The following is a 72,089-nucleotide window of genomic DNA, read 5'->3' as shown; positions in this document are numbered from 1 at the left end:
CACCCTTTGCAGTATACATTGTCAAAGACACATATGGCTTTCCCACAGGAACAGAAGGACAGCTCCTTGACATGATACTGTATAGGTACACAAATGTAGTGTACGGAGATAGCGATCTTTGAAATCTGTGGGAAACTATTGCTTGTTAAAAAAAAAATAGACTACATCTATGTTCAATTTCAAGTTTCAAATCTATTCCTGTTTATGAAGATTGTTCATACAAACTTGACAAGGTGAATGTACAATAGAGGGACACTCGTTAAAAAAAAAAAAATCAGCTTTAAATGATTCTCCTTCTTTATACAGTATGTATTTTCACACGCTTACTCAATGATCAAATGGGGTTATGGGTCACCAGAGCAGAAGAGGTCACCAGAGCAGAATGCCCCAAACTGAGATCACAAAGTTCACAAAACAAACAGATTTCCCATCCCGTCATTTTTGAGTGTGTCTGGTGATTTTGTGATGGGGAATGGACTGATATAGGATAATATGAGTGTTTATCAGTGGGTGTAAAACCCCAAACTGACACTGTGTTTACCCATGTAGAGTAGTAATTTGGAGGACCATTTTGAGCGGGTGTAAGAGCACTGAATAACGGCGAACAAGTTACCCAATAGCTCATCCCTAAAATGTTAACAAGTCAAATGGACTAGTTTAGCACCCATGCATCCAGCTGCATGGATGCTAAACTTACAGTGCAGTGCTGCCCAACTGAGTAGAAATGTTTTTAAAAAGGCACTCGTCTCTGTACGCCTTATTGTGATCCCATCTAATGGAGCATATTGAACACTTAGGTTTGGGCATCGTTTTAGGGGACGCTTTCCAAAAAATATTTGGGCAATGTGTAAATGCCTGGATAGTGCCCAATATCTATGTCAAGCTCAAATAATCCATTTTTACACACTTTAGGCATGTGCTTAACGACATGGCATTAAAACCATCCTGTTACAGCAAATCAGTGTCAAATATCACTTTTGTGGGACTTAAATGAATCTGTATTATTTTGAGGTCTAGTAGTTCTTATGTGCGAGAAAGAAAAAAAACTATTAAAAAAAGAATAACGACGTCAATATTATTTCATCCTTGTTAAATGTTAACCTCCCTTTCCCTCCTTTCGTTTTAAGCCATGCTTCCAAGAAGAGGAAAGAAGTCATTTGTCTTCCGAGCTCATGAGTTCCTGTTGACTATTTTATGATTTCCGTGCCTGCTTCTCAAATGAAGAAAATAAATGAAAACACATTACTCTTTCATTAATATCAAAGGAAAGGGAGCGACACATTATCGTCGTGTAAATACAGAAATCACGCTGCTAGCTGTGTGTTTTATTTATGAGAGTGGACTCGTAATCACATCACATTAAAATGTGGAGGGAGGCAGTTGGGTCAGACTGAGGCAGTTTGAGGCTGTTGATGGGTGGAAGGAATCAGAGGATGATCCAAAGGCATTTTGGACATTATGGCCACATCTAAAATGGCATCCTATTCTCTACATAGGGCACAACTTTTGATCAGAGCCCTATAAGTCCATAGTACTCTGGTCAAAAGTAGTGCACTTCATAGGAAATAGGGTGCCATTTGGGGTGCATCCCATGAACGATCTTCGAGGCCTAGCGGTTGTTTTGTCAGCTTGATTAGCCTTAACGCTATTGTTTTAGCACAGGAACTTCTGCCCGTCACAGATATCAGGATATCCTCCGCTTTAGCTGCTGACAACCTGTCATGGAGAAAGGGATTGGCTCCAATAGTCCTACAGTACAGGATTATACCAACAGCTAATATATCCCTCATTATTGTCCTGGCCTTTGTTATGTTTAAGTAGATGTGTGGGGATCTGATGGCTAAAGAAGGAAACAGTACGATGACAAACACTCGACTGGTGAGAGTTCAATGTGTTTGACCAGTACCGTACGGTTAATGGGGAGGTTTTGTGGAGGAGATGGGATGTGGAGCTCTTTAAATGGGGAAATCTGTTTTTGTTGATCTCGTCTTTGGCATCACGCCAGGAGATAATTCTTCTTGGTACAGAGCCATCTTTACATTTGAGCTTATTTCATCATCATGCAAACACGTGTGCTGTGTCTCCAAGGACTCTTTGGGCATACAAAAGGATTTATATTTGACTTTCCAACGTGAAAAAACATGGTATTTAATGACTTTGGTTGGAAAAACGGACCCATCCTGGAATGGGATATGGACAACCTTTTAAATGAGTGGAGTAAATATAATTTGAAGTGAGAGATGGGATATAAATCTCTGGGCAATGTTAAGGTCTGAGGATTCTCAAGATAAAGATGCAAATATGTTTTAAAACAAGTCCTATTTGGGGTAACGACTGCAATCATATCACTGTCAATTATACTTGTCTTTTTTTTTTTAAATCTACATTTTACTGCACAGCGAATAATAATATACTCATAGGCCGGTGGAGTTTGTATGGTTAAGGTTATATAATTGTCCCAGATTTAAATGTCATGTCTTAACTATGTGATTGATTCATGGAATAAGGAATAAAGAGTTAATAGTGCAAATAAGTACCTTCTAAGACATGCAAATAAGGGCGGTTGCGAATGGAATTTTTACAATATCAAGCCTTGTTAGCGAGTGAGTAGCAAACACTGAGGACAATCAAGACATCTTGTCACTTTCTTTTTTTTATCTTGTATCTCCTTGTGAAGAAAAAGCACTTTGAATCTTCTAGTTTCACTTCATTTACATAACAAAGCCCACAAGAATAAGGTAGATGTGATGAACCACCCTCCACCACTCTCCTAAATACCCATCAAAATGCCTAAAATACACACACTCTCTGACAGATACACACACACACACTTACAACACACACACACCTGCACACACATGTGCACGCTTGCTACACACATATACACACACCATTTTTTTTTTGTGTAAATCTTTCCATAAAAGTATCTGACAACCAAAACCCAAAGATCTCTCCAATCCCAGTCTCTCACCACGGCTACACAGGCAGCTAAATAAATTGAAAGCGTTAAAAAAAATATCCTCACTCTCACCAACTACAATCCCTATGCACTGTCACCTACATCTACCTCTCTACCCCCCCCTCCCCTCTAACACAGCTCCTCTCTTGGAAAGAAAGAGGATGAAATGACATTATGCATATGAAAATGTCCAGAAAGATGTTTGATTTATGTATGCATTAGATGCAAATTCTATTACAGGACACAAGGCGGTTGCGAGATTTCTCTCGGAACACTTGGCTGCCCTGATCAAACCCCATCTCATTAATTCCGACAAGGGGAGAAAGATAGAGGGAGAATTGGAGGAAATTTAAAACCCGGACATAGATTTAACAAAAAAAAAGGAGGGAGTAAATTGCATTCTACCCTCTGAGGCCACAGCAGAGCGCCTGGAGGATGTTCTGACCACGCTCTACGCATGTGTCCAACCAACTAGCAGAATCAGAAACAAAACAGGCAATATTTGGACAACAGAGCAAGACTGAAATGGAAACATCGGTGCTTTGGTTTCACTAAAAATACAGTACTTTAAACTTGCGAATACTTGTATGTCACGTATATCATAAATGCATTTATTGTATGAATAGAGGTACAAATGGTAGCCAAAAATACAGGTGATGTATTTTGATCATTTTCCAAGCTAGCGATATCCCCAACAATGCCATTCTATATCTCTTGCATAATACATTTGTAAACCCATTCTGTCAAAAAGGGAGGTGACAACGCTGGAGAGAGAGTCACATAATGAATATTCTGTATATTGTTTCCAACACAGCAGAGAGGATTCCCATTATATTCCACCTGCTACCACTCGCTGAGAAACGGGAAAACATCAATATTTGCTCTCAATTGATCAAGACTATTTGGGACCATTAAAGGTGACAGACTGAGTGATGTGTGACAAATAGAACAGAAGGAATCACGGGGAGCTTTCTTTCCATCTAAAATATTAATTGAAGGCCACCTTTTATTTTTGGTGTAGCTCTGTATGTGCGAGCATGCATGCGTGTGTATTGATGTGAGCCTTGCCAGCTCTGGTGGTGGGGATAGCGGTGGACGATACTAGCTAGCTATAGTGGTTTTGTAAAGCAGTGTCCTGGTGTCCCGGGCTACTACTCAGCTTCTTGCTCCCTCCTCGCTCCTCTGTTATCCCATCACCTCCTCCTGTAGCCTCTATGATTGAGGTCAGGGAGGGAATTCTTTACTGGCCTAACTAATGTGATTGCATCAGAGCAATACTCTTAAACTACATCAGGCCCTGATCTGCATACTAATTGGCCACACTGTCCTTGACACTGACCTTGAAGAGGCCCTCATTTCCTAAGGGGGATGGTGGATTGAGGGGCGGAGGGGTGGCCGGGCAGGGGGGGGGGGGGGGGGAGAAATACGCCGTCTGTCCGCTGCACACATTGCCATGCAAAGACGCCTTTGCTCTGCATAACCTTCTACCCGGCTGCATGCAGCCCCCTCTCTATCACCCTCTCTATGCATCAATGCAAATTATAACAATGGCCAGGGCTTTATTCCCAGGGTAAGCCTGTGTGACCTTCTGTGACTAGGAGCAGCATAGACAAAAGGCCATTTCTCTCTGACTGCACACATGGGTTGCATCCCAAATGTTACCATATTCCTTATTTAGTGCACTAATTCTGAGCAGGGCCCATCGGGCCCATAGGGCTCTGGTCAAAGTTAGTGCACTATATGAGGACTGGATAGCATTTGGGATGCAGCCATGGACACAGTCTAACCATTCTCCATCCTCGGTGCCTGCTGCTTATGAACCAGGGGATGGGGGGGGGGGGGTGTAGGGGAGCAGGGGGAAGCTACAAAAAGACAATTTAAAAATAAGATACAGAAAATGAAATGCAGAGTAGTAGAAGCATGTGCTTGTGACACCGCCACATTCAGTCGTTGGAGATTTTTGGAGAATGATGAGAACGGTGTTTGTTAAGGACATGCAACACTTTCTGATAGACTGTGGAAATCATTAAATCATTTGTTGACATTGACTGAAAATTATAATCTACCCAAAAATGTAAATATCAACGTTGAGAGTGATATAGTTTTTCAATCTGCATTTCTTTGTCTGCAAGACATTTCAAAAAATATAAAAGCAGAAATCACCGTTGGTATTGTGTTGTCTTCTGCACTGTGTATTTGTGTTGAATTAGATTAACCATACATCAATATGTACCTATGGTACAGTATATAAGCACATGACAGCCTGTGCTTATATAACTATTTTGCCTAAAACATTGTAGTGTTTTCCTACAATGGTTAAACTCAAGGAAAACCCTTCAGAATCAATCCCTAACATGTTAAATTGTCAGTGCCTGTTAAGATGCACGTCGGGCCCACCTCCACTAAGTAGCTGTCACAACTGCTGCCCAACATGGACTAAATATCACATTTATTTTACACTGCGTATTTTACACTGTCAGAGGATATGCTTAACCTTTTCCTCTCTGTGGCTCTGCTGAGGTGAAAAACTATATCATGTTATTACAGTTATAAATATCAAAGGAATCACAACATTTTACTTAGCTTGATCCCTTTTCAAATCTCTGGGGAGCGTACAGGTCATTGACAATCACAACATTTTAAGCAGATTTGTCCCTGTAGGTATGTATTTGCACCTACAAATGGTAATACATGGAATTTGAACTTGGTATTTGTGGTTGTATGTATTCTAATTGAATGTTTTTCATGATTTAGAGAAACTAGATCAATGATAACATCCCCATGGTTATCAGTGTATAACGGACTGTTAAAAAGCGTATATATGTTCAGTTTTAAAGCCTATATATTTGGGACAACTCCTGAGACATTTACTGGAGTAGAAACAGGTTAGGAACAGATCAACATTTACCGGGGTGAGGGGCTGGTCCAACTCAAGAAGTCATAAAAAATAAATACACCCCCCCTCTCCAATGTAAAAATATTTTTACACGACCTTCCCCTTGTACTGTAAAATAATTGAAGACCCTCACCCTCATTGAATTAACTCAAAACGATGTTTACCACCACAAATACCAATAACTGTAGCGACCCTGTGTTTATAAACGTGGATATCGACTTTGCCAGTTCAGCATGCTTTTATGACACAGTTGATGCCATGCACAGACGAGCTCACTCTCCCTGCCTGTTTAATTTACATTACGATCAGAGCCGGCTGCAGACAATGATCAGCTAGGGAGAATCAGATTTGAAACATTTTGGTGCCATATTTATAATTATAGAAAATATACGCAACGAATTTACAAACCAACAGGTTTCTGTGCCGATGCACCACACAACCAATAACACAACGGGCACTTCAATATCATGGTTTGCATTTTCAACACCACAATAAATAGACTACGTCAATCTGGACAAACAGAAAACACATCCCTCTCTACCTTGTAGGTGTATCCAGTATCGAAGGCTTGGCTTGACAACCTCTGAATGTCATTAAACTTTTTGGTGTTTTGAAACAGATGTCTCTTTCCATTTCTAAATTGGTCCGCTACACAGTTTGGATTGATTGATTTTATTTGTCAGTAAAAAAGAAAAGACATACTGTTTATACCACAAATCCTTTTTAAATGGACTTATTTCCATTGTGGCCCCTATGTTTTACAGTACTACATATACAATACATAGATACAGACACATTACAGAGATAGAGAGAAAAGGCTTAACCTACAGATGAGTATGAGGGTGGAGTTTAAGTACAATTCTTACATGCTTGTTTAGCTGGTAGCTTATTCTTTAGAAGTTTGGGGCTGTTGGTGAACCACGGTGTGCAGGCATAATCAAAATCAAAATGACATTGGACAAGCGCAGGTTCCCATCCAATTGGTGAGAGATTTTCATGGGAATATTCTAAAACAGTATGCCATTTCGATTTTCATGGCAATGCTCTAAAACAGTATGCCACTTCAGTCTTCTTTAGGGAAGTTTGACGCCGGGCAACAGGAGAGGGAAGATTTTAATGTACCGGACATTTGGGAAATTTTACGGACATCCATATGCATTCAGATCCATCCTGGGGCTGCCAGCTCCATCAATAAACGAGGGATGTTGGCCAATAGCCACATTTACGTGTCCTGAAAGACAACTTATAATAAGTTACAAAAACACTTTCCTGTGTTTTGATATGTAGCATATGCAAAACTTTATAGCCAATGTTTTTGAGGGGGGGGGGGGACAAATAATATTTGTCCACCTTATGATTCAGTTGCCAGAGATTTTACCACTAAATGTATCTGGGCATTGCTTGCAAAGGCCTATAGTCTTAGGTGTCCACGGTATGATATTAATATTTTCAGAAATACACTACCGGTCAAAAGTATTCGAACACCTACTCATTCAAGGTTTTTTCTTTAAAAAAATAACTATTTTCTACATTATAAAATAATAGTGAAAACATTGAAACTGTGAAACAACACCTATGGAATCATGTAGTAACCAAAAAGTGTTAAAATATTTTCTATTTGAGATTGTTCAAATAGCCACCCTTTGCCTTGATGACAGCTTTGCACACTCTTGACATTCTCTCAACCAGCTTGATGAGGAATGCTTTTCCAACAGTTGTGAAAGAGTTCTCACAAATGCTGAGCACTTGTTGGCTGCTTTTCCTCAAGTCTGTGGGCCGACTCATCCCAAACAATCTCAATTTGGTTGAGGTCGGTGGATTGTTGATGCCAGGTCATCTGATGGAGCACTCCATCACACTCCTTGGTCAAATAGCCCTTACACAGCCTGGATGTGTGTTGGGTCATTGTCCTGAAGAAAAACAAATGATAGTCCCACTAAGTGCAAACCAGATGGGATGGTGTATCGCTGCAGAATACTGTGGTAGCCATGCTGGTTAAGTGTGCCTTGAATTCTAAATAAATCATAGACATTGTCACCAGCAAAGCACCCCCATACCATAACACCTCCTCTTCCATGCTTTGCGGTGGGAAATACACATACGGATATCCTCCATTCACCCACACCACGTCTCACAAAGACACAGCGGTTGGGACCAAAAAATCACCAATTTGGACTCTAGACCAAAGGACACATTTCCACCAGTCTAATGTCCATTGCTCGTGCTTCTTGGCCCAAGCAAGTCTCTTCTTATTATTGGTGTCCTTTAGTAGTGGTTCACAGTAGTGGAATCACAGTAGTGATTCACAGTCTCTTCTGAACAGTCAATATTGAGATGTGTCTGTTACTTGAACTCTGCGAAGTATGTATTTGGGCTACAATTTCTGAGGCTTTTAACTAATGAACTTATCCTCTGCAGAAGAGGTAACTCTGGGTCTTCCATTCCTATGGTGGTCCTATTGAGAGCTAGTTTCATCATTGCGCTTGATGGTTCTTGCGACTGCACTTGAAGAAACTTTCAAAGTTCTTGAAATGTTCTGTATTGACTGACGTTCATGTCTGAATGTAATGATGGTCTAACGTTTCTCTTAGCTAATTGGAGCTGTTCTTGCCATAATATGGACCTGGTCTTTTACTACATAGGACTATCTTCTGTATACCCCCTACCTTTTCACAACACAACTGATTGGCTCAAACGCATTAAGAAGGAAAGAAATACCACAAATTAATGCCGGCGGTATGCTATGACACCGACATTCATTTCTTTATGTCAGAAGGCTACTCCGTCTGCTATACAGATGTAGACTTACAGAAGGAGGGTAATTCGTTCATTTTTTATCTGAGTATTTTCTATAAAGATAAGCATTATATTATTGGATTATAGGAATAACTATGGTAGGCCTGAAACTTCCTCACCTCATGTCCAACTGTCGAAGTCAGTTGGAGAACCGGGGTCGCACAGCCTTCATGTCATAGGCCTGCAGTAACTAAAGATGAATAATAGCCACACCAAACCTTCACAAATGTTTCTAAACTGTATTAGGGTAATATCAAATGTAAGTCAAGTCATTGTTTATAGGGAAAATACGAGCAGAAGCGAGAATGTAAACCAGGGAAAAAAACGCACTACGCTCCCCTGTGACCCCCCCAAGAAACATACAACCCTCCCCTATTTTGGACCACCCCGCCCTGTCAGTAAATGTTGATCTGTCCCTTATCGCAAACAGGTGCATTCTCTTTACCGGTGAGTCCCCACCACGGTGCTGCAGTACAAACTGCTCCTCTGGCGTACAGTACATACCGCTGAATACGCTGAATACGTTGAATACAAAAGACTGTGAGAGAGAAAGAAACAGACTCCCAAACAACAGCAATACAATAAAGGTATATACGCTGACTTATAGATGTGGATCACCTCCTGAGTTATTGGCGTGAGATTTGTGTGAGATGTTTTGCTGGTATGCCACGGCTACGCTGAGAGAAGCTAAAGAGACTATTGTAATGAGGGCCGTAGAAGCTTCTGTCATACAGGTGTAAATCTTCCAGTTGTTTCAAAACTGTTCTTTCACACTTCATTCTGTTGACTTCTCAAGGTAACACAATGCGGAATATATCGTTTAAAAAAATATATATATTTCAACATAGGTATTTGTATCACTAACTTATTATCATTGTCATTTTTTCTCTCAGAATATTGCATGATTAATACAATTCATTTTCTGATTTGATCATTTTACCAACTATTAATAAGGTCTCCTAAGACCTTTCTCCATGGCTGAAAACCACAACCTTTCAACCAGTAGTTGTTTTGAGCAGAACCTGAACAGAGGGAAGACAGTTCACCGCCATGCTCCTGCCCCAGGGACAACTAAGGCATTAAACAGTCAGATTCCTCTTCTTGAAAGGCAAGCCCCACTTCCTCTTAATGTGTGGCAATTTGCCAGATGTCATTGACAAGGTAAGTGTTGATTTCAATGCTATGATAGGCAAAGCAAAGGAGGGGAACTTCAGAACAATGATACACAGCTTTCCTTTGGAGTTCTCTCTTTTTCTCTCTCTTTTCGACGGGAAAAAGGAGAAAAGTGTCAAGTTTGTGACAAGTGTTTTTTTTCTCATTCCTTTCCTTTCCCCTCTATCTTTGTGATGGCTTTTACAACCGAAAGTTTGTTGTGTTTTGTTCTTCAGATAGTTTGACCTAGTTAGGGTCGCTCACACACCGTATACATACTGCGTTAGGGAAAGAGAGGCAGTGCCCCATTACAGTGGCATTATCACAGTGCTGTACCCCAATGCTAGGGGTACAAATAAGTCACAGTGTAACATAATACGAATGCTAACAAAATGAATGCTGAAATTCATTTTTTTAATTACTAAATTAAGAGATTACGAATTATTCTCATTAAAAATATATAATATAAAAGTTGAGGAAACAACACAACAGTACTCATAATTGAAAAAGTAGATTTTCAAAAAAAGTCCTTTCATGCATTCTTTTCGGGTGATGATATTTTGTCTTAATAGCTTTTTTTGTCTGTAAAGGCTTTGTTAATTTAGTAATACAAGGTCATAACTAATTTTACTGCAATTAAGCCTTGAGTTAATAGAGGTTTTATTTTCAAATAAAATAATTAAACATTGATGAGTCATTATTTACTTCCTTATATCTTTAGGCTCCACATCTTTTAAACACAATTTTAAAATAATGTATGAACTAAATAACCCTTTGACATTCACACTAACGCGACAGGTAGCCTAGCGGTTACAAGGTTTGGCCAATAATGCAAAGGTTGCTGGTTCGAATTCCCGAGCTGACTAGGTGAAAAATCTGTCAACACGCCCTTGAGCAAGGCACTTAACCCTAATTGCTCTGGTTTTAAGAGCGTCTGGCAAATGTATTTGTACTTCCTTATTGTTGGGTCAAGTGTGCCAATGTTATCTACGTAATGTTTCAGATCTAGGTTTGTAATTAGAAGTCTGTCCTGTAAGTATATCTCCGTTCTCCTTTTGTGATCTCTCTCTCTCTCTCTCCTTGAGTTGAGACAGTGATCAGTACAGTGAGGGGAGTTTCTGTGATCTCTTTATGAGAGGCAGAGTTAGCTTCTACCTTCTACGTCCATGTTCCTCTCAGCGTTCCTCTCTGGCGTTCTCTGTGCCACTCCGGTTTTGATGTCCTATTAAAAGACCCAAACATCAGACGAGTCACTCAAACCAGGACTCACGGGAGAGCCAGCCTCCATGACACTGAATGTGTGCATCATTAGACACGGTGCCACTCACATTACCTCCCATCTTAAACCCACCGCCTGTCTGCCTGCCTGCTGGAAAAAGGAGGGGAAAACAACACACTCTCCACCAAAGATCTTTCAATACAAAAGAGAAGCTCACAGGGATGGGGGAATGTACTTAGGGATATTTAAAGCAGAGATGGGCTTTGTTAAAGATGGTGGGTCCCCTGGGTTTCCTGCACTAGCATACGTCAGTGGATCTGATGGCGTTCTCACCCTGTTAGAGTAGCATCTCGGAGCTGGGAGAGGGGAGCGAGACAAAAACCACTAATTCTTCATCTTCTTCATACTTTTTACTTGACAAACTATCCTTTCTGTTTGCCATCCAGGTGATCAGGGCTTTTATCCACCCCGGATGGCAGCTCTATCAGAGCGGAATGAACTGGTTTTCAAGTTCTGAAGACTGACATGTATTGATAATGATGAAAGCACACCTCGGATTTTGAGTTTGAATATTTATTTCAGATCTTTGTTCGTTCTTGTGTTACTCATTGCTACCCGTCATTAGTGTTGATTTGGATGAGTGCTAATGTCAACCCCCGAACAATGTCTTCAGAGTGCTCTATTTCATCAACAGCCCAGTAACAAAATGTACTTAACGTGACTGTGGAAAATACAGATGAAACTAAATGCAGCAGCACTGTATTAGTGGGTGGAAGTTCTAAGTAAATGTGTTGTCCGTCCAAATAGCTATCAGGATAGGAAGGGTTTAACCAGGGGCTAAAAGCCCATAGCCCTTTCAATCAAACACAATTTACAGGGTATTGGTTCGTTTCCGCAAAATGAATTTGCTGTTATTTCAGGTGGATGTTTTTGAATAATTTTGCATATTTTCCCTGTCACCGACGTTGATGTATATATTGCAAGGTGGCTATGAATTCACATGGGGGGGGGGGGGGGGGGGGGGGGACTGAAGATGATATGCAACAACATACCAAAAGGCAAACAATGAATTGACTCTTCCCCTCTTCCTATCTTTGTTAAATAGAGAGCGAGAAAATGACAGAACAAAACGCAGAGGTATAAAGCCGTTACCCATGCTGTTCTGAGATGCTTTACAGGTAACAGTGGAGTGGACCCGCAGAGTTCCCTTTTATGCAAAGCAGCTGGGGGGAAATGTTAAATTGTACCAGGCCTCTTTATATGTATATAGAATGGCCTGAACAAGATGCTTATCTTAATAGGTGAAGTAAGAGCAAAAGAACTATAATTTTAATCAAATCTGGGGCCTCATTGGTGTGACGCTGTCGAGCGCTATTGAGGTTTTAAATGCATGTTGTTGGGCCTTGGAGAATGGACTCAGCGGGTGGTGTCTCAAAACGTAATTATCCTTCACTTACAGGTATTTCTGTTGCCATGGTCTTTATCTTCTCTTGTAAAGAGGAAATCAATTTGTACAGATTTATAAGAGAGAGAAAGATTGCCTTGAAGAAAAGAGGGGGAAGGAAAAAGAGAGGCCGAGCCACACAAAAAGACATTCTTCTGAAAGATGGACACGTCCTTCTGACAATCGAGGAAAGATGTGGCTGATATTTGTCTTTTTGTTCGATGGTCTGTTTGTTTGTTGACTGATTATAGTTAGACTGCCATCAGTATTAGCAGAATAATAGACCGACTTGCTGTTTCATTTCAACATTAAAACCATCACAAACATATTTTGTGAAGATAAAATGCCAAAAATATCGAGCTATCCCAACCGTCCTCAATGGACGGTAAATGTCAGGGTCTTGGCCAGAATTATCTGAAAGTTTGTCTGTCACGAACATGGAAGGACATTTAGATGGCGGTATTTATGAATAGAGATGGACAAACAAGCATACCGAAACAAAGGACAAACAGACAACTCCATACAACACCATACATATTCCACTCATAATGCTCCTTCACATCCATATCATCCACTACACCTCACCCACTATAATCGGACCTACCATCACCATCACATCTAAACAGCTTTATGAGTGTATGATGTGGGAACCAGTGGTTCATTTAAGTTGTATTTGGACTGTCTATTTATACCCCCATTAACAGCATGGCAGGCTGTGTCGGACCAGAGCAGAGCCATCCGTGGTGTTATCTCTCTCTCTCTCTCTGCTAACTACCTCGCTAACTAAACACCAGCATTGCCGACCGGTTAAAACAGCACAATTACACAGTTTATGTAATAAATCATATTTTATTGTCAATGTGCGAATGACGTACTTAGGAGACGCAGATAGAGAGAAACTGCTTTTTCGATCTCTGTTCCTATATTCCTAGTGGAATATTCCACTTGGCTACTTGGTGCTCGCTGGACAATACGCGAGTTGCACAGTCTATTTTGATTACTTAATGAAAGGGTTTCTCTAGTGATATTCATTATTATTTCCCCCCCCCTCTCCCATTCCCACCACTAATAAAGAATGTCTTTGATTTGAGAAGGCACAATCTGTGTGACGGATCAATGGTATCCAGGCCAGGGAGCCAGAGAGCCATAGACATAGTATGGCTGAAAACAGCATTAGAGCAATTAAGGTCAGCATCATTCCACTGGTCAAGAAAGATAACATCACTGCAGCCCTTAAGAACCGTGAATGGCCCTCACACACACACACACACACACACGCACACACGCACACACGCACGCACGCACACACACACACACACACACACACAAACACACACGCACGCACGCACACACACACACACACACACACACACACACACACACACACACACACACACACACACACACACACACACATGCATGTGCACACGCACAAACACACACACGCACACACTCACACACACACACGCACACACACAAACATGCATGTGCACACGCACACACACACACACACACACACACACAATCTCTCTCTCTCACACACGCAAACACACACAAACACACACACACATACGCGCACACAGACACACACGTACACCCAGACACACACATACACACAGACTCACACATCCAGCCCAACCTTGCTCTGGCATTGGTCACGCTCCCCTTCCCCTCCACTCCACACAGCGAGATGCCACCGAAGATGACACTGTTAGTGTCCGGCTCTAACTGAGCATCTCAGATCACTGTTGCCGTCGTTAATGAAGTGCTAGCGTTTTTCGAGCATATTCTGCAGTTAGCCAGGAGCTGTGGACACTCAGAGGAGGCTAGGGAGACGAGGGACGTAGGCGTTGGATGGAGAGGGCTTCTGTCAGAGGTGATACCGGACCTCAGAGCTGATCTACAGACCAATCAGTCCCATTAGAGGAGGGCCAGCGCCAGCCTGTCTGATGGGATGGACCCATACAGACCGGAGGTGGACAGGCCTGGGACGGACGTGGCGCCTCAGATGGCAGCCTAACGATGGTGAGGATCCGTGGCTATCCCATATCCCTGTCCATCTACCCCAGCCCACCCATGGACCAGACAGCTCCCAGGCCTACACTGGATCATGACAGACTCACCTCCAAGCTCAGCTCAGCCATGGATATGACAGACTTCCTCAACTCTACAGACAGTCCAGAGATAGGTTACGTCCCAAATGGCACCCTGTTCCCTTAACGGTGCACTACTTTTGAACTATAAAAAGAATAGGGAGCTATTTGGGACACAGCTCTAGGCTACACTATGGACAGACGTGGCACGCCTGGCTGGAGAGCTGTGGATGTGACGGCCCCACGCTGGCCCGGCGATGGAGATGTCACTGATGTCAGCCGAGAGGCTAGCGTTGGCCTGACACTTCCCAGCCAAGCAGACGAGAGGACATCAGATCAGGGATAATAGCCCTGTTAAGGATATGACGGCTGGCTCGCTGTCTGTCCAGCCACGGCACGGTGTCGGTCAGCTGCTTTGTGTGGCCCAGCCACTTGGCCCAGGCCTCAGTGTGGTCTGGCTGATTCACAGAGGCAGTCCAGTCTGTGGCCGGAAAGAGATACAGGCCATCGAGGTAATCAGACCAAGCACATGCCTGATGCTGCATTTAGGCCTAAAGCCCCAAAGGGCAACTAGAAGGAATAGCCTGTGACCTCTTAGCGTCTGGAAAGTCTTGTCCATTTCATCAAGCCAACGTAGTGGTAACGTCTTGGGCTAGATTAGCATTTCACAGCATATGCAGAGCAAGTGTGAGCTCTGTACAGTGGAAGTGGTTGTTGATTGCAATGTGTGTGGAGAAAAAAGGGGAAAGAGAAAGAGAAATGGAAAGATATCCAAGAAGTTAAACTTTTTCCCCCTGTTTTTCACCTGACCCAATTATTGTACCTTGGCGGTTACCATACTGACAGCCTCCATCCGTGGTTACCGACGGCAACGTATCGCAACATTCTACCTTTGGAGTCCAAGATGTTTTATATTGAGAGTTATTCACAATGTGCAGCGTTTTGAAATATTTCCCTTTGTTTTGCTACCTTAGTTGTACACCTCTGGGACAAGTGGTTATGGTGGTGGAGGTGGAGGCAGGGAGAAGAAGGAGAGGAGCGGGGCAGGGTTGTTCTGCTTTTCCTTTGGTTTACTTCATACCGAGAATAAAAATAACTCCAGAGAGAGAGAGAGAGAGAGAGAGAGAGAGAGAGAGAGAGAGAGAGAGAGAGAGAGAGAGAGAGAGAGGAAAATACCGGAGTCTAATTCTGTAAGGCTGTAATGACATTATTAATCCTGAGCAACACAGGCTAAAAACACTTACAAAGGTAGACAAGAGTGGGAGAGTCATTAACTAGTACCTGTATGAAGTCGATTTGGAGTATCTTCAATCGATAAAGGGATGAACATGACGACAGAACAATTTATGCTTATCAAATAAATGCCGTGAAACCAATAGTGAATAGAAAACTGAAAAATCATGTCCAAGCACAAACTATAGGTATGGATCACTGCAAATGGCTCGTGTCTCATGGATATCGTTGTGTCTACCATAAATAATGTTTTGCTCATTAGCACATCAGGCCCATCATTCCCCATTCTCTATAGCCTATAGCCCAAAGGGTAGTCTGGGTAGTAATGAGATGTTTTCAGACACACAGACATAATGGAACATTCCAATGGTAGACACCCCCCCCCCTGCCCCTCCACTACATATCACACACACACAAACACACACCCCTCTCCCATCCCACCAAGCCCCCAGCATCCTACCTGCAGACCCAGAAGACCATAGGTCTGCCAAGGGAGGGTCCAAATATGAGATAATCTCAGTCATTCATATTCTGCTTCCTGACACAAATGATCTGATAATTCACATGTGAAGTGAATTAACATCTGTTGTTTGAATGGGGCTAATGTCTACCCATTCATCAATGTGTGTGTGTGTGTGTGTGTGTGTGTGTGTGTGTGTGTGTGTGTGTGTGTGTGTGTGTGTGTGTGTGTGTGTGTGTGTGTGTGTGTGTGTGTGTGTGTGTGTGTGTGTGTGTGTGTGTGTTTGGTTTTACTATCCGTGTGGGGACCAAAAGTGCTCACAAGTACGGTAAAACAAGGACAATATTGACAAGTCCGGACATTTCATCAGTCCCCACAAGGAAAAAGGGGTTAGGTTTAGGGATAGGGTTAAATTAGGTTTAGAGTTAGGGTTAGGAGTTAGAGTTAGGGATTTGGGATAAGGGTTAAGGGTTAAGGGTTAAGGGTTAAGGGTTAGGGTTAAGGTTTAGGGTTAGGGGTTAGGGAAATCGTATTTTGATTGTGAAGCAATGGTTTGGTCCCCACAAGGATAGTAAAACAAACATCTGTGTGTTTGTGAGAGAGAGAGAGAGAGAGAGAGGGAGAGAGAGAGAGAGAGAGAAAGAGAGAGAGAGAGAGAGGGAGAGGGAGAGAGAGAGAGAGATCAGTTATGGATATTTTAGGGAGCTATTCGGAATTACACAAAATCATCCAATTATATTGAGAGACATTGGTTCTATATGTGCTACCATGCATACAACATCAATGCAACTGAACTTTCACAAGGTCCAACAACAACATCTAATAGCAGTCATTTCAATGAAGGTACACTTATCAAAGGTTCATCAAAATCACCCAGTCATTCACATTAGCTTAAACTGGGAACCTTTTGTTGATTTGGGAAGTGGGGAACCATCAAGGCCTTTAAAGAAGTCCCAATAATTGTTGTACTTTTTAAATATACATTTAGTTTCGATTTATATTGAATCTTTTTAATAATATTTCAATGATATTCTGATTATATTTTTAAAAATTCTGATTTCAAAAAGAAGAAAGAAAATATCCAATCGGGATTTTTCTTGAAAAAAAATCTATCTAGCTAGCTCACCATTGGCTAGGCTATCAGAAGCTGGATAGAAGTCATCTGTCATTCAACTGTATTAGGGCAGAATGTTGGAGTGACAGTGAAATCAACCAATCTCATCTTGACTTGTAATGGGTGGGACCATTTTTACAAAAACGTATGGAAACTTCGCCTTCTCGATGGTCGACAAGTTACTGCGCAGTAGTTTTCCCACGGTCTAGCTAGAACTTACTTATTAACTTCACCCTTTTCAAGATGAACTTTCAACAATAAGTGGAACTGTTGTTGTGGTTAACAAGTTATCTCTGAAAATAATGTGTTATGTGAAACATTGTTGCATTTACACTTCAGAATACAGTTACTTTGTGTGCTGAACGTGATAAAGATGTTTCTACTGGGAAATAATAGTTTTACATTTTGATTTGGAAATGCTTAGCCTAACGGTTGTGTTTTTGTATTCTTATGATTAGGACCTACTGGCTAATTATGTCAGAGTGAATGGGCAACTTATTCTTTAACATCTTGCTGTGTGTGACTCCTGTCTTTGTGTTTCACTAATAGTGTGTTCTCCTACATTGTGTGCGCAGGTATTCCGGGTGCCGTCCTTTCAGCTACACGAGCCTGTCACTGTTGTCGCTTTTGGTGATGGTGTGAGTGTTGCCAAACGGTAATAGGTTGTGTAAATAGTGTGGTCGTTGTTGATGGTAGCGCGGGTGTTGTCTGTGTGAGTGGCAGCCCGAAGCAGGGCTCAGGCCTGTTTGATTCAGTCAGGCTCATTAGGCCTAAATTATGCTATGTTTTTTTGATTTTTCTTGATTTTTGAGTTTTGTACAACCATGTATTACAACGTTTTGGAAGATGTTTTCCCCCACTGTAGGCCTTGGTCCAACTGCCACAGTTCGACACTGGGATACCACTGGGATACATATGGAAACACATGCTTGATCACAAGACATTATCCAGTTGAGCTGAAGTCGTCAAGTTCAGCTCCAAGGCCTGCTTAAATAAATGTTATGCAATGCAAACTCAAACTCTTTCCTTTTCTTCAGGCATGTTCTTCCCTATTTATTTGGTTGTTGAGCAAGGCAGAGGATGCATGTTTTCATCAATAACACAAGTAAATAGTATACTCTCCCTCTAAAAGAAAATCCCTGGAAAAGACACTTGAAACCACCATTGAAGCACCTTTAGACTTAAGCTTGTACAGACAATACTCAAACACAAATGTGGTTTATTCTACTGTGGTGGTGAGTGATCATGGGCTTCTATCAAGACAGGTAAAGTGCACTGTGGATAAAGTACACTGCAGATAAAGTACACTGCAGGTAAAGTACACTGCAGTATTCAACATTTTTGTGTCTTTAGATCAAATTGAGGCAGATACTATATTCTGTACTCAGCTAGGCTAACGTGTGAGAAGTCACAACACACAAGAGACCGAGGCGTCCTCCTACATTCCATAAAAGCCGGGAGGTACAATAAAATACAGATGAGGCTTTCCATTCATCAGAGACGCAACTATGCTCCTCATCAATAGCTGAGATGGTAGTATTTATACAATACTCGTCTCCCAGAGCTAAAAATGCACATTTATCAGAAAGAACGTTCTCGGGAAAATGTCTGGTGCTCAGGAACTGAGACAATCTTTTTACATTCAGTATGCATTGTTATTGTAGTCTTTTTCTTCTTCATCAGTTTCACACAGATGCTAAGATGGCGTTTTAAAAAACTAAAACGGGATGAGGACAAGAGAAGGAGCGGAAGAAGAGAGAGAGAGCGAGGAAAGGGAAGGAAGGGAAGGCAAAATTCCGGAGGATGAAGGGTGGGTATGAGTAAAATTGAAGAGAAAATCTGTGCGATTCAATCAAGCTTAATTCTATTTTGATAATTGTCTGTGCTCGCGTCTCTGCCTCTCTCCATAGGGATAGTGTGACTTGTGTACGAGACTGACAATGAAGTCGGTAACAGCAGCTGCTCGGTGCCGGGTAGCTTGTGTACCTCGCCGCTCAAGTCTTGTCAGTCACATTTCCCTAATTAACTAACATCTGCTTTCCATTTTCAGTTACACTGCATCGCCAGCTTGTCTCATCTGAATCGCTGACTCTTGACCTCCCCTGAGGTAGGAGCTCACTGTCAGAAGGACCCCCGCAACCACCCAGCCACCTCGTAGGGGTGATGCTTTAAAGGCCCAAACACACTGGGGAGGAACAGAGTGGGGAGAACACATGCATGCGTGCTCATATACACACACACACATAAAATGGCACACACACACAAACAGAGTGCGCCGAGGCCACGCCATACACCAGAGGGGCCTTTGGGCGTGTGGCAGGTTAACCTCTGAGACTTCCTCAACCAATCGGCTGCCGGGAGACTTGGCAGTGACGCGGTCACGTGCCGTTTGGCTCGAGACGGTCCCTGCGTTAAGCATTCTCTGGTGACTTCAGACTCTTTTTCTCCATGAAGGACTAGAACGTCCCACTACGTGCTTTGGTGTTCCCCAGAGCTTGGGCTATTCCCAATTTGACCTGCATAACAGGTGTGTGTGCACAATTGTGTGTGTGTGTGTGTGTGTGTGTGTGTGTGTGTGTGTGTGTGTGTGTGTGTGTGTGTGTGTGTGTGTGTGTGTGTGTGTGTGTGTGTGTGTGTGTGTGTGTGTGTGTGTGTGTGTGTGTGCGTATGTGTGCAGACAGGAATGGACTTGTCGATCAAGTTGTTTCTGTGCCTGAATATACTGTATATCACCAGAGCACCTGAAACAAGATGGCAGCTACACAGACATAACAAATACATTTGTTTGCACTGTATTTCTACTATCTAAGTGAAATATGTAATCCTACATGAGGGAACCATTTAGGTTCCCTTTAATTGTGCATATTTCAGCTTGAGCACGTTTATAGTTTTGAATGTTGTGGCTTGACATCAGGATAGTATTGGACATTTCAGAGGTGTTAAAATAGACTGTGTGGGATGTCACTTCATTTCCAATCTTTTTTTCCAGACTATAAAGCCTTAGCCACTGCAGAGTAAGTTGTTGTCTACTCATCACTATACTGATACAAATCTATATGATATGCTCATACAGCACCAGTCAAAGGTTTGGACACACCTACTCATTCAAGGGTTTTTCTTTATTTTTATTATGTTCTACATTCTAGAATAATAGTGAAGACGTCAAATAATGGGGTGGTGTATCGCTGCAGAATGCTGTGGTAGCCATGCTGGTTAACTGTGCCTTGAATTCTAAATAAATAACAGACAGTATCACCAGTAAAGCACCCCCACACCATAACACCTCCTCCTCCATGCTTTACAGTGGGAAATACACAAATATACAAATACAAATACACAAATTTGGACTCATCAGACCAAAGGACAGATTTCCACTGGTCTAATGTCCATTGCTCGTGTTTTTTGACAAGTCTCTTCTTATTATTGGTGTCCTTTAGTAGGTGTTTCTTTGCAGCAATTTGACCAGGAAGGCCTGATTCACACAGTCTCCTCAGAACAGTCGATGTTGAGATGTGTCTGTTACTTGAACTCTGTGAAGCATTTATTTGGGCTGCAATTTCTGAGGCTGGTAACTCTAATGAACTTATCCTCTGCAGAAGAGGTAACTCTGGGTCTTCTTTTCCTGTGGCGGTCCTCATGAGAGCCAGTTTCATCATAATGCTTGATGGTTTTGCTACTGCACTTTTTTCCTGATTGACTGACCTTCATGTCTTAAGGTAATGATGGACTGGCATTTCTCTTTGCTCATTTGAGCTGTTCTTGCCATAATATGGACTTGGTATTTTACCAAATAGGGCTATCTTCTGTATACCAACCCTACTTTTTCACAACACAACTGATTGTCTCAAATGCACTAATAAGGAAAGAAATTCCACATATTAACTTTTAACAAGGCACACCGGTTAATTTAAATGCGTTCCAGGTGACTACCTCATGAAGCTGGTTGAGAGATTGCCAAAAGTGTGCAAAGCTGTCATCAAGGCAAAGGGTGGCTACTTTGAATAATATACAAATATGCAATATATTTGCTTAACACCTTTTGGTTACTACATGATTCCATTTGTGTTATTTCATAGTTTTGATGTCTTCCCTATTATTCACAGTGTAGAAAATGTTTTTTTTTAAATAAAGAAAAACCCTGGAATGAGTAGGTGTGTCCAAATGTTTGAGTGGTACTGTATATCAGAGTGGAATATATTATCAAGATGTGATTTATGCCTACATATCTTGACATATATTTATGTTTCTTATGTGTCTTTAAATTACAATTACTAGTGGAAAGAAATCATGTTCATGTTCAGTTCTGTGAGAATTGAACTGATGTGGCCATGTCACTGTTTTTCCTCTGCCAGCTGGAAATAGACAAACCAAGCAACTGAGCAAGATGGCCTCTAGTCACCATATAGATGTGTGAATGCTGTCTGTAAATAAGATGCTGTATATGTCCATGTGATGCTGCTGTACAGTATTACATAAACTCTCTCTCTCATGTCTGACTCCAACACATGCCCGGCTGACTGTCTCCTCCGAATGGTTTTAATCATGCATTTCAGGCTTTTATATGTTCTGCCATATTTACCACTGGTCCCATACCTCCTGATTTGGTTGGGATGTGAATGTATCTCTGAGGTTTTGAAAACAAAGGGTAAATGATTACATTTAAAAAATAATTAACAGATGGGCCAGCCTAGGAAAAAAAATATGATTTTCTACAAATGATTGCATTCTCTCCCCTTTGGTGTGAAAAGTAGATTCAAGAACACTTTTAAATAATTTGTTCAATTTGTTCCACAGCCAAAGAAAAGCGGCTTGGTGGAAATTCAGATTCATTAAAACTTAATTAATATGCATCATTATGTAAATGAGGTTGCAGTTAATGAGTTCTTAAAAGAAGCCTTCCTTAATTAGTTCACTTTTAATGGCATCATCATTTATCTTTTTTCTTTGAAGCAGAATGACGCGCGGAACTAGCCATTCCCGAAAGTGCTACAATTTTCAATTTTTTAATTATTCTTATTTCCTTAATTTTTATATGATTAAGAATGCATTTAGAGTACTAAATAAATTAGAAAAACATAGTAATTTTTTCTTACTCACTTATTTCAATTAAACAGGGATGTCTCTGTAGATGGAGGGGTGCTTAAAAGTTAAAGGAAGAGAAGCATATTCTCTCCCAAAACAATCCATAGGTTCTCTCTATCACCTCTACAACAAGCTCTCATTAACTACGTCTGGAAATACACATAATCATCTGACCTAAAACCCTATAACTTACATATCTGCTTCATGAAGAAGTAAGTACATTAGTTTTGGGACCACTACTACTATTACTTTATTTAGTTATACTATGTTATGCATTGGTGCTTTAATTTAATGGGAGAACAAATACAGTAAAACAGACATAGCTTACATATCATAGTCATACTTGGCGTCGTTTCACATTTGTTTGTAGCGGTGTGCTTTGGCTAATCATTAGAGATCTGCTTTCTGTCTACGACATCCAGCATTAGCCCGGCATGGCACAGCAGTGGTACAGTGTTGTGGACTGTGTCTCATATATCTCTAACCAATTTGTTGTTGTTTTTCCCCTTAGTTTTCCTCTTTGTCTATATAGAGCAGTGGAGCATGGAGAGAATGTCATTGAATTTGTGTTATAATGATTGATAATTTTTATAGGTGGAGGTAATGAAATCAACTTGTGATGAACATCAACAGTAGAAAGTAATTATACATAGGAATTATAGGAGTAGGTTACATTTTGACCACGCAGGTATAATAGCAAGTAATACAAAGCCTTATAGAACCCAAGGACCAAATGTTTTTGTAATTGTCAAAAATTATTGAGTAAAACGTACATCATTTTCTTTAGGAATTTAGTGAAGTAAAAGTAAAAGTTGGCAAAAAATATAAATAGTAGAGTAAAGTACAGATAAACAAAAAACTCCTTAAGTAGTACTTTAAAGTATTTTTTTACTTAAGTACTTTACACCACTGACCTTAGTGAGGAATATTTCACCATTTGGGAAGTTTGGTGAATTAAATCTTGAGATGTCTTTCATTTAGAAACATTTTGGGTGAACTATCTTTGTGCTACCCATGCAGTATCTTTGGGGGAATAGTGTTCCTGTTTTTCTACCTTACTGAGGAGGTCCCTCATTACCAGAGAGGCGAGATGCAGCAGTGAGGCCTCCAGTATGCTAGCGCTTCATGTTGTCAGAGCGCACCTTCACTCTTAATTGATAACCACTGGCATTTGATCTGAAGGCGTTCAAACACACAGTCTATCTTTGTGCCTCCAATAAGACGACCATCTGTTGTTGCCGAGCTGAACGTTCATTAAATCAAATTTCCTACTGCAGGAATACGATTTTAATTGTAGATCTCAATGGCCGCATTCCTGGAGAGTGTGGGTAAGAGTGATCCGATTGTTGTAAAGATGGTGTTTGAGCTGGTAAACAATGGAAGGTGTTAAGGAGTGAGATTGTTTACATGTCAATTTGGTTCATTTACAGCGTCTATATGGGACTTTAAATGAAGGAGTGTTAATGTGCTGAAACACATAGGAATGTGTTATATATGAACCTGCTATTTTGTTTTCAGGCTATATCAGCCCAGTTATTTCCATTGAATGTTCATTGAACTAAAGTTACTGCTTGACCAAAATCTCCCCAAAACTCAATTCTAATGACCAAAACAATGGTTTTGTGAGGAGTGGATATGTAGCCAGTAAATATGATGCTGAGTTTTTTCCTCTTGTGATTGTAGGGAGAGACAGTGGGCATGTGGTGGAGACACTGAGGACATTCAGTACATAATTCAACCGCCCACCGAATATTTCAATCTGTCAGCTCCTTGAAAGAAGCTCTAGCAGTAAGATATAAATAAGATACTGTCTCGTTTCACCACGACAACTTTGATCTTTCTGTTTTGTGAAGAAAAAAAAAAAATCTTTCAACTACATAACTGTAGTTGTGGATCTGTTCCTCTTTGTCGGCGATGAACACTGCTTTGCAGTTAAATGCATTGTTTGTGAGACCCTGCACCCACAGATTTAGTTTAGCCGGTTTTAATTGCCATCTGTGCCAGAGAAGGAAAACATACCTGGAGAGAGAGTTAACCAATAGATGAACATTACATTTTATTTTGCTCCAAATGAAAGAAAAGAAAGAATCCAATCCCCAGCTAGATGCATTAGCTCTGCACTGTTTGGTATTATGTTAAGTTTTAGGGTTTTAGTTTTAAAGTTTAAGGTTTTGGTTTTAGAGTCAACGGCTTAATGGTTAAAGGGAACTGTTTCTGTACAGTATATATAGGATATATATATCTCCAAAACGTGGATGTGCCAAGTAACATGTCGGCCATTTTGTAAATCATCAAAATACCAACAGTGACATTTACATGCAACCTGATGTGTTTGGAATGGGACATATACACTCAACTATTCACATTATCTTGTTATTCAACGTTGTGATGTACATTATACATGGCCCTTGTTTTGGGGCTGACACTTGATCTCATTGCTAGATGCCTGTAGCCCCTGGGTGGGTTATAGATAAAGAGCCTCCAGCCCCAGTCCAGACATGGTCATGAACACGTGCCCTGGAGCGGGAGAGGGGGATAGGAGGTGAAGAGATGTAGAGCAGGGTGGCACCCGACCCCGTCTCTGCCCGTCCTGTACCAGGCACGGCCCTTACACAGGGCCTGACCAATTAGGGCACAGAGATCTGGGAGGACCAAGAGGGCATGTCGCCGGATTGCCCAGCGCCAGTCCGTTTGGTGATGCTCTCTTGGATTAGGATGGGGCGGTGAGTGTGAGATGATGGAGTTTAACATTCTATTTTCATTCCTTTCTTTTCTGGAAGGGAGAGGAGGGATGGGGGGATGTGGGGATCGGTGTGATGAGGTATGACAGAGGGAGGAGTGGACGCGATTGTTTATCCAGATGTTCGTTTGAATGTGTTGACGGATGATGGGAAATCTGTGTGTGTCTGTGTGTGGAAAATGCTGAACTTGAATCACACCTAAACAATTGTCCATTTGAAGGATAAGGTCCTACTCTTCTAAATTCCTCAGTTCTTCATTCTACGGTATATTTTCGTCTAGGAAAAGAAGTGAGGGTTGAGAGTTAAACAGTTAAGCGGGGGCCATGTTTCTTTCTGTGTTCGTGTGCTGTGTGTTTGGAACAGCAGTGCAGGCCGGGCCCTCTTTTGTTCTGACTCTGATGAGAAGGGAACCCTGCTAGGCTGCTATGAGCTCTCATCATCGCCCTGCGCAGCCCCACAGCTCTGCCAAGCTGTCGACAGCACATTACACACAGACTGGGGGGTGTGATTGACAGGATAAGGAATAACGAGTGCAGCGTTTGGTACAGAGAGATCTTTATCCTCCTGTAAGGATGATGTGCCACAGTGTTCTGCTCAGGAACCAAGGGTGGAACAACGGGTGAGAGTAGAACTTAGAATGTACAGTAGAGATGCTTAGAGAATGGGTGTTTGTTTGCTGGGCACTCGCCTAGACTTGACCTTTTGCCCTCTTGAATTTGCATGTATGCAGATATGCTCAAACATACACAGATAACAACACGTTCTGTATAACAACATTAGCCAGAAAAGTCTCCTTCTGAATTATACTGTTAAATTTGTTGTTTCATGGTCACCTTGGGTTATGCTCATGAATCTTTGTAAATTGTAGCACGTAAAATAAAATAACAATATTTATTGTGAAAGTGCAGGCAGTCAATGTCAAAAGCGTTTTTTTGGTGTTTTTTTTATACAGTTCTGCATCAACAAAGCAATTTGTTTCCCTTGAGTATACTAATTTATGAATTTCACAGTGACAGGTGTTACGGCTGCCAGTCATTATATGAAAATCAGCAAAATTCTAACCATGGTGCTTATCCCCCTGACAAAGTGGGACTGGATTCATTCTGTCTGATTTGAGGGACGGCAGGCATAGGCAGGTTAACATCCCTCCATAAAGAGCATGGTTCGCTTATGTGTGCTCTACTTTAGGAAATACAATTCCAAACCTTATTTTTTTTTTGTCTCATTATTTGACAGACAGCATTCCTGATTCCAACAGTCTCCACAGAATTCCTCCTCCGACAAAGATCAGTGTTGTTTGATACAAGCATTTTGCATTAACAATTAACAATGCATGACTATAGCACCCTGAATTTTGAGTTCTCCATAAATAAAGAAGGGATGCCTTGCAACATTAAAGTTAATAGTATCGGGGGGGGGGGGGGGGGGGGGAGTGTAAAAATGCACAGGGTGAGAAGAACAGTGACTCTATACTTCAGAGAATGCTTGAGGTACTGTATGCGCCAGTAGCAACTTGCAGTCAGTTGTGAATGTTTGCTAAAACCAGGGCTTTGCATGAAGATGTGTTTTACATTCGTGAAAACATTAGTGTCACTGTAGAAGAGGAAGTGTGGGGTCAACTGAGTCCCTGCTAGAACATATCCACGTTACTATCTGAAATGGAAATGAATAGAGAATTGGTACTGGAGAATTTTACGGACTTGGGCACATCAAAACTTAAGATCAGTGTCTGAAAACACTTGCGTTATTGTATGATTATTTGTATTGTCTCATTTGAGACCAGCATTCATCTCAGAGACAATACAAGTTTCTGCTAATTTATGGAAACAACATACAAATGATATTTTGACATTGAGTAGTCAGGTGGATAGAAAAGTGGGAGGTATGGTGAGTCACAATAAGCTACCGTATGTTATTTATGCATGTATATATTGTGATCAAAAATATGTCAGAAGTAATTTTCTGATGAGTGACTGTGAACACGTATAAATATTGCCATTTTAATCAATTAACGTATATATTTGATGAAAATTATAACTATTTATTCAGAAATATAGTTGAAATTACAGAATATTTGTACTATACTATATTTGACTATATTTGATATAGTACAATATATTACATTACCCCTGTATGAAACAGCTTCAAGGCAGTTATCCACATGCTGTCGTTACGTTGTGTTTGAGATATACTTTAAGACGTGTTGGGAGCAGCATATCATATTTGGCATTAATTATGCACTTGTGTGTTGAGCTAATTGAGTCGATCAGCTGCAGAAATAACATGAGGAGAGAGAGATGCATCTACAGTGATAGTGAGGTGTGTGTGTGTGTGTGTGTGTGTGTGTGCGTGCGTGTGAGTGTGTGTGTGCGTGTGCGTGTGCGCGTGCGCGTGCGTGTGTGTGTGTGTGTGTGTGTGTGTGTGTGTGTGTGTGTGTGTGTGTGTGTGTGTGTGTGTGTGTGTGTGTGTGTGTGTGTGTGTGTGTTTACGCATGCTAGTTTTCGAACATGTAAAGACGATTGTCTGTCTATACATGTACATTTTAGGACTTTTTCTATACATTTAATATGAATGATAATTCATGATAACAGTTATTATTATGTATTATTATTATTATGAATATTAGTAGTAGTAGTTGTAGCAGTAGTATTTCTATTAGATTATTATTAATATACCTAACTCTTTACTTTGGTAAGTATAATTTCTACATTTTTGGACATTGAACTCCACCAAATGTAACCCTTCTCTCTATTATTTGTCTTTCATTGTGCACACATACCAACTAATGGAATCAATCCTCACTGAACACAAAGCCATTTATTTGAAGGAAAACCCACACTTGATAAATTATTTAAAGCAATTGGGATTACAATATGTTATCAAATCAGAGCAAACAAAGGCTTCTCTCTCTCTCTCTCTCTGCGTTCTCTGTGCTGTTGGCACGAGAGGAGTTGTGTACTAGCCAGTCTTCAGAGCCAGGGAGAGTCTGATGCTAAATAAAGAGAGATTCCCCGCAAACTGATTACGATTCCAGAATAATTGGTAAGTTCCACGTAGACGTACATAGACGCTGTTATTCAAATACAGTCTTTGTTGGCCTTGTTTACAGGAATGTTAATTGGGTCATTGCCTGAGTGGACTGTTCCTTTTCTTTGGCTTTTCTTACTTTTCTTGCTTTCTCTCACTTTCTTTTTCTCTCTCTTTCTGTTGTTCGATTCCCTACTTATGAATGCACTTTCTTTCACGATACATTTTTTTCTCCAGTCTCAGACAGTGTTCCTGAAGTTACTTGTTGTTGCATGCAGAGTCAGTCTACTGGAGTCATTTTCTTTTGTTCAATGATGAAGCGGGAAAGATTGTAGAGAAATAATGATAAGAAAATGTTGATTTGAACTCAATTTGGTTTGATTTATGATTCTGTAATGCAATCGTAATTCAGTTTAATATAACTAACATGTGTAAAGAAAAAATAACATTATTCACAAACAAACCATTATGAATGTGTCTCCAAAACTTTAAGCAGCTGGCGCTTTAATATTTGTTTTTGTTGTGTGCGTTTAAGACATTTTTAAATGTTTCATTCATTTACACGGAAGAACATCTAATCAATAATAATACAAATAGTTGTTAAAAAAAACAACATCAAAAAACAAGCAATTGTAGTGAAAAGTTATAGCATTTTACAGTTGGCCATTTTTATCAGCTTATATATAAATACTACTTGTAGCCTCTACTAAAAAAAATAACCACACATGTAAGTACACATATATATTTTATTCATACCTTTAACCTGTTCCACAAAACGTAAAAACGTATGTGTTTGCTAACATTATCACAACATGAAGTACATGCACACACCCCTGCACATTCCTGCACAACGGCACACTGGTAGATAACTTGTGGTGTACAGAGAGCATGTATCTAAGATGAGGAGTGTGTTGAGAGAGAGGTGGGTGGTTGAGCGGGTAAAAGAACAGTTCACATTTCTCCCCTTCTCCTCCTGCTCCTCCTCTCCAGCTGGAGCCAATATGATACTGACGTGGTTAGTTGTGGGTTGGTAAAGATGAAGGAAGGAGGAGGGTGCATAATGTCACCCATCCTGTCATCATCCTTAAACTCAAACCATGCCACCCTCGGCAGCAGCTACAGCACAGGTGGGCACACCTCCGCGGTGGCAGGGCATGGTAGTTGGTGGGCGGGCAAGCGGGTCACACGGGGCACCTGGGGCTCGGGTGGAAGCCAGGCAGGAAGTGAAAAGTGAAAGCCGCAGGGTGAAGGAGTAGCGGGGGCGTACGGTGTCGGCCATGTTGTGTCAGACAGAGTGAGAGAGAGAGAGAGAGAGAGAGAGAGACGAGGGGAAATTACGCTCAGGCAGTCAGGAAGTCACCTCACACATCTCATGGGACTGGCACAGACACACTGTCCCAATTACGCTAACCCCACAAACAAAGGAAGAAGTTCTGCCACATCGGGGACAGATAGATCTCGCCCCTTTCCTTTCCCTCCCCATCCGTGCCTGCCCAGCACCAACCCAGCGAGACACCAACCCCCCACAATCCTGCCATCAGATAAGAGGCACTCAAACGCACCGCAGACCCTCTGGAAGCGCAAGGTGTCACTTATGAAAGCCTCGCTCCCTGCTGAATATGCTAACGTGGATGAAAGGATGGCAAAACATGGGGTTCATACGCAACTCGCTGATTTCTTCCTCTTTTTCTTCCTCTGCTTCTTGCCTCCTCTCCTCTTTTATTTATTTCAAGTGCAGCTGTCTCCTCGGTGGGCTTCTAGGCCCAAACAGAGCCATTCCACAATGGAACAGGCGTCAATTCGACGTCTACTCCACGTTGGTTCCGCGTGATTTCACTGAAATCACGTGGAAACGACGTTGATTCAACCAGTGTGTGCCCAGTGGGCTGTATCGGCAGAGGAAGATATTTCTGACCCAGACATGGCTCAGCTGTATTCTACACATATGCCTCGGCTCAATCAAACACACATTGCTGAAAGCTGTGGCAAAATTGACATTCTTTTTCCATGTGTCCAACAACGGAAATACATATTTGCTCTCAAGCTAAATCTGCTGTTTCAGCTTAATCTCAATTGGAAAAACTTAAATGAATACCAAACAAATGAGGCTACTCTTACTTGCATGTTCAACCTTTGCTCTCACAAGAGCCAAGCCATAAAATGCGTTTCATGTAATCACCACGTTGAGCATGTCACACATTCAGAAGTGAAATTGGAGGCAGGCCTCAACGCGTACACTTCCGTGTACCTGGGTGTGTCACTATGGCAATATGGATAAGAATGTTTCTATACACATTGTCTGGTGTCGGCGCAATGTGGATAAATTAGCAAACCAACTTTAGGTGTCACTCTGAGGGATCGTCACTCTATACCCATTAGAATACAGCAGCGTCGTACAGCTGATCCTCCCTTCCATTCCCCTGCCTGTCTTCCTTTATCCCCATTCCACCATCCATCTGTCACGCTGCACATTTTTTCATGTTTTTAGGTATGTTTTCTCCCCCTTCCTTCCTCCTTCCTTCGTACGACAGTCTCAACAACAAACAAGCAGAACCTCCCCTCTTTCTACCCTTTGAAGGAAACCTATAACGTTACAGCGAGTGCTTAACACGTTTCTAATGAGGAGCCGTTGTTGGGCTGGGAGACGTAGGTAGATTAGTCATTGTATAACTGCTAGGGAGATCACATTCTCACAGGTACACCATGCATCATGCCAGACTCCCCAGACATCCCTGTCCCTGTCCCTGCCCGCATACCAGCAACAAAAAATGAAAAAGCTCTTTATAATTCACAATGACTGATTAGAATAGTTTTGCTGATGTCATAAAAAAGCATGCTCTGGTTGGCTGCCCTGTAAAGAAACAATGCTGAAACAAGTTGAGGAGGACGAAGGAATGTATAGTTTTGGAGCTCCATAGTTCATAGATTACAGTTTGACAGATGGCATTGTTTTAAAATAACCTTCTTTTTTTCTTTTTTTCGTACATACTGTCAACCTCTTATCCTTCCTGTGTCAGAGCTGGGGGAAGAGGGGGAACTTCAGTGTTACTTTAGCGTTGCTTACAGCACTGTGATACGAAGAAAAAAAATTATCAAATAAAAACATGTCAGTATTCACACCATCTCAAATGGCACCCTATTCCCTATATAGTGCACTACATTTGACCCATTTTATGAAAGGAAATAGGTGGAACGGGGTACCATTTGGGACACAGCAGGATTTCCCTCCTTCATCCTCCTTCGGTATCTCATTAAAGAGTGGCTTTTGATCTTCAGCGCTGCCATGTCCACCACGGGGTCAGTCTCTGTACAGGAACGGACAGCCCCGTCTCTCTCTCTCTCTCTCTCTCTACTCCCTGTACAGACTGATTGCATAGTGTGATCTCTAGTGAAGATAAAAGTGAACATGGAGGAGATGGTTGAAGTATGTGTTAATTGCGATGGGAAACTGTCGTAATTTTCCACCCCTGCAGCAAATACATGAAATGGCTTATTCCACACCTCATCATCCAATGAAGAGCTAAAGGCTTAGTTTCAGGGCTGACACCGATTGGATGATAGATTCACTCGGATTAAATCCAGCTGTCAGATAATCTGAGTTCTTTCTTTGTGATAACGCGTGTATTTTGGGATATTGGGTTTGTTTTGGTGGGTTTGATTTTGTGGTTGCTTCTTTCAGTTATTTAACCATCAATTATTGATTTGGTTGAACAATGATTGTAATTGGATTATAACATATTGTAAATGAATTATTCTGGGCTAGTCACAATATTTTATAATATTATATTGGTTGTAGAGACGATAGCGTTTGACACTCGTAGCGATCATAGTCAGGCACCCATATTTGGAGGTTCCATCATGTAGTTTCAATACTTCCTGTTATAAATGATTGAAATCTAGGAGAAGACATTTTAGTGCCTGCCTGTGATAATCACGGATTATAATATGCTATATAATAAACTGCTTTCTTACAATTTAGAAAAAAGTGTGCATCAATGTATTAATTTCACGTGCTCAAACAAAAATATGAAAGCCACCCCTCCCCTTGACATTACATTTCACTTGCAACTGCATATTCACAGATAAAGTGTGTTGTTCTTTTTCTCTCTCTTGTCTGCACTCAAACCTGAGAGAATATCACATACAAATGAGACCAATGACCTATAAAATGAGGTATGGCTACCCCCAGTCTCCACCTATGGCAGATCACTCTCAGCACTGTCCAAACTGACACACATTCTTAATTTGATTGGCATATTCTATTTATTACCATGCAACTGGCTCTTTGCCGTTATTTGCTTTCAGATTATCCAATAAGAAATGAGCAGCAGCACCGGTGCCATGTTGCATGATGTCACTGATGCAGATTGAACACCGAAAATACTGTTTAGCGTGCCTACCTGACCGGGGTTAGAAGAGATCAACTAGAAGGGAAGATGTGGGTAAGAAACAATTTGAGAGAAGGTGTATCCTTCGGGTTTTCCCTGGTTGTCAGCTAATTTGGTTAATGTGAGTCGTAGATGGTGGGAGATGTTGGGGGATAGTGGGCACAGTAACACTGTTACAGAGCTGTCTGGTCCCTGTAGGTTAGATACCATTGGACTGTAGCCTCACAGGCCTTCACTATAACACCACCTTCTCCTTCGGAAAACAGGAGGTATAGGTTATAGCAAATATGAGGTTAAATGTAGACTGAACGTTAAGTAAAATAGTAGCTAAATAATCTTTCATTTTCACTCACACATTGGAGGTGGAGGTGTGTTGAGTCGTAGACCAGTAGGATCTACAGTACCAAACACTCCCCGAAGTCCTCCATCCAACACATGTACCTGATCAACAGCACATACTAGAAACTGAACCTCAAGAAGAAGAAGTGGAAGAAGAACAAGAAGAAGAAGAGGAAGAAAAACAAGAAGAAGAACAAGAAGAGGAAGAAGAAGAGGAAGAAGAAGAACAAGAAGAAGAACAACAAGAAGAAGAAGAAGAGGAAGAAGAAGAGGAGGAAGAAGAGGAAGAAGAGGAAGAAGAGGAAGAAGAACAATAAGAAGAAGAGGAAGAAGAACAACAAGAAGAAGAGAAAGAAGAACAAGAAGAACAAGAACAAGAAGAACAAGAAGAAGAAGAGAAAGAAGAACAAGAACAAGAAGAACAAGAACAAGAAGAAGAAGAGGAAGAAGAACAAGAAGAGGAACAAGAAGAAGAAGAAGAAGAAGAACAAGAAGAACAAGAAGAACAAGAAGAAGAAGAACAAGAAGAAGAAGAGGAAGAAGAATAACAAGACGTACAAGAAGAAGAAGAACAAGAAGAACAAGAAGAAGAGGAAGAAGAGGAAAATGAAGATGAAGAAGAACAAGTAGAGGAAGATGAAGAAGAAGAAGAAAGTCAGTGATATCAGAAAGAGATCAACAACATTTAGCGGAGGCGCCTTCCGTCTTCGCTCCTGCTGCATTCTAATCAACGTCTGGAAGCTCTAATTTATGAAATGTAATTCTGCCCTCCACTGGTATGAAAAAGGTGCACACACACACACTCAGGAGCACACACAAATATCCTGCTCTCGCAGACTTACCGTGGAGGAAAACAAAGTGTTTTTTCAGTGCTGCTAAATTAGAAGATTTTAACAACTTTTTGTGCAGGTGGGTTAAAGTAAACCACAAATAACTGTTATTTATTTGTTGTTGATTATATTTCGAACACTTTACTGCCAAACATTATACCATGTTTAACTGCAAGATAAAGACTAGAAGCACATATAGCTACAGTATGTTGTAAAAAAAAACATTTATTACTGCACTTAAGTGGGTTTCATACATATCAGCTAAAATGTGTAACTTTCATCTCCTTTACGTGTAACTATAATTGTTGTTTGCAAAATAACTTCATCTTAACAATAAGTTGAAACAATTCTGTGTTCTTTGTTTTGAGTTTCATTCTTGACATTGACTGTGCGGCCAAAATGTTTTATACACATAAACAAACAATCTGACTGCATACAAACAAACAGAACAAGGTCATACGACATAAAATCATTTGTCATCGTTGGTGTGTGTGTGTGTGTGAGTGCATGTCTGTGTCTGCGTGTTTTTGTCTCTACATTATGTTGGTCCCACCTCGCTTGGCTCCTGTTTGAAAGCCAAACCTGGCGTAGGGCGCAGGGAGGGAGGGAGCAGGGTAGAACTCTGGGGGATATGACATCACTGCTCCCCAGGGCACAACCAGGGCCATTGTCACCCCAGGTGTTGCCAGGGGCGATGGGCCTACTCTTCAGAGAGGACAGACCCAGTACAAACAGCCACACCCCCCCACCCCCCCAAAAAACCTATCCCCCTACCCTTTATCCCCCTACCCCTCACCCCTCTACCCCAGTCACTCTACACTGCCTTTGAGTGCCGTCAAGTAAATGCTAGTCCTTAAAACTCCTCTCCCAGTCCTTGTGTCACAAGGTGCCACACAGCCAATGGGTTCTGATTGGCATGTGTCTGAGGATTTAAAAACACACAATAGGGCATGAAAGAAAATAGTTCCATAGGGATGGGTATACATACAAGAATATGTACTATTTCCTTAGCTCAGCATTGTCCTGAGTTTCTGGGGGGGAAACAAACTAAATAAGTTACATCAATTGCATTCGAGCAAAACGTAGAGATGATTGTAATCAGAACACCCCCTCCCCCCCTCCATTCTCCCCATTCCAACCTGGAATTCATTCGAGCAAATGTATAATTTGAGCTCTCCTACTGTGCTAGTGGGATTATTGGTTTGTTGGGGACTCCTGCAGAAAAACTCATTTAATGTGGGTGGTAAAAAACTGCAGGTAATTACTAGTGAAGGAGCACCTTTGCTAACCCGAGTGCATTGTAACAAAGACACCTGCATCTCCTGCAGAAAGAGTGCATCTCGAAGCCTTTGTCATTTTTAATCTAATGCTCCCGCTGTGAGGGCTGGGCTAGCTACAGCGCTAGCTGCAATCACAGGCATCTGCAGAGAGAGAGAGAGAGAGAGCATTGCTACAGTAGAGCCAAACACTGGCCACCACATCTTCAGAGTGTCTCTCTTCTGCCCTTTATACCTGAGGAAAAAACAGGGAACGGTGATTTATGCAATCAATTTTTATTTGTCTGTTTTTAAGTTCATCATAACTATTTATTCTACAAGTGTCCACCACTATCTCATTTAAAAAAAAATGAAGAAAGAAAGTTGCCCTGACCTGATTAATGAATGAATACATCATATATGATTCTGTTCTCAATCGAGGCAGACTAATCTACCATCCAGAAAGGTGAGGACTTTTTGAACACAGACATTTCCTCTTCAGTAGGAGGTCAAGACCAACAGACAAATATCTGCCACAGTAGCGGAAATGTCTGGTGCATGGGCGCATTTCAAAATCCATGCAAATGTATGAAGCAGCAAAGGCTAAGAGTTTCTGCATAGGCAAGCACTCCCAGAAAGCCCACTCACTCCCTCTATCCCTCTATCCCTCAAATCTTTTGTTTGTTCGGAAGTTACACATATAGACAGTTACTATCAGAAGCCAACGAGAGATGAGGACTTGAAGGGAGAGTAAAGGGAGGGAAGAAGGGAGAAAAAAAAAGCTAAAAGCGTTTCAAGCTATTGCTGAAACAATCCAATTACGATGCCTATCAAACTCAGCTTCACAGGTTAGAGCTCCTAATTGCCTGACAAAAATTGACACTTCAGTCGCAACACTGTAATATAATAGAAGGCCAAATTAAATTTGATCGAGGGGCAGAAAACGACGCTATCACTCAGCGGCGCGGAAAAGAGGAGATCAACTAGCATGATATAATGGATCAAAAATGAAAATGATTCATTAACCGCGTTGGGTTTTCCAATAACGGATATGACACAGTTCAGACGTCTTCGGAAAAACACTATTAATTAAGGAATGATAGATCTAACAAGGCATGGAGTCTGGAGAAGTCTCTTTCCTTCTCTGTCGCTCTCTTTCTCACTCGGTCCCTCTCTCTTTCGCTACACCATCTTTTTCTTTCTCTTCCCCCTCTTTCTTTCTTTCTTTCTTTCTCTCTCCCTCTCTCTCTCCTTTGTTATCCCTTTCTTCCTCTAGCTCTCCCCTCCACTGCTCTGTTTAGGTGAAGGACAGGGAGTCTCTCAAGATGAAGTCGGCTCGAGTTGGGTCAGACCAGGTCAGGCTCTCTCTGGCAGTGGCACCACACAGCTCTCTGCCTCCTGGCCACTTCTCCTCCACCACTCCACACAGCCTGTCCTTAGCCTTCTGATTGGCTAAGCAGTACATTCCTTTCATCCCGTGACCCCTGGCTAACCCTGGATTCCGGAACTGATCCGGTCACTCCCGGCGGGTGACACGGAAGGTGGGAGCAGACGGACGGTTGCCGTGGCGCGGCACAGAGTGCCGTTCCTCCCCTCCCCTGTGAGGATGATCAGGAGTAAACCAGGAAGCTGTTTCATCCCTTTCTCCTCTCCTCTAATTGGGTCAAAGCCTTCCTCCTCTCCTTATTGATGTGCAAATTAACAGAGTGTCAAGGGAGGCCTGCGCCACGCGTCACTCTCAGGCATATTACAGGACACCTCGGGTCCTTGGTAGAAAGTCATCAGTGTGTGACCTGTATCTGGATGATTTGGGAGTCTGTGTAATATGAGTGATCGTGGGGGGAAAGGGAGGTAGGAGAAGGGAGGAGGTTGAAAGATTGTAGAAGGTGGTTGGTTCAGGGCCCAGTCAGAGGACCCGGCTGTCTGTCTCAACTCCTGAGATAATTCTTCAGATGAAAGCCTGCAGCCATACGTGTCGCCCCTACCTAATTAACCATGTCTCCTACTGGAAATACGAGAGTAATGCGTTGTGAAACTGATGTGTGTGTGTGTGTGTAACATTAAATAATGCAGACGCGGGATTAGTGATATGTACATGTTAGGGTGGCTACCTTGGAGATATGGAAATACTGACCCTCACCCATTCTCTCCAGAGTAATATGAAGGAGGGGGGGTCAAATGGATGGTCTGATCTTCATAACCGTTGTTCAAGCTAAACATCTGCTGAGCACGTGAGAAATGTAAATGTTGTAACGAGCCACATAACGTCCTGCTAACAGCATCTGTATCGGTCCCTCTTCCTGTTTGTTTACTCCACAAAAAAACCTTCCATGTGAAATCATACAAACTCCAAGCCGCTGTCACAATCATAGAAGCTAAATAATGTGTTTTCATCGAAGGTAAAAATGTGTTTGCTATGGAATTACCATGTAAATGCACAGTTTTAGCGACGCTCAAATGTAAAGTCGGACTCCTCGGTGGTATCGTCTCAGCGTGATGCTCACCATGTGTTTGTGGTCTATCACCCAACTATTGTCCTTAAAACAATAGAGTGCAGAGAATGGAGGGGCCCAGTCACTCAGTAACCCAGTGCAAGGGATCATTGAAAGTTAGTGCTGCCCTATAGTCTTATAATTAGGTATCGATGGCCAGTGATTCCCTCCATTTCATCTCCTTCCACATGGGCGAGCCTCTGGAACTCCCAGACAATCTAATTGGAACCCCCGCTGAGCAGGTAGGGCCATGGAACAAGAGGGGAGAGAGGGTGAGATGGGAGAGAGGGGAATGGGAGAGAGTTTAATCATTGACTCCTTCTACCCATCCTGTCTCAATTGGACAAACTTCTCAGGACAACGAAAGAGAGAGAGAGAGCGAGAGAAGTGTACATTTGATCTGGTGTATGAACTGCTGAAATCAGTTCAAGCCTACTGAACTCTTTCTGAAAAAATAAAGAAAACATCCACTTACAACAACATGCCATGCAAAGCATGTCTCAATGTATTCCTGGAGATCTGTGTCCACCCTCCACAGTACTACATGTGATGCTTCGCAGGTCTACCCTTAAGCCCAGGTCACAGTTCACCAGTTGTAACACAGAATACATTCCTCACCACACATTCCACAATACCTTAGGCCTGATAGATGAGTTATCCAGTCAGTCACTCTATTGTTTAGTTTAGACCTCTGGTCATACAGCAGCCATCTGGACAGGCTAGTCTGGGCAAGCCATCATGGGTCAACCCCAATTCCTTCCCTTTACTCCAACATCTCTTTTTTTTTTGCATTAGTTACAACTGAATTGTGATCAATGACCTAGAGCCGTTGGCATCCCCCACCTAACCCCATCCTCTCCTCCTCTCTCTCCATCCTCTCCTCCTCCTCCTCTCCATCCTCTCCTCCTCCTCTATCTCTCTCCATCCTCTCCTCCTCCTGTATCTCTCTCCTCTCCTCCTCCTCTCTCTCCTCCTCTCCTCCTCCTCTCTCTCCATCCTCTCCTCCTCCTCTTTCTCCCTCCTCTCCTCCTCCTCCTCTCTCTCCACCCTCTCCTACTCCTCTCTCTCCCTCCGCTCCTCCTCCTCTCTCTCCATCCTCTCCTCCTCCTCTCTCTCCCTCCTCTCCTCCTCCTCCTCTCTCTCCATCCTCTCCTACTCCTCTCTCTCCCTCCTCTCCTCCTCTCTCTCCATCCTCTCCTCCTCCTCTCTCTCCCTCCTCTCCTCCTCCTCTCTCTCCATCCTCTCCTCCTCCTCTCTCTCCCTCCTCTCCTCCTCCTCCATCCTCTCCTGCTCCTCTCCTCCTCCTCCTCTCTCTCCATCCTCTCCTCCTCCTCTCTCTCCATCCTCTCCTCCTCCTCTCTCTCCCTCCTCTCCTCCTCCTCTCTCTCCATCCTCTCCTCCTCCTCTCTCTCCCTCCTCTCCTCCTCCTCCTCTCTCTCCATCCTCTCCTACTCCTCTCTCTCCATCCTCTCCTCCTCTAGGGTTTGGCCGAGTGTGGTGGACTCTGAGAGAACAGGTGGACATAAGCCAGAGGAGACATGGAGAGCCAGCCCAATCCCAGCCAGGAGAAACATGCCAGGGCCAGCCAGACAGCGGTTGTGTCCCAAACGGCACCCTTCTCACTTTATAGTGCACTTCTTTTGACCAGGGCCCATAGGGCTCTGGTCAAAAATAGTGCACTTTAAAGTGGTTAGGGTGTCATTTGAGACTCTGCCAGAGCCAGCTTGGCCACAAACAGGGGTCAGGCAGGGCCAGGCGTCACATAAATCAACCTGACGTGTTCACCCAGGCCTGCCCACGCCCTGTGCCAGGGCCTACCCGCGGCCTGCACCCGTGCCCACCCCGCACCAACCAGGCCCACACCCCACTGGTGCCTGGGCTATTTCCATGCCTGGTTCAGGGGTGGATTTGGAACGGGTCAGCTGATCGGGTTCCAGGGCCCCGGTCAGAAAGTCTTCAGGTGCCTTCTGCCTTTACAGTCTCCCATGCCAAGGAGTGTGGAGGGAGGCTGGTCCTAACACAAAAGCAGACTGAACAGAGAGATAGTGTGTTATTGTTTGAGTGGGTCTCAGAGGTATTTTGATGACCGTGTGTATTTGAATGGTAATGTGGACCTAGCTAAGAATTGTTAATAAACTGCTCAGCTAGGAGAGCGGAGTATTTTTAAGATGATATTCATCTGTCCTTTACAAGACAATTCTGTATTAAGGATAACTGTGTAGCATCGCCATATAGACATTCAAGCAATAATCTTCTCATCTGTCCAAACATAGCTAATTAATTAGCCTGTTGATTTCTGTTTCAGATATCCATGTGCAACTGATAACGATAACCTTAAATCAGTTTGTTCGTTAAGCGATCACTTTGCTACGGGCTTTTGAGGATGCAATGTGCCATTATTCAATTAACAGAGCAATCTCCTTTTAATAAATGGAATTGTATTTGATTGTTTTTATACCTTTATTTTACTAGACAAGTCAGTTAAGAACAAATTCTTATTTTCAATGACGGCCTAGGAACAGTGGGTTAACTGCCTGTTCAGGGGCAGAACGACAGATTTGTACCTTGTCAGCTCAGGGATTTGAACTTGCAACCTACTAGTCCAACGCTCTAACCACTAGTTTACCCTGTTAGGGTAGTTACGTATAGATTTTTTAGCGGTTGTGTGGCTAAATGATGTACATCATGATTATATTAATATTTCCCGAGAAATGTTTAATTGCTATTTACTACCCAATGTGGTTTTGTAGCATTGCCGTAACTGAGGTGAGGAACGGTGAACAATTATTTCCTCAAAATGGATTAAATCAGGAAACAGTGTGCTCTCCTTCCAAACCTTGTCACATAATAATGTCATAATTCCTAAAGGACCTTTTATCTATTTTAGAAGTTATCTTAGGGAAGTTTTCATTAATGCCTTTTCCATTTTATTCAAAAATTCATTATGTTTCACTAATCTCCAGAGTGGATAAAAAAGACTTAAATCCTTAATAAAAATCATTTTCACCAAGTGTCTATGAAACGTGCACTTGTTAAATTTACACTCCATGCCAATAAACTATTGATATCTTACTTCTTCAAAGTTGCTCTGGCACCTGGGACTGTTGGGGAAAATAGAAAGAATTCCTAAAAAGAAAAAAAAGAAAGAGGGACAAATTAAATTGCCGTCTTCAACTCTTCTGTTTAGGATTAAAAGTGAATTCTAATTTGCGTTTGTAGTCCCAGACCATTGCATCATGGCGCAGTTGTCTGTGAAGAGATGATAGAACACTCAATGCACTGGTTTTCTTAATTGGAATAGCAGTCCTAGACATGTTGCTGAGATTATCCGTCCACAGAACAAACTCACAGCAACCCGAGGGAACTTTGTTTTCCTCAACAGGTCTGACACTTCTCGACATTTCCATTTGAAAGTAGTGTATCATGTCTCACCAACTTTTAGCTGTACTCCATTGTGTCCTTCAGAAAGCAGCCACTCAGTCAGTGTAGGAAAGAGAACGGCACAAATGAAACAAACTCAGAACTGGCCAATGATACTGTATCCTATGTCAAAATCTGCTTTATACACACAGGCAGAAAGAGGTTGTGTGTGTCTGCATGCATGTATGAATATATGTGTGTGTCTCTCTCTCTCTCTCTCTCTCTCTCTCTCTCTCTCTCTCTCTCTCTCTCTCTCTCTCTCTCTCTCTGTGTGTGTTTGTGTGCACCAGTGTGTGTGTGTGTTTGCGTGCACCAGTGTGTGTCTGTGAGATGTGGGGGTGGGGGTGTAGATGTGAGATTAGCTGGAGGGCATTCAATTCCACGCCACTGACCTTACTCTGGCCTCTGCGCTCGCGGCCCCATGCCATTAGTGCGCCGGAGAGGCTTTTAAACGAAATCTAATCTCGTCTGCATCTGATCTGTCCACTTCAGAGCGCTGGAAGCCCTGGTTTAACAGCACACATCCTCACTGCCTGTATCCTGTTCTACATGCGTTCAATACCCCCCCCCCCCTACACACACACACACACACACACACACACACACACACACACACACACACACACACACACACACACACACACACACACACACACACACACACACACACACACACACACACAGAGAGAGACCCACACAGACACACACACACACACACAGAGAGAGACCCTCACAGACACACACAAAGAGGTGCATGCGCACTCACACATATGCACAGACAGGTGAACATTCACGCACGCACACACACAAACACACACACACACACACCCTACGTGCCCCTCCACATCCACAATAGAGCCATCTCTGTAACCAACCCCCAGCAACAGGTAGTGCCTGGCGGCTGTAATTTCATTCAGAGCAGCTATAGCCAGCCCCCTCCCCTCTCCCCTCCATGCAGTACCCTAGTGGCTTGCTGCTCGATCTTTATATTGTATTCTCTCACTTTTTTAGGTGAGGTAGGGAGAAGGGGTATTGCTTGCACATTAGCCTATGTTGCCCTGAACCATCAGTATCTGAAACACATCTTTAAATAGATATCTGAACTCTACATAACACAATACATTGGTTGTACGTGTAAAAAAAAAAAAAACATTTGTAATGTTCATGAAGAATTGGAAGGATGCCGTTATCCTTATACAGTGAGGACCAACTATACCTGACGACTCTATCTAGATGAAGTTGAACCCTCCTTAGGTATTAGAGGCTACTTCCAGCTACAGTATAACAATGAAACGATACACAAAAAACACTACACAGCTAACTTCCAAAACAAGTACTCCGACAATCAAAATAACATTTGCATAATACATCTCCATCAAAAGCCATACATTCAGGGTCGCTAATTCCCTCTATCTCCATAGAAATCGGACACAATTTAAATCTGACTGTGTAAGATCATATTCATTTCAAACCAAATAGCAAAGCTTCTGTAAATAGTGGCTAAATATGTAGATAACATCAATAGTAGATATTCTTTCAATCGAATCCCCTCTGACCTCTCTGCGTCTGAAATGGGACCCTATTGCCTATACAGTGCACTACTTTCGACCAGAGCCCTATGGGTCCCCGTCAAAAGGAGTGCACTATATAGTGAATAGGGTGCCATTTGGGACGAACACCATCTCTCATTAATTTTAACGGTATGACTCAAGCCGCGCTGACGATACGTCCCATATCTCCACAAATCTTGTGAGATAATGACACTGAAGTTAAAAGACGTTACAAAAGTTAAATGATGTTATCAGGACCATCTCAAAGAAAACCATCTCAAACAATAACTCAGCCCCTTCTCAACTCCGAGGAAGGAAAAAGGACAACACACAGTAAGAACTTCCTCTGAGTTCTAGGGTTCTAGAGCGAGGCGCTAGACTAAATTTAGCGCCAGCAGACTGCCTGACTCTGTGAGTAGCAGAGTTTCACTCAGTGACTTTGGCTGCAGTTTTGGTGACAGAAACAGGAGTTGTCCTTGTGTGTCCCAAATGGCACTGTATTCCCCACATAGGGCACTACTTTTGACCAGGCCCATAGGGCTCTGGTCAAAAGTAGTGCACTATAAAGGGAATAGGGTGCCATTTGGGATGCTGCCTTGTCCCTGAACTCTCCAGCCAGCCAGCCTGTGGATAATTAAGATGTAATATTCTAGCATGATCGATCGCCACTGACCAGGATCAATAGGCAAGAGAGATGAGGAGAGAAGAGGGGTTTGAGTGGCATGGGGAGTGATCTGGTTGACAGGAAGAAGGAGGTCACACAACACGAGGCAACGGCTGCGGACAAGGCAGGGAGGGAGAAAGAGGGTGGGATGGATAGGAGAGAGAGAGAGAGAGAGAGAGAGAGAGAGAGAGAGAGAGAGAGAGAGAGAGAGAGAGAGAGAGAGAGAGAGAGAGAGAGAGAGAGAGAGAGAGAGAAAGAAAAAAAAAAATAGAAAGAATGTACATTATGAATTATATTGTACATCTCATTATCCAATTCATTTAAGTAAACATCTTTAACTTTACATCAAATTACTTTTGAAATGTTTTGGTCAAATATATTCGGGGCGTAATGCTTCCAAAAATATCACACTCAACAACACATCCAGTCTAAATAATACATCTGTATTTACATGTTGACAAGCGAGCCTATATCGACGTGTCCTACAAGTCAATACGCACGGCGTTCCTCCTTTCCTTCGATCAGCGTAATTTCCCATTCAGTCTGCCTCCTTGACCTGCACCCAGCCATTTCACCACAGCCTCCTTCCACCATCCAGTCAGCCTGCCCCTTTATTTCCAAACCATTACACTGTTCTGCTCAGATGAAGCACATCCATATATTCTTAAAGGGCTGGTTTAACTTAATCATTAGGTTAACAAGCTCCCTGCCCTCTAAATGATGATCCGCTGAATTGGAGGGATTTGTTCTGGAAGGTGAGCCAATAACGGGATGGGCACAAAAAGGCGGGAGAGACACACCGCTCTTCGTCTCGAATACAACTGGGAAAGAATAATCAGGGAAATGGCTTTGCATATTTAATCACTGTGAAGAGAGGGAGGTAGAGAAACACACCCGCATGGACACACTTAAGACACTCACATAGAAACACACACACACACACACACACACACACACGCACGCACACACGTAAACGCGCACGCAAACACACAAGTTTAGAAAGCTATTTGTAGTGTCTATTGTACTAACCACAAACAAGCTGTGATTGTCAAATATCAAACAACTTTAAAGAGTATGTCTTTGCTGCAGAGACCATAGAATTGTAAAAGACTAATTCCAGTTCTATGGCAGAGACCATCTCGAACAACTCTTACCATTTAAAGGGTCCCTGATATCAAATGGCTAATTGCCTTCATTACCTTCAACGCTCCAACCAATATATTATGCAAATAGGCTTAGACGTGCCTGGTTTCGTAGACAACAGTATGTTGTTCTTGTTGTTGTTTTCTGATACTACTGACTCATACATGTTTTCTTAAAGGCCATCTGCTCCACATGTATGACCTGCTCCGAAATGCATGTATGTGCTAATTAATTATCATAGCTGGAGAAGCAATTATTCCACTGTGTGTTTTTTCTTCTCCTCTTCCCTTCAGTGGCACTTGAATATCCTTCATTAGCTTTGATGTGCTAGAGAGTGCATGGGGGTCCTAAGAGTGTCAATCCACATCTGTCCGTACTGTTGCTCAGACAGACCGGAGAGGAGAGAGGAGAGGAGCTGGGCATACACAGTGAAGACTAGTGTTCAGAGGCCATCTGCTGACACACACACACACGCCGCTGTCGCTGCGACACGACACGCCGTCTGTGTTTAGAACTGCGTCTCAATGTACACACATACAGGCACACACACAGAGTGTACATGCACACGCACAGACACACACGCACGCACACACACACAGCCATGTCTGCCAGGTGGTGTCAGAGGAAGGCCGAACAAATTGTCAAAGATTCCAGCCACCCAATCCATAGACTGCTCTACCGCACGGCAAGCGGTACCAGAGCACCAAGTCTGGAGCCAACAGGACCCTGAACAGCTTCTACCCCCAAGCCATAAGACAGCTAAACAAGGACTGCTACATAGCTAATCAAATGGCTACCCGGACTACCTGCATTGACGCTTTTTTTAACTAACCCTCTCAACTGAGTGAATTTGTGTTAAAATGTTAACATTTAGACAGTGTTTCTGTAACCTTATAGAAAACAGTAAATGAACACTGGCTGTGTTAAATTCACTATACACTGGACTGAACTACTAGGCATTTCACTATACACTGGAGTGAACTAATAGGCATTTAGGCACTACTCTGGAGTGAAATATAAAATGCACTCACTCTATTGTGGGGTAAAAAATATCACACAATTTCACTCTACAGTGGAGTTAAATATAATGAAATGGTGTATGGTGGAAAGCCTCATTTGCATACAGTATTTTCCAGGGTGCCTTTTCATTTTGAGTTAATTGTAAAGTTACCACCCATGACTGTATTTGTGTGTGTGACAGAGAAATGGTTGTGGTATTATTTCCTTTGATAAACGGCCTGTGACTTTCACCAATTGAGTTCCTAGGTGAATGTCATCGTTAAATTGAAACTGTATGACAATATACATAACATATATCATAAGGGCTTACTTTGATGGTTTATTTTTACCCTAACTCAGTGGTGTTAGGAAACTCCTGGTTTACAGGTCACCTCAGGCCTGCAAGTCACATTATGCTGTCTTGCGTAGTGATGTGTAATTCCTAATGGAATCCAACAGTTGGAATTTTAATCCACCCGCTACCCAAAAACAAAGCTTCGGACATCATTGAGCACATGCTTGGGAAGAAGTGATACAGGCATTGGCACACTGTTTTGAAGTACACTGCTTAGCAATTTCGACGCATGCCTCGGAACTCCAGTATCAAACGTAACGAACATTCATTTTAATGATAGTATTTGCCCAGGTACTCACTTGGTGTAAGCCACAGGCCTTTAAAGGGAAATCATTCTAGTGATGGGAAACTGAGGCTTTCTGAAGGCTTCAGGGAACTTTCATAAAATTGTACTGAAAAACAGATCATAACTCGCTGCTTCATTATTAGTTCACAATGCAAATGAGTGACATCTGCTAGTAAATAGCAGCGTGTGATTATTTGGTGTTTTTTCTCCACTGTTTTTTCACAGCTACAGTATAAGTCATTGGCGCTCGTAGCCTATAATCAGTTGGAATACCAGGTTTCCATCTTCAGTAATGCTTCCCTTTTTTTTCCCTTAAAGTCAACTATTTTTCAAAAATGGAATCTATGGCATTGTTTAGGATGCTTAAGACAGAACCTTATACTATAATAAATCATACAAATATTTGAACAACAATGCAGCAACGTCCCTGCAACAACGTCCCTGCAACAACGTCCCTGCAACAACGTCCCTGCAGTCCCTGCAACAATGTCCCTGAATGTTCCATAGTCCCCCACAATTTTTTCAATATTTTTTTTATTTCACATTTATTTAACCAGGTAGGCTAGTTGAGAACAAGTTCTCATTTGCAACTGCGACCTGGCCAAGATAAAGCATAGCAGTGTGAACAGACAACACAGAGTTACACATGGAGTAAACAATTAACAAGTCAATAAAACAGTAGAAAAAAAAGAGTCTATATACATTTTGTGCAAAAGGCATGAGGAGGTAGGCGAATAATTACAAATTTTGCAGATTAACACTGGAGTGATAAATGATCAGATGGTCATGTAAAGGTAGAGATATTGGTGTGCAAAAGAGCTGAAAAGTAAATAAATATAAACAGTATGGGGATGAGGTAGGTACAATTAGGTGGGCTATTTACCGATAGACTATGTACAGTGAACTGAGTGAACTGAGATCAGGCGGAGCTTTACCTAGCATGGACTTGTAGATGACCTGGAGCCAGTGGGTCGGGCGATGAATATGTAGCGAGGGCCAGCCGACTAGAGCATACAGGTCGCAGTGGTGGGTGGTATAAGGTGCTTTAGTGACAAAACGGATGGCACTGTGATAAACTGCATCCTGTTTGCTGAGTAATGTATTGGAAACTATTTTGTAGATGACATCGCCGAAGTCGAGGATCGGTAGGATAGTCAGTTTTACTAGGGTAAGTTTGGCGGCGTGAGTGAAGGAGGCTTTGTTGCGGAATAGAAAGCCGACTCTAGATTTGATTTTAGATTGGAGATGTTTGATATGAGTCTGGAAGGAGAGTTTACAGTCTAGCCAGACACCTAGATACTTATAGATGTCCACATATTCTAGGTCGGAACCATCCACGGTGGTGATGCTAGTCGGGCGTGCGGGTGCAGGCAGCGAATGGTTGAAAAGCATGCATTTGGTTTTACTAGCGTTTAAGAGCAGTTGGAGGCCACGGAAAGTGTGTGTTATGGCATTGAAGCTCGTTTGGAGGTTAGATAGCACAGTGTCCAAGGACGGGCCGGAATTATACAGAATGGTGTCGTCTGCGTAGAGGTGGATCAGGGAATCGCCCGCAGCAAGAGCAACATCATTTATATATACAGAGAAAAGAGTCGGCCCGAGAATTGAACCCTGTGGCACCCACATAGAAACTGCCAGAGGACCGGACACTTCCCGCTAAGCTACAAGTCAGGTGAAACTACATGTACAAAATCCCAACTATATTTGTAAGAAAGATTTCCAGTAGAGGTTGGTGTTTGAAAGCAGTATGGAATTGAAGAAAGCACCAGAACCAAGGTGAAATCAGTGGGACCTCCCATTTTGCAACACATGGTTTGAAAAAGCGTGCCTCGGAGCTCCGGTATCTAACGTAACAGCACTAAAGAATTCAATGACCATGTCTCTAATCACAGTTTTTATGCACGCAAAGTCATACCGTATAAAAAAAATCACGACAGCTGTAATGGAAACGTTGCCATGGTGGGATCTTTTTTGCGTCTGTAAAATGTATTATGTGAGAAATGGCGGCGGAAACGCCTTTATGCCAAAATATATGACCCGTTCCATGAAGCTAGACGTATGTCCCACGTCACTACATAACAGGAGAGGCATTTGAAAGAAAACTTTTTTTTTTAAATCAAAAAGTATTTATTTTTTTGACATAAATGCTTCTGGAACATTTGAACTTTCATGTGCCTTAATAAAAAATGTGTATGCCATCTGTAAATAAGAATAAAATTGTTAAATTACCAGCCTAGTTGGTTTAGCCACAGAAAAAGGCAGGACCCTTCCCTCTAGCCATGATTGGCTGAGATAATGGATGTGCTGGACATGCTGAGAGATGAGTTTGGATTGGTCTGTCATGTAGGATGCTTCTGTCTTTAACATGAGCTGCTCAGTATGTGTAGATAATCTTTTCTACAGTGCCTTTTTGAAAAATATCATGAAGAGCTGCACAAGTGTTGCTACTGCTCTCAACATTGCTGCCCTGAATTTCACAGGCGCTATCGAGAAAGATAATTGGGAAAAAGTTGTGATGGACTACTTTCTGGAGGACGATCGTGCCATGCTGACTCTCTCTGCCTCTGAAAATGAATTAGACGATGAGGAAATCCCTTATTTAGGTCAAAACATTTTCATTAAACCTGACATTGTAGAGTATTTAATGACATTGATGGGGAAGAAATGACAATCAACAGTATTGTTTTCACAGAAGAAGTTGACCGAGTTTTGAAATCAGTGGAATGCCTGGTGGAAGCAGAGTATGATTGCAAATGTGGTGGGAGTCAAAAAGATAGCACAGAAGGCTGGATTACAAACTAAGGGCAACCATGACAGAGAGGGAGAAGCATTCATCCATGTATACTGGTAAGAGTCTAGCTACATTTTAAGATGTGATACATTTCTAAATTTGAAAAGAAAAACATACTGTTAGCTAGCTTACATTAGCTGGCTGGCTGGCTAGCTAACGTTACATGTATGAGCTGTGTAGCAATATTATTTGTATCTCAGGAAGTCATTTGCATTGCTAGTTATACCCTAATGTTAGCTAGCTATCTAACATTGAACCTAATTGGTTAGCTAAGTGCAACCATGGCATCCATGACAGAGAGGGGGAAGCATCCATTCATGTATACGGGTAAGAATCTAACTACATTTTCAGATATTAGACTTTTCTGATTTTGTCAGAAAGTTGTTTTCATTGCAAGTTAAAGCAGACTGTGAGCTATCTAGCTAACATTAGCTGACTGGCTCGCTAGCTAATGCTACATGTAGTAATGTTATTTGTATCTCAGAAATCCATTTGTATTGGTAGTATAGCCTAATGTTTGCTATCTAGCTAACATTGAACCCAGTTAGTTAGCTTTAGCTACCTGCAGATGTGTGCATGGTAGTATGGGTTGGGATTATGGGTCTAAACTAAAGACTTCACTGTGCCAGTAACCATTCCACTGTACCGTTTACACCTTCTGTATCCTGTGCATGTGACAAATAAACTGTGACTTGATTTGTTGTAGTGTGTGTTTACCACAGACCGTAATGTGAAGAACAACATGACCTGCACCAAAGTCAGATGAGGATATAGGCCAAGGACTAGATAAAGTGTAGTTTTACTACTACTTTTTGCTACTACTTTCACCACTTTTATTCTTCATCTTTGTTGTTTACTGCACTACTTTACTCACTCGGTTTAGCACATGGCTGTACTGCTCCACATACATTGCTGCTACAGCTCAGTCTATTATCTATCCTGTTGCCTAGTCACTTTACTCCTACCTATATGTACACAGTTACCTCAATTACCTCGTACCCCTGCACATTGACTCGGTACTGGTACTCCCCTGTATATAGACATGTTTACATGTTTACTCATTATTGTTATTCGTTATTCACTATGTATTTATTCCGTATGTCGCTATTTCATTTTTTATCTCATCTATTTTATCTTTAAAGGACCTGTAAGTAAGCATTTTACTGTTAGTCTACATGTGTTGTTTACGAAGCATGTTACATATAACATTTGATTTGATTTACAGCCTTCAGGCCTTTGTTGGAGTCAGTGGGGCCAGGCAGTCAGGTCCATGAATCCTGTGGTACTCTCTCTCCCTGTTCACAATGTCAGGGTCAAATTACTGTCAACACTGGAGTGTAGATTACTAGCTTTGCTTTATTCCCAAGGTTATATGTGTACTGTAGGGTCCCTAACTGAGTGTGTACCCTATAATTTCATTAAAGTCTCTCAAATCTGTTTTCTAGAACTGTTTCAGTATGTGTAATAATGAACAAAATTGAATGAAAGGCATTTCGTCAAATCGAGTCAAGTGGTGATTCATCTTGTATGATAATGGTCAAATCTTAACATCTATGCACGTGCAACATACAACTGTTCTGGGGGAGCCCATGGTCATGCAGCAGTAGCACATGTGTATTCTATACAGAGGGGAACATCCTAAATGTTTGGAGAACATGACAATACTGAACTACTAGTTACCGCTATGGATGTGACAACGAGGAATTGATGAATGCTCATAAACGATTTCTGCCACACAACTTAATCCTGGGGAAAAGTCAATAATTATGTACTGTATGTGCATGTATATATGTACTATGTATGTGAGTACATACATTAATCAACACACAAAGGAGTGTGTTGTGTCTGGCGATGGCGATGGCGGTATGAAGAAAATGTACAAGATGTTGGGAGAATGGTGGGGCTTCTGTTTAGAAATGTCTTCTGGTCGCCATACACTGTGCAGCTGAACAAACAATAGCCCATTTTAATGTTCTACGTAGCCTGCTCCCCCACCACCACCACCACCACCACCACCACCAACACATGCATATTCATGGTGGAGGGAGGGAGCCGCGACGGCTTGCCTTGCCAGTGACATGGGGGTGCAGCGGGGATGAGGCGCGCTTGTCGGAGTGTGTCACGTTTCCAGACCAGCGAATTTTTTTGATTAAAGTCCCTTATCCGTTTTATCATGCATATCCTCTCTCTGATTAAAGTGATCTGAGGCTGACACTCACAATGTCAGAGGGAACTGGGGAGCACCTCCCTCCCTACCCCTCTCTCCCTCCTGCTCCCACCCTCCTACCTCCCTCTGGAGCATGCCTGGAATCTGTAATCCCAGCCGAACACTGACACTATACTGACGTCCGATGAACCTATAGACATCCTAAACAAACAGACAAGGAGACAAAGACTACATCTGCACCACTAGGCATCCAAAACACACAATAGTATCATACCAGAGCTTATATGCCAAACATACTGTACCTACAGCCTTTGCCTATAGGCACCCTAAACATACAGTACAGGTATTCTTGCATACCTGCACCTATAGTATAAGCATCCCACATAGACAGTTTAACACAAAAGATCCATAAAGGCACCCCAACCCATCTTAAATCTGCAGCTCAGAGATGCCAACACTACCTACCCTGTAAAGGGGTTAAAGTGAAATTGACAGTAGTTTACAGACAGCTCGGTGCCAAGTAAAATTCGGTATTTCATATTACAGTATACCTACTGTAATATAAATATGATATCAATGCAAGTACTGTGTAATGACATACAGTACGATACCACAAAAATTGCTGTATTATGGGTCGATAATCCGGAAGCCATGGATTACAGGCAACATTCGCACTGAGCTAAACGGCAGAGCTGCAGCATTCAAGGAGCGGGACTCTAACCCGGAAGCTTATAAGAAATCCCGCTATGCCCTCCGAAGAACCACCAAACAGGCAAAGTGTCAATAGAGGAATAAGAACAAATCGTACTACACCGGCTCCGACGCTCGTCGGATGTGGAAGGGCATGCAAACTATTACTGACTACAAAGGGAAGCACAGCCAAGAGCTGCCCAGTGACACGAGCCTACCAGACGAGCTAAATTACTTCTATGCTCGCTTGAGGCAAGTAACACTGAAACATACATGAGAGCATCAGCTGTTCCGGACGACTGTGTGACCACGCTCTCCACAGCTGATGTAAGACCTTTAAACATTCACAAGGCCGCAGGACCAGACGGATTACCAGGACGTGTACTCCGAGCATGCTCTGACCAACTGGCAAGTGTCTTCACTGACATTTTCAACCTCTCCCTGTCTGAGTCTGTAATAGCAACATGTTTAAAGCAGACCTCCATAGTCCCTGTGCCCAAGAACAGTAACACTAACTCGCATCAACACCATTATCCCAGAAACCCTAGACCCACTCCAATTTGCATACCGCCCTAACAGATCCACAGATGATGCCATCTCTATTGCACTCCACACTGCCCTTTCCCACCTGGACAAAAGGAACACATATGTGAGAATGCTATTGACTACAGCTCAGCGTTCAACACCATAGTGCCCTCAAAGCTCATCACTAAGCTAAGGACCCTGGGACTAAACACCTCCCTCTGCAACTGGATCCGGGACTTCCTGACAGGGCGCATCCAGGTGGTAAGGGCAGGTAACAACACATCCACCACGCTGATCCTCAACACAGGGGTCCCTCAGGGGTGCGTGTTCAGTCCTTTCCTGTACTCTCTGTTCACTCTTGACTGCACGGCCAGGCACGACTTCAACACCATCATTAAGTTTGGCGATGACACAACTGTGGTATGCCTGATCACCGACAACGACGAGACAGCCTATAGGGAGGAGGTCAGAGACCTGTCTGTGTGGTGCCAGGACAACAACCTCTCCCTCAACATGATCAAGAAAAAGGAGATGATTTGGGACTACAGGAAAAAGAGGACCGAGCTCGCCCCCATTCTCATCGACGGAGCTGTAGTGGAGCACGTTGAGAGCTCCTTGGTGTACACATCACCAACAAACTAACATGTTCCAAGCACACCAAGCCAGTTGTGAAGAGGGCACGGCAGAACCTATTTCCCCTCAGGAGACTGAAAAGATTTGGCATGGGTTCTCAGATCCTCAAAAGGTTCAACAGCTGTACCATTGAGAACATCCTGACCAGTTGAAAGTGGAGCTGGTTTGGCAACTGCTCGGTCTCCGACCGCAATGCACTACAGAACCTAATGCGTACTGCCCAGTACATCACTGGGGCCAAGCTTCCTGCCATCCAGGACGTCTATACTAGGCGGTGTCATTGCATTGCCTCCTCCTCTTTTTAAACTGCTGCTACTCTCTGTTATTATCTATGCATAGTCACTTTAATAACTCTACCTACATGTACATATTACCTCGACTAACCGGTGCTCCCGCACATTGACTCTGTACCGGTACCCCCTGTATATAGCCTGGCAATTGTTATTTTAATTCTCTTTAATTATTTGTTACTTTTGTTTCTTATTCTAATTTATTTATTTTATTCTTTAACCTGCATTGTTGGTTAGGGCTTGTAAGTAAGCATTTCACTGGAAGGTCTACACCTGTTGTATTCGGCACATGTGACAAATAAAATTAGATTTCTGCATAAATTGGTCATACAATTTGATCTGATCTTCATCTAGGTCACAACAATAGACCACCACAGTCTGCTTAAACTAATAACACACACAGAATTATTTGTTTTCATGTCTTTATTGAACACACCGTGTAAACATTCACAGTGGAGGGTGGGGAAGGTATGTGAACCCTTGGATTTAATAACTGGTTGACCCTCCTTTGGCAGCAATAACCTCAACCAAACGTTGTCTGTAGTTGCGGATCAGACCTGCACAACGGTCAGGAGGAATTGTGGACCATTCCTCTTTACAAAACTGTTTCAGTTCAGCAATATTCGTGGGATGTCTGGTGTGAAATGCTCTCTTGAGGTCATGCCACAGCATCTCAATAGGGTTGAGGTCAGGACTCTGACTGGGTAACTCCAGAAGGTGCATTTTCTTCTGTTGAAACCATTTTTTTGGTTTTGGGTTATTGTCCTGTTGCATCACCCAACTTCTGTTGAGCTTCAATTGGTGGACAGATAGCCTAACATTCTCTTGCAAAATGTCTTGATGAACTTGGAAATTCATTATTCTGTAAATGAAAGCAAGCTGTCCAGGCCCTGAGGCAGCAAAGCAGCCCCAAACCATAATGCTCCCTCCACCATACTTTACAGTTGGGATGGGTTTTTGACATTGGTGTGCAGTGCCTTTTTTCTCCACACATAGTGTTGTGTGTTCCTTCCAAACAACTCAACTGTAGATGAATCTGTCCACAGAATATTTTGCCAGTACCGCTGTGGAACATCCAGGTGCACTTTTGTAGACTTCAGACACGCAGCAATGTTTTTTTGGACAGCAGTAGCTTCTTTCGTGGTGTCCTCCCATGAACACCATTCTTGTTTAGTGTTTAACGTATCGTAAACTCGTCAACAGAGATGTTAGCATGTTCCAGAGATTCTGCACATTCTGCGCTGTGCTATTGCAGTCATCTTTGCAGGATGGCCACTCCTAGGGAGAGTAGCAACAGTGCTGAACTTTCTCCATTTATAGACAATTTGTCTTACAAATCAAGGCTTTTAAAGATACTTTTGTAACCCTTTCCAGCTTTATGTAAGTCAACAATTCTTAATCTTCGATCTTCTGAGATCTCTTTTGTTTGAGGCATGGCTCACATCAGGTAATGCTTCTTGTGAATAGCAAGCTAACATTTTGTGTGTTTTTTATAGGGCAAGTCAGCTCTAACCAACATCTCCGATCACGTCTAATTGATTGGACTCCAGGTTAGCTGACTCCAATTAGCTATTGGAGAAGTCCTTAGGCTAGGGGTTCACATACTTTTTCCAAACTACACTGTGAATGTTTAAACGATGTATTCAATATAGAAAACAAAAACACAATAATTTGTGTGTTATTAGTTTAAGCATACTATGTTTGTCTATTGTTGTGACAACAATGAAGATCAGATCAAATCTGATGAAATCCAGGTTATTCCAAAGGGTTCACATACTTTTTCTTGCCACTGTAGAGGTCCTGGATGGCATGCGATTGAGGGCAATACAGTTGCCATACCAAGCAGCGATGCAGGATCTGAGAACCCATGCCAAATCTTTTCAGTCTCCTGAGGGGGAATAGGTTTTGCCGTGCCCTCTTCACAACTGGCTTGGTGTGCTTGGAACCTGTTAGTTTGTTGGTGATGTGGACACCAAGGAGCTCTCAACGTGCTCCACTACAGCTCCGTCGATGAGAATGGGGGCGAGCTCGGTTCTCTTTTTCCTGTAATCCCAAATCATCTCCTTTTTCGTGATCACGTTGAGGGAGAGGTTGTTGTCCTGGCACCACACTGCCAGGTCACTGACTGCCTCCCTGTAGGCTGTCTCATCTTCTCCTGTGATCAGGCCTACCACCGTTGCGTCGTCAGCAAACATGATGATGGTGTTGGAGTCATGCATGGCCATGCAGTCGTGGGTGACTATGGAATACAGGAGGGGACTAAGCGCACACCCATGTGGGCCCCACATGTTGAGGGTCAAGGTGGCGGAGGTGATGTTGCCTACCCTCACCACCTGGGGTCGACCCATCAGGAAGTCCAGGTTCCAGTTGAAGAGGGAGGTGTTAAATCCCAGGGTCCCAAGCTTGACAATGAGCTTGGAGGGGACTATGGTGTTGAACGCTGAGCTGTAGTCAATGAACAGCATTCTCACATAGGTATTCCTCTTATCTAGGAGGGTGAGGGCAGTGTGGAGTGCAATTGAGATTGCGTTTTCTATGGATCTGTTGGGGAGGTATGGCTGTATGCAAATTGGAGTTGTTCTAGGGTGTCTAGGATAATGGAGTTGATGTGTGCCATAACCTGCCTTTCAAAGCACTTTATGATTACAGATGTGAGTGCTACAGGGAGGTAGTCATTGTGGCAGGTAGCCCTGGAGTTCTTGGGAACAGGAATGATGGTGGTCAGCTTTAGGGGTTGGGAATTACAGACTTGGACAAGATTGTGGTTGAAAATGACTATGAATATGCCTGCCAGGTGTTCTGCGTATGCTCTGAGAATGCGCCCTGGAATACTGTCCGGCTCGCAGAGGTCCTAATGGGACTTCTTGTACTTGTTCGTGTCCTCAGCCATAGCCTCGGGTTGACTGGGAAAGCCCTGTGTGCAGGAGCCCTATCCTATAACTTAGTACCAACCTCAGTGTTAATCCAGGGCTTTTGATTGGGGAGGCATTGAACCATCACTGTGGGGACATTGTCGGTGTTGTATTTCCTAATGAAGCTGGTGACAGAGGGGGTTAGGTCGTCGATGCTTTCGGTAGAGTCCCGGAACACATTCCAGTCAGCGCTAGCAAAGCAGTCCTGTATGACATCCTCCGATTCGGAGGACCATTTCTCTTAGGAGCACTTCAGGGGCACTTCCTGTTTGAGCTTCTGCTGGTAGACAAGATGCAGGAGTCATGATCTGATTTGTCAAAGAGGGAACAAGGGACGGCATTGTATGCTTGCTTGTGGGTTGAGGAACTGTGGTATAGGACTTTATCACCCCTAGTAGCTAAAGAGACGTGTTGATGGAAGTTGGACATCACGTGTCTTAATGATGCATAATTAAAATCACCGGCAACAAGGAAAGTAGCCTTTGGGTGCATGGTTTCCTGCTTGTTTAGATTATAGCTTCATACAGTTCGTTAAGTTCCAGATTGTTGTTTTTCTTGTCCTGAGGTGGAATATATACATCAGTCCCGGTAATAGCTGACATGCACGATCGTGGGTCATCCATCTTATTATCCAGTGACTCGCCAATGAAATGGAGAGAAGAGGTGGCCGGTTTTCCCTTCATTTTAATCTCGCCAGTACTCCCCCCTCCCCCTGGCTCTTTTTTTTACTGGAGTTTCCTCTTCGGTAGCCTGAAAACTGGGTCGGAATTACAAAAAATTATAAAAATTAAGATAAAAAAAACAAATTCTCAAGTGTTAAATCAACACTGACAATGTTAACACTTGTAACACTTGTCCAGTTTCTGCAGGAGTCTACACTTTTCAATGTGAAATTAATTTCATGCTTAGTGTAAAGCCTTATTTTATATCTCCCAGAGTGCCTTGCTTTTCAGGTGACTTGTAAAATTACCACCCATGACCGTATTTGTTTGTGACAGAGACATGGTTGTTGCAGTCTCTATTTTAGCTTGTCATGTGGCCTTCACCAAGTGCAATCCTAAGTGAATATGTGACCCACTGTCTCGTTTAAGTGTTATTTTCCTAAATTTGTGCTGACTCGGAGCTTTGAAACGGCTCATCATACGCTGTGGTTGGCGGAAACATGAGGGAAGTAATAAGGCTTTTTTAAGTGTATCATCCCATTTCGGTGAAAAAGGCATTCAATCATTTTGATCTGATTTTCACACTCGCTCTACATTAATCCTTCGGAAACATTTTTAGAAAATGAATAGTTTCACCAAATTGCCCAAATGGATTCTCTGAACATTACAGTATTAAACGGCCGATTGTTCTATAACAAAGATAAACTTCCACATTGAACAGCGCTGTTCTTTGTTCACGCCCATGTGGCACCTTTCACACCCTCTAGAGCCTTAGACCCACCCATCTCTTGAAGAATTCACATTGGAACACATGCGCATGTGGCTATGTGCTAACGGTAGTAGCCTACAATCAAGGTAAAACCTAAACTTAAAAACAATATCTGGACCGAGGCCTACAGTGCCTTCAGAAAGTATTCAGACCCCTTGACTTTTCCACATTTTGTTACGCTAAAGCCTTGTTCTAAAATGAATTAAATAAAACATGTTTACTTGGCAATGTACACAGGAGACTGAAAAGACTAAACTGAAAATACCTTATTTACATCTGTATTCGGACCCTTTGCTGTGAGACACGAAATTGAGCTCAGGTGCGTCCTGTTTCCATTGGTCACCCTTGAGATTGACGTTGGTCATCCTTGATTGGAGTCCACCTGTGGTAAATTCAATTGATTGGACAGGATTTGGAAAGGCACACGCCTGTCTATATATGGTCCCACAATTGACGGTGCATGTCAGAGCAAAACCCAAGCCTTGAGGTCGAAGGAATTGTCCGTAGAGTGACGAGACAGGATTGTGTCGAGGCACAGATTTGGGGAAAGGTACCAAAAAATATCTGCTGCATTGAAGGTCCACAAGAACACAGTGGCCTTCACCATTCTTTAACAGAAGAAGTTTGGAACAACCAAGACTCTTCCTAGAGCTGGCCGCCCAGCCAAACTGATCAATCGGTGGATAAGGGCCTTGGCCAGGGAGTTGACCAAGAACCGGATAGTCACGCTGACAGAGCTCTAGAGTTCCTCTGTGGAGATGGGAGAACCTTCCAGAAGGACAACCATCTCTGTAGCACTCCACCAATCAGGCTTTTATGGTAGAGTGGCTAGAGAGAAGCCACTCTTCAGTAAAAAGAGACATGACAGCCCACTTGGAGTTTGCCAAATGGCAACGACAGACTTTCAGACCATGAGAAACAATATTCTCTGGTCTGCTGAAACCAAGATTGAGCTCTTTGGCTGAATGGGCTCCCGAGTGGCGCAGTGTTTTAAGACACTGCGTCTCAGTGCAAGCGGTGTCACTGCAGTATCTGGTTCAAATCCAAGCTGCATCACATCTGGCTGTGATTGGGAGTCCCACAGGGCGGTGCACAATTGTCCCAGGGTCGTCTGGTTTTGGCTGGGGTAGATAAGAATGTAAATGAGAATTTGTTCTTAATTAAATGATTTGCCTAGTCAAAGAAAGGTAACATTTAAAAAATGCCAATCGTCATGTCTGGAGGAAACCTGGCACCATCCCTATGGTGAAGCATGGCAGTGGCAGCATCATGATGTGTGGATGTTTTTCAGAAGCAGAGACTGAGAGACTAGTCAGGATCAAGGCAAAGATGAACAGAGCAAAGTACAGAGAGATTATTGATGCTCCAGAGTGCTCTGGACCTCAGAATGGGGCAAAGGATCACCTTCCAACAGGACAATGACTCTAAGCACACAGCCAAGAAAATGCAGGAGTGGCTTCGGGACAAGTCTCTGAAAGTCATTGGTCAGGGAGCCAGAGCCCAGACTTCAACCCAATCGAACATCTCTGGCAAGACCTGAAAATAGCTGTGCAGCATCGCTCCCCATCCAACCTGACAGAGCTTGAGAGGATCTGCAGTGAAGAATGGGAGAAACTCCCCAAATACCCAAGAAGACTCGTTGCTGTAATCGCTGCCAAAGGTGTTTCAGCAAAGTACTGAGTAAAGGGTCTGAATACTTATGTAAATATAATATTTCCGTTTTTTTATTTGAATAAATTAGCAAAACATTTTTAACCTGTTTTTGCTTTGTCATTATGGGGCTGCTTCATATGATTCTATGCAGGTACTGAAGTCATTTGTGTAATAGGTTGAAATGATCGAATTGTAATTTCAAAACAATATACCTATGTGATTATCGGCTGTTAATGATCGAGCCATTACAAATATGATTAGTATTTTCCTTCAATACTGTGTAGATTGATGAGGGGGGGGGAATTATTGAATCTATTTTAGAATAAGGTTGTAACGTAACAAAATGTGGAAGAAGTCAAGGGGTCTGAATACTTTCCGGAGGCGCTGTATATCATAAGATCCTTTGAGTAACTTTGGCCTGAGAACATATTTTTGTCCTGCCCTTAGGACATGTAATTGCCCATGGCCTTTTCATTGCAAGAGTCCTGATCTTCTCAAACTTGACCAAGAACCCGGTTGCCAGGGTTGTGTCCAGTCCGGGGGATACTTTCACATCTCTGGGAGGAAGGACGTCAACGTTGCACAGTAGCTGAAACCTGGTTCCATCTGAGTGAAAGCTCCATGGCCATGACAACACCAGGCTCCAGACAATTAAAGCTGTAAAAGAGGAAAGCAGACAAAAATAGACAAGACATTAAAACCTTGCATACCAGCAATAACATGCATTGACCTCCAAGTCCAAGCAATAAGCAATAAGCTTAAAGTACAAATACATAATACCTGACGTGTTGCTTGTTCACCCTCGATCATCTCCTTGTAATTGTGGTGGAGGCAGGTTTATGCTGAAGACAATATCTATATATTTTTTTTTATTAACATTTTTATTTCACCTTTATTTAGCCAGGTAGGCAAGTTGAGAGCAAGTTTTCATTTACAACTGCGACCTGGCCAAGAATAAACCAAAGCAGTTCGACACACAACAACACAGAGTTACACAACAACACAGAGTTACACATGGAATGAACAAAACATATTGTCAATAATACAGTTGAAGAAAATCTATATACAGTGTGTGCAAAGGAGGTAAGAAAAGGGAGGCAATATCCAGAAACATTGGTTAAAACATTAATTGATGAATGTCCTATAGCTTCTTTTTTTTGCCTGTTAACCGCTACTAAAATCCCCTGTACACACTTAACCTTCTTCCAGCCTAACAATGGCAATGCAGACACAAGATAACTTGCTAGATTTAGCAAACATTTATCTTCAGAATTACCAGCTGGCTAGATGTAAATGGTATTCATCTAGCTAGCCAGCTAATTGAACATACAAAAAAAAATACATTGAAATCTATAATCCAATCGCTAGCTAGCTATTTAGCCATAATTTCAACGTAGCATGTGTTCCTGTAACGTAACATGGGGTTTGCATTCGCACCACAGTGGCACATTTCTGTAGCTAGCAAGTTAAACATGACAAACTGGCAAACATGAAAAAGATGATCATCCTGTCATGTATGCCTTAGCACATCAGCAATCAACATTAACAGCAGAATGCAACTTGCCAGCTCAGCTAGCTGTCTTAATGTTGCTTCGTCCCACAACAAGCCATCTGTAAACAATGACGAAGCAAGCTATATCAGTACCTGTATGCAACTGTCTAGTTAGCTAGCTATATAGCTAACAATGGAAAACCTTTCCATACAGTTGAGACAATAACGTATGTACATGTAGCTATCTTGGCATTTTAACCTTTAACGGTGTATGGATTATGATGATTAATGACAAACTGAAACACATTCAAAATAATCTTTCCCACTTGGTTTCAGCCAGTCCAGACTGCCTTAGCCACAGACGACAGAGCTGTGTTGATACCAGCAACTGTATTCAGGACAACACTGGTATTGAATGCTGTAGCCACACTTTGCATGTAGTCCATGATGAAAATATATATCTGCACTATTAGAGAGCAGGATGAGCCATTTGACAGAGAAGCCTTGAACAACAGAATCAAATCAAATCAAATTTATTTATATAGCCCTTCGTACATCAGCTGATATCTCAAAGTGCTGTACAGAAACCCAGCCTAAAACCCCAAACAGCAAGCAATGCAGGTGTAGAGGAACCAGGCTATGTGGGGTGGCCAGTCCTCTTCTGGCTGTGCCGGGTGGAGATTATAACAGAACATGGCCAAAATGTTCAAATGTTCATAAATGACCAGCATGGTCGAATAATAATAAGGCAGAACAGTTGAAACTGGAGCAGCAGCACGGTCAGGTGGACTGGGGACAGAATGGACTCTTTTTCTCGTAAATGTCCCAGCCCCTTCAGTATCTCAACCAATCATGTCTAGGCAAGATTCTGTATATTCTCTGTGTCTAAACATACATACAAGTTTTATTAATGCATATGACAGTTCAAATCTCCAAGAAGGAATTTCTGGAAAAAAAGGATTTTACGGATGTCACGAGTGTCGTTGGAAGTAGACCAAAGTGCAGCGTGCTGAGCGTACATATTCCTTTTATTTATAGAAAATGTAGCCAAGAAAATGACCGTGCCGCTTAACTTCAGCTATAATGCCTCTAACAAAGTCAACTACCCACACTGAAGGAGGGCAAAAGAGCTACCTAAGTATGATTGCCAATCAGAGACAACGATAGACAGCTGTCCCTGATTGAGAACCACACCCGGCCAAAACATAGAAATAAAGAAACATAGAAAACAAAACATAGAATGCCCACCCCACATCACACCCTGACCTAACCAAATAGAGAAATAAAACGGCTCTCTAAGGTCAGGGCTTGACAACTGAGAAAAAATGTGTACTTTATTGTATTGAATGTATTACATTCAAATGCCTCTCCTGTGATCTAGTGTGGTGCGACATGCATCCAGCTGTCTGTAATGGGTCACATATGTCGTCATTAAAATGTAATTACTCAACACAAGTATTTAATAAGCACTTATTTTGAGGGCCTAGGTTTACCTTAATACACTAGCACAAAAGTAACGTTTCAAGCCTGCAAATCGCATTATGCTAGCGAGCAAAATGATGTGTAATTTCTATTTCAATCAAATGTATTTATAAAGTCCTTCTTACATCAGTTGATGTTACAAAATGCATTACAGAAACCCAGCCTAAAACTCCAAACAGCAAGCAATGTAGGTGTAGAAGCATTTGAATTAAGCCAGAATGGGTTATTCAACATTCGGGAATTTACATTCACCTGCAACCTCCATTACAGCCAACTTGATGGAGGTATCCTAAACTATTAGACTACCTAAACTACCTCAGTAACGGGTGAAATAAATCCAAGTAACGAATTTGATTAGTTTAGAAAAATGTATTTATATTTGAGTACCATACATTAAGATTCATGAATCAGTCAATGCAAAAACATAGATATTGAAACAAACAATTCAAAAAAAACTATCTGCAATAGAGTATGCTGAGAAATATGATAATGATGGGCGTGGTTTAGGTTTAACACTGGTTAATTACGCCAACACTGGGGTTCTTTTACACCAATGACTGTTCATGAAACATTTACAGAGTTAATTGAACACCGGAATCAACATTAGAAATGTCACACTAAAAAATCAACACTAGGCAACACTGTACATATGTTTAGTGTAGGAACATGTACTCTCTTGATGTATAGTTTGACGTTATGGCACAATATTTACTAATACCAGATCCATTACTAATAGTAAAGTGCAGTAGGTCTAGTTTTTATAACTTTCTCTGTGGCGCTCTGTGCCGATCAATGATGCTATCTTGCAATAATATTATTTGTTCTTATAAGGATAAACATAACTCAGTGAAAGCATGTGTACTGTAATGTTTTCAGTCCCTGACGATCCAATGGTGGGCAGAAATACAGCAGGAGGCTTATAGAATGTCACCCCGTGACTAAAGGATAAATGTGGGGTGTACTGGGACCCACAGAGTGGGTGTGGTGGTCTCTCTCTCTCTCTTTTTTGCTCTCTCTCTTTCTTTCTCTCTGTCTCTCTCTCACATGCACGCGCACACAGCACACACACACACACACACACACACACACACACACTGATGAAACAGCTGGTCCAGACACAGCCGAGACCATCCAATCGGAAATAGTAATTAATGGCATTAGAATATCGCACAGTTTGGTGCCATTGAGGGACTGGATGACTTTAAAATGTGTAAATCCACAAACTTATCTCACCTAGCGACGGGTGGCTTTCCACCCCTCAACTAAATCGATTAATTATCTCAAGGCCTATTGCTGTCACTCCTCACCACATGGATATCAGATAGACAGATATACTCTTCCTTCACTGCTAATTACAATATGTATGTATTAGAATGCTTATGAATATGGATCAGAGATAATGATAGAGAGGCATATGCATTTGTCTGTTATTGATATTGAGGATTATGAGGGGATTCCTTCCTTGTATGAATTACAGAGTAAAGACTGATTTCTTCTTTTATATTCTTCTCTTCAGTCGTCAGACATTTGTTTGTGTTTGAATCAGTGCTTTTGTGGCCCATTGACAAGCAAAGATGTGAAAAACCCTTCGCTCTTAGAACAGTAAACTATGCTTTATTTCTAACAGGAAATGCCTCCATTGACATTGCAGAGGAAAGATACACAAAGGCGACTACAGTATGCTGTTGAGGTAAAGTACAGAATATGTGCAACACCATTATATTCTACAATGGAACAAATCAGTAGATATTTAGACAACCAATAAGACAACATGAAAAAAATAACAAATCAACAAAAGTGGTCCAAAATCCCTAAAATGGGAAGAGCATGCAGGGATCTCAGGGGTAAGTATTAGTTGTCACCCATGATCAAATGGTACAGCTGTGGAGGAAGCAACTACAGAGTGCCTCACCAGCAAAGAAAAAGTCCAGATTTAATTCTGATACCGAGAAATAGAATTTCAAAGCTGGGTGTCTTATCGTTGGCATGTCCCTTTGCCAGACTGATTTCCCTAGCAAAAGCCTGTCAGTGCTATTATGTTGAACATGGAACCAATTTACTGCACCAGCTAAACAGGGTTACTGGCGCTCTTGTACCCCCTAAATGTTTGAAGTTATCACAGAGGGGAAAAAAATAGCATTTTGAATGTTTGGGTGGAGGGAGCGGGTTGGGACAGGTTGGACGGAGCGACTGTAATTGAAAAGTATCAATCAAAAACAAGGCCAGGGCCAGCAGGGGAAGGCTATTATGTTAACCCAGCAGCCGGAGCCGTGGAGAGAGAGAGCCCAAATGCATTTCCTTTGTATTTGTAATGCACTCATGCTCTCCAGGCCCTAAGCCCTAAGACCCTAGCAACGGCCGGCGGGGAGAAAGCACACATATCTCTGCACAAACGGGGACAGGGAAGGGGACGGCTTTTGGATTATCAAATGGAGCATGTGGTCATTACAGGCCTGTTTTGTGATGCTATCTGGACAGGGAGATAAGACGCTTCGGACAGTCAGACGTTTCCAATTTCTATACATAAGAGATGAAGACCTGGTGGGATAGGTTAGCCTTATATTTCCACCATCCACTTTCTTCCTCATCTTCCTTCCCCTTCTTAACCTAACACTGCCTGCACTGTATATAACAAGCGTCCTTTCATATGTTCACTATAGGGTGCCTGACCTGCACTAGGTAAAAAGACAGGTTCACTTACACATGGTGTGTTTTCACAGTGTGAAGTAAGCATGTAGTCAAGAGTTTTGTGTAGTACTTTACAGCGGAGAGGTGTGTACACTGTGGATGTGGAAACTAAACTCATGTTTCATTGCCACCACATACATTGGATATACCATACAATACATATCGCACTTCTTGGATGAAAATGAAAGTTGAAGTTAAGTGGTATTGCTAAAGTACCGATACAAGCTCAATTTATACCATTCTGTAAATATTTGTTTTAAAAAGACCCTCACTCATAGACGCAGATGTAAGACTTAAATGAATGACCAGTGGTTTCATTTCCTACATTCTATGTTAAAGGGAACGACCACAGTACAGAACAAACACACTACAGAGGATTGTACCATCCTTGTTGTATTCTAGCCACCTCTCGATATTATCTGATTACCTTAGCAAGCAGTCACAGACAACAGAAGGATATATTCAAATAGGCTATTCCTCTAACGGTCAGTGCACAATATCCTCTATTCATGGGAAAAGGATATTGCTCAGCCATTGGAATTCCCCGGTGACTCCTTTTTTTTCTCCTAGGGACTTAGAATAAATTCCTCGATACATTAACATATAAGAAAGTACAAATGACATACAGTACAGCCAGTGGTTTCACCAAATAGCCCTCTGTTAAAGATAGTATTAAGTCAAGGTCAAAGCTGGAGCCCCAGAATTATGCACCGATTCCCTTCTGATGCAAACTGTGGGTCCTCATGTATTAAAATACATTGTTTTACAAGTTTTTATCTCTTAGAAAATGGGACACCAGTGAGATCCTCTCAGCCAATTTCCTTTGCTACTGTCACGCCATATGAGAATAAGAGGATACATTTCAATATACAGTATATGCTTGAATTTACACCCAGAGAAGGATAGAAACAGTGCTCAGTGGTACAGATATAATATGGTGTTTGCACTGTTAACGTTTAATTATCTTATCTCAGTCATCATATGCTGTATCTATAAGTCCATGCTAGGTAAAGCTCCGCCTTATCTCAGTTCACTGGTCACGATAACAACACCCACCCGTAGCACACGTTCCAGCAGGTATATCTCACTGATCATCCCCAAAGCCAACACCTCATTTGGCCGCCTTTCCTTCCAGTTCTCTGCTGCCAGTGACTGGAACGAATTGCAAAAATCACTGAAGTTGGAGACTTTTATTTCCCTCACCAACTTTAAACATCAACTATCTGAGCAGCTAACATAGTCCATCTGTAAATAGCCCACCCAATCTACCTACCTCATCCCCATACTGTTTTTATTTATTTACTTTTCTGCTCTTTTGCACACCAGTATCTCTACTTGCACATCATCATCTGCTCATTTATAACTCCAGTGTTAATCTGGTAAATTGTAACTATTCGCTCCTATGACCTATTTATTGCCTACCTCCTCATGCCTTTTGCACACACTGTATATAGACTTTATATTTTCTACTGTGTCATTGATTTGTTTATTTTGTTATTGGCTTGTTTATTGTTTATTCCATGTGTAACTCTGTGTTGTTGTCTGTGTCACACTGCTTTGCTTTATCTTGGCCAGGTCGCAGTTGCAAATGAGAACTTGTTCTCAACTAGCCTACCTGGTTAAATAAAGGTGAAATAAATCAAATAAAAAATGTGCTGTTATCACCATTGAGGAAGAAGATGCAGAAGAGATTTTGGTTAAACTTCTCATTACAAATCAGTCCATAATAGTAGATGATTCAGGGGTAATGGCGTAAACTCAGCTTTCTGTTTTACATTTGTCCACATGACACCACACGTATCATCCCTTCACCTTCAATCTCATCCTGACGTTCCAAGACTGTGAGCAGTGGTCCATCCCATCCCTCTGTCCATCCATCCATCCATCTCTTTTGGGCTATCTGTCTCTCCATTCATTACTGACATGCCTCCGTGTTGAGCCCCATTTCCGCCCTCAGACACACAAGCACACGCACAAACTCACACACACAAACACCCCCCCCCCTCCCCCAAACCCACCCCATCCCCTAAAAAAAAAAACAGGGCGGAAGGCAAGGTTTTTAATTCAAATTTCATGTGGGGCGCCGCGGCCCGTAAGCTCACTCAGCAGTCACTGGAGTCTAAAGTGACTCTGGGGAGCCCTCTCACAGTTCTATATGCAAATAGGCCTGCACCTGGGCAGTGGAGCAGCCCTGCTGAGAGGTTACTTATGCAAATCTGATTGAGTGAGAGCATATTGCCAGAGCGCACACACAGCCCCTCCTCAGACACCGGCAGTTATATTTCACAGGGACTCAGGACGCCATGTTCCCACCGAATGGAGAGAGAGAGAGAGAGAGGGGTGGGAAGGGAGGAAGTGAGAGTGATACAGATAGAGAGTGTGGAAGAGAGAGAGGGCAGGAATATAAAAGGAAGAGGTAGAAAGAAAGAGAAATGAATGGAGAACGGTGGAGGACGAAAGATGAAGTGAGAGAAATGACAGAAGGAGACAAGGAGAGAAGAGAGAATAAAATGAGGGAGAGAAAGAAAGGAGGGCTGGAGAAATGAGAGAAGGGGAATGACTCAATGCCAACTATTTTAAAACATGCGGGCAGGTTTTGATTAACATCTCCTTCTCCTTCACCCCCCCTCCTCCCTGTTTTCCTCCCTCTTTCCCCCCATGCCCTGCTGGCATTAACAGTGTCTCGGGGGCAGAAGGCGGTTGAGGGGGGTGAGAATGACACGGGGTCTGGGTAATTTCCTATGCACGTTTTGTAAATGGACTGAAATCTCAATATGTCCAACACCTTCTCTTCCTCTGAGGCTGGCATTAACCCGGTGATTAAGTGGTAGAGCTTGGCTGCAGCTCAATCTGAGCTCTGATGTGGGCCGCTGATGTAGACAAATGACTGGGAATAACACTGTTGGATGAATGGATACACTGCTGTAGGCTGCATCCCAAATGGTACCCTATTCCCTATATATGGCACTGCTTTTGACCAGAGCCCATACGGGAACATAGGGCTCTGATCAAAACTAGTGCAATACATAGGGAAAAGGGTGCCATTTGGGACGAAGACACAGTCTAGCTCCAGTCAGGCCTGCCTGCAGCAGGACAAATTAATGAATGAGTAGATCTTAATACATTTATTATCTTGGTAATTATCAGTATTATGTGAATGTGAGATGTAACTGTGGTTTTAGTTACCTTGTGATCACTATTTGGGGATTCATGTTATACATTTAACAGCTGTAACGGATGAATGGATGTCTTGGATGATTTATAATGAGATCATACAGACATATTTTATGCCAAACACATCAGACATACAGTATAACAGCCCCATTGACATAAAGAGTTAAAGTTAACATTCAAAACATACATAACTGGTCCCAAAAAATGGCAACATCATCACCAGATGGGTTCAACACAGACCATGGCTGGGTTCAACACAGACCATGCCTGGGTTCAAAATGGCACCATTTCCCCTTCATAGTGCACTACTTTTGACCAGGACCCATAGGGGTCTGGTCAAAGGTAATGCACTATATAGGAAATAGGCTGCTATCTGGGATGCATGTCTCCTCATCTCCTCTACTCTTTAGCACGTCTTGAACCACTGAGCCTCACCAGACAGAGTTAAATCAATCAAAAGTCCCCATCCATCAACTTCCTGTCCTCTTCTACCTGACTCCCAAGATGCACTGCTTCCATAATCCGCGCTCAAATGGAGCACGTCCCACACCGATGCACCTTACCGCCTTCGGCCGCCTTCCACTCCACACTAAGCCTCGTTTGCTCGCTCGCGTACTTATGTCCCTCCGCCATGTCCGCTGTGCAACCAACCCCGTTACTTGTCAAGAGAATATCTATGTTTCCTCTCTGATCGATGAGCCAATCCATAACCAGAGAGGGACGTACCATTTATTTTTACTGCTCTCCATTTGATATTTACTACTCTTTGTCAAGGGGGTGTTTATCATTCAAGTAATATGGGTTATTTGCTGGAATAGCTTGCCATCGCCATTTCACAGGAGGTGACATTTCCTTGTGTGAGTAGCATGTTGTGATGGTTATGGTGTTTTACATGATAACGGGCTGAATGCATAACACATTGGTATACACTCCATTGTTAAATCAACACCGACTGTTACATGTAACACTGGGCCAGTGTCCATACGGGCCCAAAACATTTGAGTGTTAAATGAACACTGTGCTTTGTCCGTTTGTCCGTGTCAGGGAATGAAGCGTTTCAGTGTTTTGTAATAACATCTCAGATGTAATAACACCTCATATGTAATAACACCTCATATAATATATTTCAACTGTAATAACCATTTCAGTAGTGGGTGCAATGCATCTATCTAACTAACTGATTGGATTAGTTTAGAAAAATGTACGTTGTTTATTTTTGTGAAGCATAAGATGAATCATTCAGGGAATGCACATGCACCAGTGGCCTTGTGGTTAGAGTGTCCGCCCTGCGATAGGAAGGTTGTGAGTGCAATCCCTGGCCGAGTCATACCAAAGACTGTAAAAATGGGACCTGATGCATCTCTGCTTGGCATTAAGGAGAAAGAATAGTGTCCTGTCCAGGGGGTGTACTTGTACATCAAGCTACAGGAGTTAAGGCTCTTGCAATGCTACATGCAAAATCACAGATATTAAAAACAATCCTAAAAAATTATCTAGCTGCAGTAGAGCATGCTGGGGAATATGATAATGATGGGTATGGTTTTGATGGAAATGTTTTACTCTCCACAGAGTAAATCTGACACAATCACACACTAGGTGACACTGGCCAATGTTCTGTGTAGCAAAACAACTTAAATCAGTGTATATAACACAAAGAGGAAAGGTAGGATTGTGTGTGTGTCACTGTGTGCTGTTGGGATGTAAAATATCTACAGAGTAAATACATTCAATTTTGTCCCTGCTTTTTAACTTGGTGCTCAATAATGTTTTTGAATCAAAATGCTGTCAGTCCTCTCTCTCAGTGGAGAGCTTGACGTCGCCAGTGGTTTTGTTGTCACATGGCGTTTCGGTTTCAGTTCTGGCTGAGTAGATTTTTCCCGCAGCTCACAAACACACATGCCATTATGCAAGGCATCAGTCACTGTGTCTGACATACATTGTGTTTAATTAGTTGTACCAAATGTTGGACTACGTACCTGTCTGCTGTGTTGGCTAACATGTCAATTTTCTCTTTAGTCTGTCACTTTAAGTGATGACTTGATTCTGATAAATGTATTTGATAAATCATAATTATCGGTTATCAAAGTTGAAGGGAAGGTGGGGGGGAGGGGGGGTGTCTCCCTCTTGCAAATAATGACTTGTACAAATAATATGGCGATAATGTTAAAACAGGTTTAAAAGGGTGGGTGACACACATGCTAACCTCAAGTATGGTGGGCAGAGCATTCTCTACATGTATTTTGGCCTGCGTCGCAAATTACACCCTATTCCCTATTTAGCGCATTACTTTTGACCAGGGCCCTTATCAAAAGTAGTGCACTATAGGAAATAGGGTGCCATTTGGAACGCAGGCTTGATCTCTGAGAGGATCCCTAATAGTTTGGGATCATTAATGGTCATCTCCAACAACATAAAGATGAAAATGTGTTTTTGTTCTTCTTCAACAGAGGGGTAGAAATACAATAGGCAACGAAGGGAGAATAATGTACTCTTCTCCTCAAACAGTCTGGCTAATAATAAAGTAGCCCCCTCATTTGTCTATGCCTCTTGGTCTCATAATAGCCCAATTAAGAGAAGCCAGCCCTGGTCCTCTTTAGGTGTGTCACAAATTGATTATCTCACCATGAGCAGGCAGGCAGGACGACGCTCCAACGCACAGAGATCAGCAAAACCGAGGCGAATCGCAGGGCGTTTTATTCACAGTGCATGGCGAGACAGAGACGGAGACCGCCCGGGCCCAAACAACACTAATAAGCCATCGTTTTCACACTTGTTTAGGCTTTAGAGTGCTCATGCAAAAAACAACAGCAATAGAATCAACAGAGATGGAGGAGGAGGAGGCGGGGGGGGGGGATCTCTTTCTGTATGATAACAGCGACATGAGTGTTTATTCCACACAATCATTTCTATGATAGCATTCATGTATAGTGTGGCCTGCAAAACCTGATTGTCTACCTGTCTCCATTTGTAACTCACCTCGTCCTCCCCTGCTTCTCTCCCCCTCCTTCTCTATCGCAATCTCCCTCCATGTCACCACTCTCCCTATTTGCCTCTTACTCCACCCCTCTTGGCCTCTATACCTTTATCTTCCTCCCTCCCTCTCTCCCTCTCCACCCCCCGTCCCTGCATGTCTCTCTCTCTGTGTGCTCTAATATCATTTGATGAGATTAGGAGATTTGTCTCTCACTGTCTGACTTCCAGAGCAGCCACCTCGGCCCCCTAATTAGTCCGCCTGTAAGGAACACACACACACGCATGCACACACATGTCCTTGACCCTCTTTGAGTAAACACACGGAGACGGTGTCCATACGAAGGCTACAACAGCGCAAGGCATAGTAGCCAAAGGGGTCGCATACTATATGTGGGACCCTGCAAAAGGTCATCATCTCTAATCCTGGCTGTGTCATGCCTCCCCCTTGCTTAACCCCCCCCCCGTCCCGTCCCGTCCAGCCCCCTTCCCCGACATGACAGCTGAGTGACAACAGGGTCCCTGGCTCTGTGACTGACAGCATCTCTAATTGTATGCACTCATTCATGACAATTTGATTAAAATATTACGCCAAAGTCTCGCCCCCTGTTTGTTCCTTTCCTCCAAATCTAATTTTGATTTAAAAAAAGAGAGATTACCTCCACAAGCATGACTGAGGATGCTATTAACTTCTACTTAATCTTTATTACTGATGTGATTTTAACATATGTATGGCTTTCGTTTCGCTCCCTTTGTTTTTTGGCGCTCTCTCCCTCTCTCCCTCTCTCTCTCTCTCTCTCTCCATCCCTCTCTCTCCATCCTTCTCTGTCTCTCTCTGAGAGATGTTGACTGGAATATGGAAGAGGAAGAGACACGTCCGTTTTCTGGGGTTCGGTGCACTGTCACATAGGGGGAATAGGGACTAGGAGTTGAAGTCGGAGAAAAAGAGGGGAGTATCTCTAGGAGATATGGAGTCTTTGAGATCCTCTCCATACATGAACAGATTCCAACACGCTGATCCTTCTGGATCATTCCAGATCATTTTAGATCCAATATAATCCAATGGAATGTTGAGGAGAATCAACAATGAACTAGCAATGACAATCCTCTATCTTTAAGGGAATTCAACAGCAAAGACTTGTAGGTGGTCAGGTAAACTATGATGTATTCTCGATATGAGTTGTGAGTTACCTGACTGAACATATAGATCATTAATCTAATCCGAGTGGTATCTTGTCTTGTATGCTCACAAC

General features: G+C 42.4%; 1 long non-coding RNA gene across 1 annotated transcript; it reads left to right on the top strand.

The window, feature by feature from the left end:
* Nucleotides 1–28,046: 28,046 nt before the first annotated feature.
* Nucleotides 28,047–39,965, top strand: LOC116374683 (uncharacterized). The gene is made up of 3 exons (XR_004210591.1): nucleotides 28,047–28,231; nucleotides 32,522–32,658; nucleotides 39,003–39,965. It is a non-coding gene; the product is annotated as an uncharacterized LOC116374683 (long non-coding RNA).
* Nucleotides 39,966–72,089: the final 32,124 nt, after the last annotated feature.

Source organism: Oncorhynchus kisutch, linkage group LG7 (genome assembly GCF_002021735.2).
Source record: "Oncorhynchus kisutch isolate 150728-3 linkage group LG7, Okis_V2, whole genome shotgun sequence".
Taxonomy (NCBI): domain Eukaryota; kingdom Metazoa; phylum Chordata; class Actinopteri; order Salmoniformes; family Salmonidae; genus Oncorhynchus; species Oncorhynchus kisutch.
This window is presented reverse-complemented; position numbering and strand designations above follow the sequence as displayed.